Consider the following 72,089-nt stretch of genomic DNA (forward strand, 5'->3'; position numbering starts at 1 on the left):
TATGATCATTGAGCTAATCTGAAAACATTCTATGCGTACAAAAGACAGTTATCTGATATTTTAATTTGAATTCAATCAGCAAGGACAAATATTCTCTCTTCGTAAAAGAATTAAAGATCAGTTGATTATCATTATCTAGCTAGTGTCCATGGAAAGTTATTTCCCAGTATTATATCCGAAAAGACGACAAGGACATGTGATGTTCTCTAATGCATTGTCTGGAATCTATTACATCTGTGAGTACCATTCATATTTATTAACTTCGGAATCATTATCTATTGATACTCACGGGAAATTTAGAGTCCGATTCCGGCAAGTGTCAATAGTCCAGACGCAGGTTCTGAAATTACCCTGAGCCTGAAATCACAAATAAGATCGTTAGGAGGGGGCCAGGAGGGTGTCCTGGCGTAGCTCCTCCGATGCTCAAGTCAGTGACTGAGGATATATGGGGGGAGCAGCTAAGGGTGCTGCTGAAAACAATATATTGAATTCAATAATCATACGCTCCAACCTGGTATTTATAGGAGAATACCTGGGCTTGTCATTGGCCATTCACCTGTGGGCCTTAATGATGGGCCGGGAATTTGGGCCGGATCTTGATGGGTTCATCCCTGGGTATCACCAGTCTCCCCCTCCCGAGTCGAACTGAATCGTAGGTTCAAAGTTCGATTGATTGCGTTGTTCTCGGTTTACAACATGTGAGTTGTGCATTTTCTTCCAGCCCTCCGTCAGTCTCCAAAAAGTTGGAAACAAATCAAATATCAATCCTAGCACCGCTTCATCATCACCTCGCCGCCTGCACGCCAGCCCCAACAGCGTGCGTCCTCCCTTGCGCGCCTCGCCCCCTCGAGCGCTTGCCCGGCGCCCTCGCCCCTTGCGCGCCTCGCCCCCTCGCGCACCACGCTCGCTTGCTCGCCCGGGCGCCGGCTCGCCCGCGTGCCACAGGCTCGCCCTCAAGCCCTCGGCCATGCCTTCGCCCTAGCGCCTGCTCGCAAGCGCCACGCCAGCTCGCCCGCACCCCGCAGCTCGCCCGCCACTCCAGCTCGCCCGAGCACCAGCTCGCCCCTAGCCCCTCGTCTACCGCTCTCGCCCTCGCCCGCCGAGCGTCTGCTCGCCGCTGCGCCCGAGCGCCACACGCCAGCTCGCCCGCGCCCCGCAGCTCGCCCGCCACTCCGGCTCGCCCGAGCGCCTGCTCGCCCCCGCCACGCCACGCCAGCTCGCCCTCACCACGCCAGCTCGCCGAGAGCCTGCCTGCCCGCCACTCGCTTGCCCTCGCGCCACAGGCTCGCCCTCAAGCCCTCGGCCACGCCTTCGCCTCGTCCAATACGTTGAGAAATTTGATATATTCCCTTGCGAATGATTGTGTGATTTCTGAAAAAATTATGGGGGCGTTGCCCCTCCACCCCCACGACCTGACCGGGCAGGTCGATCCCCGCTACCTGACCGGGCAGGTCGATCCCCGTAAACTCTGCTCCCCGTAAACATCTTTTGTTATCGACTAACCAAATAAATTTTTCTCTTCCCAAACTCTGCTCCTCTGCTAGGCGATGCCTTAGCAGGAAAATAAAAACTCAACATCTCCACCCTCTAACTCCTCTGGTAGGTGACACCTTAGCAGGAAAAATAAATTTAATTCTCCTCATCCACTCTTCTCCTCTACTAGGAGATGCCTTAGCAGGAAAATAACATTTTTCTCTTCCCAAACTCTGCTCCTCTGCTAGGTGATGCCTTAGCAGGAAAATAAAAATTCACCACCCCCACCCTCTAGCTCCTCTGCTAAGCCGGGTCTTAGCAGGAAAATAAAATCCAACTCCTCCATCTAACTCCTCTGCTAGGTGATACCTTAGCAGGAAAATTTAAATTCAACACCTCCACCCTCTAACTCCTCTGCTAGGCCGGGCCCTAGCAGAAAAATAAAATTCAACTCCTCCATCTAACTCCTCTGCTAGGTGATACCTTAGCAGGAAAATAAAATCAACACATCTATCCTCTAACTCCTCTGCTAGGCGATGCCTTAGCAGGAAAATAAAATTCAACGCGCCCACTCTCTAACTCCTCTGCTAGGCGATGCCTTAGCAGGAAAATAAAATCAACACCTCCACCCTCTAACTCCTCTGCTAAGCCGGGCCTTAGCAGGAAAAATCAAACTCTCACCTAATCATCTCATAACTCCTTTGCTAAGCCGGGCCTTAGCAGGAAAATAAAATCAACACATCCACCCTCTAACTCCTTTGCTAAGCCAGCTAAGCCGGGCCTTAGCAGGAAAATAAAATTCAACACCTCCACCCTCTAACTCCTCTGCTAAGTGATACCTTAGCAGGAAAATAAAATTCAACACCTCCACCCTAACTCTGCTCCTCTGCTAGGCGATGTCTTAGCAGAAAAATAAAATTAACACCTCCACCCTCTAACTCCTCTGCTAAGCCGGGCCTTAGCAGGAAAAATCAAACTCTCACCTCATCATCTCATAACTCCTCTGCTAAGCCGGGCCTTAGCAGGAAAATAAAATCAACACCTCCACCCTCTAACTCCTCTGCTAAGCCGGGCCTTAGCAGGAAAATCAAACTCTCAACTCATCATCTCATAACTCTTCTGCTAAGCCGGGCCTTAGCAGGAAAATAAAATCAACACCTCCACCCTCTAACTCCTCTGCTAAGCCAGCTAAGCCGGGCCTTAGCAGGAAAATAAAATTCAACACCTCCACCCTCTAACTCCTCTGCTAAGCCGGGCCTTAGCAGGAAAAATCTAACTCTCACCTCATCATCTCATAACTCCTCTGCTAAGCCGGGCCTTAGCAGGAAAATAAAATCAACACCTCCACCCTCTAACTCCTCTGCTAAGCCGGGCCTTAGCAGGAAAAATCAAACTCTCACCTCATCATCTCATAACTCCTCTGCTAAGCCGGGCCTTAGCAGGAAAATAAAATCAACACCTCCACCCTCTAACTCCTCTGCTAAGCCAGTTAAGCCGGGCCTTAGCAGGAAAATAAAATTCAACACCTCCACCCTCTAACTCCTCTGCTAAGTGATGCCTTAGCAGGAAAATAAAATTCAACACCTCCACCCTAACTCTGCTCCTCTGCTAGGCGATGCCTTAGCAGGAAAATAAAATTAACACCTCCACCCTCTAATTCCTCTGCTAAGCCGGGCCTTAGCAAGAAAAATCAAACTCTCACCTCATCATCTCATAACTCCTCTGCTAAGCCGGGCCTTAGCAGGAAAATAAAATCAACACCTCCACCCTCTAACTCCTCTGCTAAGCCAGCTAAGCCGGGCCTTAGCAGGAAAATAAAATTCAACACCTCCACCCTTTAAATCCTCTGCTAAGTGATACCTTAGCAGGAAAATAAAATTCAACACCTCCACCCTAACTCTGCTCCTCTGCTAGGCGATGCCTTAGAAGGAAAATAAAATTTTTCTTTTCCCCAACTCTGCTCCTCTGCTAGGCGATAAACTTAGCAGGAAAATAAAACTTCTCCTCATCCCCAACTCCGCTCACCCCCTAACTCCTCTGCTAGGCGACACCTTAGCAGGAAGACAAAGATTCTCCACCCTCACCCCTAACTCCTCTGCTAGGTGACGCCATAGCAGGAAAATAAAATTCAACGCGCCCACCCTCTAACTTCTCTGCTAGGCGATGCCTTAGCAGGAAAATAAAATTCAACGCCCCCACCCTCTAACTCCTCTGCTAGGTGACGCCTTAGCAGGAAAATATAATTCAACGCGCCCACCCTCTAACTCCTCTGCTAGGCGATACCTTAGCAGGAAAATAAAATTTAACCCCTCCACCCTCTAACTCCTCTGCTAGGAGATATCTTAGCAGGAAAATAAAAATTCTTCTCTTCCACTATGCTCCTCTCATCGCCGACTCTGCTCCTCTGCTAGGCGATGCCTTAGCAGGAAAATAAATATTCTCCACCTCACCCTCTACTCCTCTACTAGGCGATGCCTTAGCTGGAAAAATTTAACTTTTCTCCCCCCCACTCTTCTCCTCTACTAGGCGCAGCCTAAGTAGGTAAAATAAAATTCATATAATCCTCATAATACAAGAACAACCACGAACTTAATATAAGAACTTGGCTTTATTAAATATCAACTGATAACGTAAAACAAATTCAGGAACGAAATACATCAAAAATGAAGTATAATATTCTCTAAGGTGGTAAGCGTTCTCATGACTCTTTAGAGTCTTACCCAGCGCATTCTCCAACTTTCCTCTCTGCTCCTCTTGTACCTCCACAGGACAAATTTACCCACGTAGAAGCTTCTCCGAATGACTCTACAACTGCAAGACTGAGCTCAAGCTTCCATGCGAATGCTCGTGACTTCTCGTTTCTTCTTCCGTCACGATTCTTTCATAACAACGACGTGCGACTTTTTGGTCCCCGCACAGGACTCCAACTCCTTTTCCCACATGAAACTTAAGCTTCTGATGATAACTGGAAGCTACTGCTCTAAAATCCTTCAGGGCTGGTCGTCCTAGAATTCCATTATACGCTGACGGGGTATCTACTACAGTGAAGGCTATCATCTTTGTTACCCGCCGAGAATCAGTCCCCAAGGATAGGGGAAGAACAATCTGACCCAAAGGCAAGATGACGTGTTCTGCAAACCCATACAGCGGGGTGGATACCGGCTCCAACTCAAATCCTCCCATCTTCATTTGATCCAACGTGCTCTTGAACAAGACGTTCACGGAGCTTCCATTATCAATAAATATTCTCGTCACATCATAATTGGCAATGGTGGTCGTTACCACCAAGGCATCGTTATGTGGAGTCACAACGCCTCGGAGGTCTTCCGGCCCAAAGCTGATGACGGGATCTTGTGGTAAGTCTGCACCCCTAGATATCTCAAAGTTCTCCAACCTTCTCCCATGTGCCTTCCGAGCTCGCCCAGAGTCTCCATCAGTAGCACCCCCCGAGTTCATATGAATCATTCCTCTCGTAGGATGGTTATCCTCATTCATTCCCCTCTTCGGTTCGACGAGCTCCTGAGGGACATCTTGACATCGACCTTCCCCTCTCTGCTCCCCGATCCTCTGATTTATCCATGGAGGGCCTGGACCACGCCTAGGGGGCGAGCGAGACCTTTGTCGACTCCTTAATGAGGATCCTTCTCGTCTATCCCTTGAAGACAATCTAGCACTGTACCCAACCCTTCGCAACTTCTCCCACCTCCCCGCGGGCTCCCTCACCTCCATCACCTCGTCCCGACTCCTATCTAGGGGAACATGGGATGAGAATTGTCTTCTACTACTAGTTCTGTCTTCATCTCTTTCCCCCGCACCCCTCTTCCTTCCTCCTTTCTCCGCTCTCTCAACTCTACTTCCTCCAGGCCGGCTCTCCATCCTTCTGTACCGTTGGGCATCTTCCAAGTTTACATATTTCTCAGCTCGAGCCAACAGATCATCATAGCTCAACGGAGGCTTCTTGACCAGCGACTTGAAAAACTCCCCTCCCCTCAGTCCTTGTGTGAAGGCACTTATCATGATGTCAAGGGTAGCCGCTGGTATTTCCAGCTCTGCACTGTTGAAACGCTGGACAAATTCTCGCAAAGTTTCATTCTCTTGTTGTTTCATCACAAACAGGCTCAAATAATTTTTCTGGTGCCTCTTGCTGCTGGCAAATCTGTGCAAGAAAGCTGTAGCAAAATCGTCAAAAGACTGTATGGAGTTGGGCTGCAGGGTATTAAACCATTGCTGGGCTGACCTCACCAACGTGCCCAGGAACACCTTGCACCTGACTCCATCTGAATATTGATGTAACAGGGCCGCATTCTCAAATCTCCCCAAGTGTTCCTCGGGGTCAGTATGTCCATCGTACTCTCCCACATTCGACTGTCGAAAATTCGGAGGAAGCCCTTCCTCCAATATGGCTAGTGAAAAAGGGCTTCCTCTCTTGGGTACCGGCGCCCTACTCCCTACCTGCTCCCTCAACTTCCGTATCTCCTTCCACATCTCCCCCATCTCACTAATCTCTCCACTTTGTATGGGTTGCGTCTCCTCCACCCTACTCTGGTGGACTTCAACATTTCCCTCATGCTCCTGACGAGGGGCCTGTTCCCCAGCACCCATGGACTCTTGGTTCCTCCTCATGACCTCATCTACTGTACGGGCGATGAATTGGCCCAACTGTTCCAAGGTCAAGTTTCCCACGTTCTCATTAGGACGGGTTTGCTCAACCCTCGTCTCGTGACGGGGCTGCTCAGCTCTTGTCTCTTGGCGAGGTTGTTCATGTCTCGTCTCCAGACGCGGTTGTTCCTGTCTTGTCTCAACATGAGACTGTTCGGGTCCCCTCTGAGGACGCGATGATGCTGAGGTAGCTCTTCTACTTCCTTTCCTGCCTGCCATCTCTACGTATTAACTCAAGTTTTCCCACAGACGGCGCCAAGTGATACTCACGGGAAATTTAGGGTCCGATTCCGGCAAGTGTCACTAGTCCAGACGCAGGTTCTGAAATTACCCTGAGCCTGAAATCACAAATAAGATCGTTAGGAGGGGGCCAGGAGGGTGTCCTGGCGTAGCCCCTCCGACGCTCAAGTCAGTGACTGAGGATATATGGGGGGAGCAGCTAAGGGTGCTGCTGAAAACAATATATTGAATTCAATAATCATACGCTCCAACCTCGTATTTATAGGAGTATACCTGGGCTTGTCATGGGCCATTCACCTGTGGGCCTTAATGATGGGCTGGGAATTTGGGCCGAATCTTGATGGGTTCATCCCTGGGTATCATCTATGAAAGAGAAATGCATCAGAAATGTTGAAGACAACTGATACTCTAAATCTTTGCATAGTTATGAAAATTTTCTGGATCCTTATTAGCATCTCTCAAAAATTAAATCATACCAAGATGACCTGCACTTGTTTTATTATCACTCATCATGTATATAATTGAACTGAATAGAGTAGTATGAAACTTGTAACTGTCAGAAAATCTATTTCTAAACAAATCGAAATTGATATGTAGTTTCGAAGAGTTTCAGCTCAAAGAGTTGTTGGACCGAGCTGAAGTGGGTTTTGTACAAATGTTGCATTAATCAAATGTTCCAGTGGAATCATACTAGAAACATAAAAATTGGAAACTTAGAAGCTTTGTCTTCGAGCTTTCATAAACAAACTTTTGAATCTCTTTATTTTCTGTCATTCACGATATTATCTTATGCGTAAATTTTGTTCAATTTGTCTATTGAGTTGTTTTCGTACTTTATTTCTTTTAGTTGCTCGAATCACTTAGTTTGGTTGGAAAATTACTTCAAGCTGCTAACACAGTTTGATTTATAAAATCTGCTAACATTGTTAAGTAATTTCATTCACCATCGTCTAAGCTTTTTTTCCCTAACTGTGTGTATATGTATATGTATATGTATAATCTCTAAAAATATATATTGAATAACTGCTATTACTCAATTCAGGAAAAAGTAATTGAAAGAAAGAAAATCATGGCCCGACTCTCGAAGCCTGTATGTTTTGGGTTCCTAATTCCAAACTTTAGGGTTTTTTTTAACTAAGAAGAATTAAAATTGATTTGTTGCTTCTGATTCATTTTTCTGCATATTAGTAGGGAAAATTGTAACTTTGTTTGTGTTTATTTTTTCTTCATGATTTGGTATTGATCCATGTTGTCAAATTTAATTTTATCTGTCATTTTTGTTTTTTCCTGATAATTTTGTCATATTTCGAAGTGGACGACATAATGCTGACCTGATACCGGTGTGATACTCGCATGTACATTAGTATTCCCGACTAAAATTTACTAAAAATATAAAAAATTAAAAGCACATTGGACTACAATTCAATTTAATAATGTAGAGAATCACAATTGAAAAAAAAAAACATACATGATTGAAAAATATAATTTTTTCTATATTAGTGTTCTTTATACAAATTTTTTCGTTTTGGAAAAAAATAAAATTGAGATATTTTATAAAATAACATTATAAATAACAACGTATACTTTTTTATTTTTATTTTTTGCACATTACCAAATTTGGTCCGGTAATTAAATGCTCTATAAATGCGAATTGATTGAAGCCCAATTGATCCTAATTTTCAATAGTGACTGAAAAATTAGACCAAACTTTCTGTATTTAAAAAAATTCAATCGTTTTTTTCTAAACTCACTGTCTAAAACTCGAAAATCCGGCCGGCATGCTCAACGTAACTATGACACCACTTGGCTCGTAAGATGAAACAAAGAACGAGGAGACTATAAAATTAAAACGTAAAGAAAATATATTTTTTAAAACTCAATTATTGTAAAATTTGAGTCAAACGCGAGGTGACGTAAGGATGTTGAATCTCATCATTCATTCGCAACAATCAATTATATTTTTTATTTCTTAAATATAAAATCTACTAACTGAAGTGTTTATCTAATATCAAGAAAGAATAACAACAAGATTGAAGTTAAGAAAATTTTGTCAATCTGGACAAAAAAGGAGTGCGAAATTTCTCGAGTTTCTTGAAAGAAGGAATCCGTCGGTTCAAGACAATCTAAGACTTTAAAATTTGCTGTCGGAGACGTTGCTATCTTTGACTTGGTTTTGTGATGTGATATGTTATAATATTATTATTTTATCATATTATTATTTCCCCATGATGTCGAAGTTTCCTTTTGTCAACAATTTTGTGTTTTCAACGTTGTCACCTGCACTGCTGTGCAATTGAGTGAGGGAATGGGCACCCATTATTATTACTATATATATTTCTTTAAATTAAAATTTATATTTTAAATCCTTGTGTACTTTTATATTAAAGCTTGAGTAAGTTTTTTATGAGATGATCTTACGAATTTTATCTGTAAGACGGGTCAATCCTACCGATATTCACAATAAAAAATAATACTCTTAGCATAATCTCACAAAATATAACCCGTGAAACTGTCTCACACAAATTTTTGTTTTTAAAGTTTTATGGAATATAAAAGTTGTTATCTGGATTATAGTGTGACTAATTTATGGTGGTTACCAAGTTATCTTTGACACACATGTAAAATGAAACAAGTTATATATATTTTTAAACATCCACATTATCTTTACCATTATATTCTCAATTATATATTGTCCCGATCTCAATTCGGAATCCAACCAAAGTTTTTCCAACTCGAGCATATTTGCATTTTTCGTACTTGAGCATACTAAGTACACATCCGAAAAATAGTATCTGCGAATACCATGTCATAAAAAAAAATACTCAATTATATATTTAGTTGAAAATAGGAAAGAAAAGTTTTTATTTATTTCTGTATAATCTAAATAAAATGATAATAAATATTTTTTATCACTTAGTGAAATGACAAAAACACACTTACATTAATAAGTATAAAACCCATAGCCCTAACACAAAACACAATGTTCATGCAATGGGAAACTCATTCACATGCTTCTCTCCAGACACCTCAGAGAACACCCAAACCTCCATCATCATCCTTCGATCTTCTTCCGCCATGGATGTCACCTTCTTCCTTCAAAAGTTCAAGGAAAAAGGAGCCATCCCCTCCGTCTTCCTCGTCAAAATCCGATCAGATTTTCGACGATTCTTACATCAAACAACAAGCCCAAATTGCGTCCATGCTTTACCAGCATCACCTGCAGAACAACAGCGATATCCTTCTCCATTTAAACCGCTCTGTGTCCACCAAAAACCCACCATCTTCCAAGAAGCAGAAGAATTTGTCCATGAGATCGCGTTCGGTTTCGAGTTCGATTCATCAGCAATCCTCACCACTGTTTATTCAGGTTTAGCCTTGAAATAATTTTTTTAATATTTGTATTTTGTTATCTTTTTTTATTCTTCTGATTTTGTATACTAATTCAATGAATTAATATCATGTTGCCACTGATTACCATTAATTAATTTCTTTCTTTGAAAAATACAACGTATAAATTAAATATGGTGGTGGATTCATTAACGTGGAAGGCAACGTGTACCAAAGAAAGAGTATGTCTCTTGTGAGACGGTCTCACGAATCTTTATCTGTGAGACGAGTAACCCTTCTGATATTCACAATAAAAAGTAATACTCTTAGCATAAAAAGTAAAAAGTAATACTTTTTCATGGATATTAAATTAAAGTTGAAACGTGCTACATTTTTCTTATTTGAGTTTAACATCTAAAATAAAGGAATTATTTAGATATTTTTAAAGTTTAATTGTATTTGTTATTTTAAAAGTCGTGTAAATTTTCAAAATGTGACTTAAAATTATTTTTTGTTTCAGATTTTATGACCGAGAGGTGCTTGCAAATTTGTCGGGTAAAATAATTTTGGCTTGAATTTGATTCGACTTATTTGTGTGTTGTTGGGTATAGTACAAAAAATAAATTCAAAGCTTCAAATTAAGACGAAATTGCAACAAATAATAAGCAAGAATAATATAGGAACCGGGATTTGAACTAATTTTGCATTTTATTTTTTGACTAAGATGAGAGGAATTAAGTACCTAAGGAATTCAAATTTGAAAAAAAAAGAAAAAGAAAAAAAGGATGCATTTTGATTGCATGGATTTGAAGAGGAGGGATGGATTTCAAATATATAGTTGAATAAATTCATTTTATAATTAATTTTAAGTGCTTAACTAATTATTTTTTGAATCAATATTATATTATATTTCAAATAAATTTTAATATAAAGTCGTATCAATTTTTCCTTTCACATCTCAAATCCAAATCGTTCAATCCAAATACAACTTAAATGTAGACATATCTTAATTTCTTCACATTCTTTACTGTCTTTTGTGGGCAATGTTATTCTCACTTCAATATAAATAAGATGAACCATTTTTATGTTTATGTTTTTAATACATTGGGGTTGGGAGATTTGAACCTAGCATAACTCCCCTAGATGGAAAATTAAAGGCCAAATATAATGTGTTAGCTTACACTCATAATGTTGATACAATACGCACACATATAATTTTAATATGTTTTCCACCGGCTGTACCCACATCTATGCATACTTGGTGGCTGTACATGCATATATAGTGTGAGGCGGACACGATTGGTGGACGTTATATTTATGGTAGATAATTTTAGGCTTATTAGAAAGAGCCATCCTAGCTAATGTGTGTGGCCTATATGTTTTTTTTAGGAATCATTAACAAGTGAAGGGAATGACAAGAAACATTTTGTACTAGTCCATGGAGGAGGATTTGGTGCTTGGTGTTGGTACAAAATCATTGCACTTTTGAAAGAAGTCAATTGTGGGGTTGATGCCATAGACCTAACTGGTTCTGGCGCCAACTTTTGTGACATTAATTCAATCACAACTTTAGAAGAATACACAAAGCCACTTCTTGATTTCCTTGTCGATTTTGAAGATGGCAAACAGGTTAGCTTTTTCCCTCTCATTCAATGGGAAGTTCTTTGGTTATATTTTAGTTTTATCTGAATTCAGGGCTTGTTTTTTTGTTTTTTTTTTCATTTATATTGACAAAATATAATATTATGTCAGATTACGCTGGATTATTTAAGTTTTTAATAGTTTATAGAGTTTTTTTTTTTAGTTGGAGGATAACATTTTTACAATTGAGTTTTGAATCTGAGACCTTAATTCGATCATCAAACCGGATACTCGTCCTAACTTGGAACTTTGATGAAAAATGATCTACAAACCACTTTGTTGGACAATGTGGTAAATTTATTGAGCAATTGTATAACTTAAAAATTGAGTTATTTTTTGGGAATACTAGAAGTTGAGGTAAAAATAAAGATTGTCGAAAAATATAAAATATGGTAGAAATATATGTTGAAAATATGAATTGAATTAGATGAAACATGTATTCTGGATAAATTAGGGGTTTTATAACACAAAAATAAACATAGTAAATGATTTATTATTTATCTGTTTAGGAGCAATAAGATTGCATGATGAGCTCCCAAAACGTGATATTGAACAGTTATATTTTTTAATGATTTATAATATATATCATTATCATCAATTATATTTTTGTTAAAGCGACAAAATAGTCAAATCATACATATTTGTATGTCTATCTAACTACATCATAAGTCTTCATTTTAAACTAGTTAGGAAAAAAGTTGTGTAAGACGATCTCACGGATCATATTTTGTGAGACAGATCTCTTATTTGGGTCATCCATGAAAAAATTTTACTTTTTATGCTAAAAATATTACTTTTTATTGTGAATATCGGTAGGGTTGACCCGTCTCATAGATAAAGACTCGTGAGACCGTCTCACATGAGACCTACTCAACTAGTTAAGATCAATTAGATGTATTTCTCATCGAGACTCTTCTAAAAATTTATGGTCAAACATAAATTCTTTTTAGATTTTTTTAAATAAAAAACTTATTATGCTTTATAATCATCAAAATTTTCATCCATCAATAAAAGAAAATGTTATTTTATTTTATTTTTTTGGGTCTAAAATTTGGTTGGTATACGAGTGTAGGTGATATTGGTGGGACATGATATTGGTGGAGCTTGTGTTTCTTATGCAATGGAATTGCATCCAACCAAAGTCTCCAAAGCAATTTTTGTTGCTGCAACTATGTTGGCTGATTCCCAAAGTGCCCTCGATGTCTTCTCTCAAGAGGTTTGTCAATTGTCACCATGTTTCAAGTTTATTTAATTTTCAATCAATAACAAATCTTTTTAAAAAACTATACGTCTTCGATGTGATATCGGGAAAATTACAATTTTGGTTGTGTATGTTTATGTTTTTTGAGATTTTGGTGTTTTTGTTAAAAAATATTAATCATATATCTTTCAATTTTGACTATTTTAATCGTTTTTCTGCTTGATTGTTGATGTCTATGCAAATCAGTGCAATGTAGGCACCATGTCAGGAGATATGAATAAAATTACAAAGAAAACAATATTATCGGATCAAATTTGAAATTTGAAAAATATAAAAACTCAAAATCAGAAATAGAATATATATTATCAGTGTAATGCACATGGGCTATCCCGATTGGGCTTAAGTCCCCTCACGGTTATCCCATTACCAGGCACTGGAGTTTTTACCTCCCCAGGATTAGAACTCAAGACCTCCTGGACTTATATAGATCTTGGCAGCAATCCTCGGGTTTAGCCTCCCACTCAGTCCAAGCCTGCTCCTCGGTCCCCACCTTCGGTCTCCTCATAAACATCCTCACCTGCATCGATCAAGTCTAGTGAGTCTAAAGACTCAACACGTATAAACTGAAAGTAACAAGTACTACATAATAAAATCACATGCAACTTGAAAATAGAACATACATACTCAAAACTTGAACTTGCATATAAAATTTGAACATACGTACATACATACTTAGACGTGCCATCAACATAAACTTTTCTTAAACATGCTAGCATATTTGAACATACTTAAACATACATAACTTCATTATTTTGCGTAGAGGCATGTTTCAAAGCAAGTGACCTATAACATAATCGCCTGACCAGACTAAACCACAGTACTGGGATGACAGGGACGTATCCACTGCCACATACATGAGATCCCCGTTCATGCTTTAACGGGCGGATTGGTCTCCATTCATGATTTAACGCTTTCCAATCCTGATCTAAACCCGTTCATAATTTAACGGGGTGGGTTGGTCCCTGTTCATGATTTAACGCTTTCCAACCCCATACATAAATTGGTCACAAGACATTTAGCATACCTCAAAAATTTGAAAATATTTTCTTTGCACGTCGAACATACTTACTTGGCGTTGAGGGATTCGTTGGACTTCGATTGGGGCCGCTGCTGCACATACTAACGTAATTAAATGCACTTACATTTCATAGCTTAGACGTAGGTACTCGTGCTCACCACCGAAGTAATTAAATATCTTATGACATTCTAGATCTCTCGCGACTTGACCTCATTAAATCGTCGTAATAACCCATGAAATCGAACCCCGAACAATCTCTAAAATGATGTGTGAACATTTCTCAAAAATAAAAGACATGCACTTACTATTAAAACTTGAAAAGGAGAAAGAACAAAATATTTGGACAGAAGGAGTGGCGCTCGGGCGGTAAAACTTTACCGCTCGGGCGCCAGGGTCCGCACTCAGGCGGTAACAAATTTCCGCTCGAGCGCCGAGGTTACTGGGAAGAACACTCGGACAGAAAGAATGGCGCTCGGGCGGCAAAAAGTTACCGCTCGGGCGCCGAACCAACTGGACTCCGCGACCAATAAACTTATACTCTCCAATTTCAATTACACATACAGTGATCAAAGATTCGAGACTCATCCTAGGACACTATGATCCATACTCGACTCCATAAAAATGTCCCAAACGTCAACGCACTCCAAACGAGCAACAATTCCGTAAACTAAATTTTGACACCAAAATACTACCTACGGCTTCTAGTGTATTCGAGTGCCTATCGACACTAAACGACATATCAATAACAATCTAACATCATACTAAGCATACCTAGACGCAGCAACGATCACCCGTCGATTCTCAACGAAGCCTACAACAATAAAATCTCGAGAACACATCAATACATAATTTTCTGAAAAACGTAGTTTGAGCAGTCCTACGAAAAACATCATAACTCACTCAATTTTTATCCAAATATTTCGAATTTACTGTCAAATCGAAGGTATCAAAAAGTTATACAATTTTCGTGTTGAAAGTTTTCTCAGAATCACGACCGAAAAGTCGCAGTATTTAAAAAGACAGCAAAAACGAGTTTTCAGATCTAAACATTATTTCAAAACTGATCCAAACCATTTTCTGCTCAAACGACGAACGTCATACATAAAGTTTTACGCATAAAAATAACACAACACATAATATGACGAGATCGATGCAGAAATAACAGAATATACGTGCCTTTGATGATTTGAAATACCGTAATAATGATACCGAAGCGGGAAGGAAGTGAGGCTTGATCCGGGACGATGGTGGCTCGATTTTCTTTGAAGAAAACACAACAAAACCTTGCTGGAATTTGAGAGAAAAGGGGCGGCTGCTGTATTGATATGAACCCTAGGTTTCTTTTCAAAAAAAAAATATGAATGAATAGATGTGTATGTGTGTGTATTGTGTGATATATGTGTGTGTGTCGTGTATTGTGTGGTATATGTGTGTGTGTCGTGTATATTAATATAATTAAGGGGGAATATTGTTTAATTAGGAGTTAATAAGGCTAATTAAAAATTGCTAATCAAATTGCAAATAAAATGCTAATAGAAAAATCCTAATCAAAGACTAACTTCACTAAAATCCCTTAATTAAAAAAATAATATGCATAAGTGCTAGACTTTAAAAGTTTTAAGATTCTAAAATCACTAAAATCAATAAACTAGACTTTTAAAATGCTAAACTGAATAAATTATTTAAAAATGCCCCATCATCAACTTAAAATAAATACCACATTTTAAATTGCCAAAATCGTCACCGGTCTCTTCCTCGATCCCGCATCGAATAATCGTCTGAAACATGAAACTCGAAAAATATTTTAACGTGCATCACATATACATTAAAATAATGCAATTTAAATCAATCATGCATCATTAAAATCATTTTAAATTTAAATAAATGATTTTACAATTAAATAAATGCATATGTTATACGTGTACTAAATTTGGGCACTACAATCAAAATCACAATTTCGCCTATTATATATTCTCACGTAGTTCAACCGTACACCTTCTAAGGTATGCATTTCATAGTAATATCTTAAAATTTTTAATATGATTGCTCAATCGACGCTCAACCTATACATACCAGGCAAAAACTTGTGTGAGACGGTCTCACGAGTCGTATTTTGTGAGATCAGATATCTTATTTGGGTCATCCATTAAAAAGTATTACTTTTCGTGCTAAGAGTATTACTTTTATTGTGAATATCGATAGGGTTGACCCGTCTCACAGATAAAGATGCGTGAGATCGTATTACAAGATACCTACTCTGCGTACCAAACGTATAATAAATTACAATATATATATATTTTTATCCATTTTTTATTACATCCACGTTTGATCAAATTATTGAACCTTATTGTCTTCACACACAGGATATTGCACTGGCATCAGTAACCATGAGAACTATACCCTTTGGGCCATTAGCACAGAAGCTCACATTTTCTAAAGCAAACTATGGTTCCATTCCAAGATTCTACATCAAAACAGATGAAGATTTTGCCATTCCTCTCCCACTTCAAGAACACATGATAGAATGTAATCCGCCATCACGTACTTTCCAGCTTAAGGGTTCCGACCACTCGCCTTTTTTCTCAAAGCCTCAAGCATTGCAGAAGATTTTACTTGAAGTATCATACCTCCCATCGGTGTAAAGTTCTACAAATGTTCATATTTGACATTAAAATGAAGAAGAGAAACTCTCTTCTGCAGTGAATATCATCTTATCACTTTAATTAATGCTTTTCATTTTATTTTGTTTTTTGGAGTTCCATGAGGTTTACGAGACAGACGCTAAAAAAAAAAGAACGAAAGTGATATTTAACAAAGCAAGAAGTACGAACCATCTTGTTATATGCTATCAAAATTGCACCAATGCAAGTATTGCATGTTCATCGTTCAATTATTGTGAGTAAGAGCCGACCAAAGAGAAAAATCACTTGAGTGATAGAGCATCTCTTTCAGTAACATGTCGAAAAACATAGTAGAAGTAGTTCAATCTTTCCTAGGAATTCCAAGCCTCTGGCGGAAATCCCCCACCAAAATATACAAAACTCGGAAAGTTACCTCTTTCACGGTCTCAGCGAGCTACAGCATCGTAAATTCACCTGTAAGAGTAGAAAAACTTTGCTATTTTTCATTTGAGATGCAGAAGGATTCAAAAATAGTATTTTAGCATCGGAATCTTGGTTTGGAAGTTGAGTGGTAACATAAACCAGGATTGCCAATGTTAATTGGCCCTGTATGATCTCCTTCCACGAATCGAATGAGTCCTTCAACCTTCACCAAAAGAAACAGAGTATATATATTTGAAATAACTATATTGGAATAATTAGAATTTGCAACAAAATTAGTTAACCAAATATAAAGATAATCGTCTTCAATTATTACATTTTTTAAGCAATCAATCTACAATTTTTTTATTTACAAATTGTTGGCTATTATTTTTTTTTATATAAAATGACAATCATTGTTATTGGATGTTACTATTTTCCTATTTATTTTTAATTTATTAGACATATATATTTGATAAAACATAAAGTGAATATTGTTATAAAAATCTGCCAGTATATAAAAGTATTGAGGTACTGATAAAAAAATATTGATTGAATGTTGTCATTTATTTGTAATTTATAATAATAATATTTTTGTCAATAAATCACTTTGTAGTGACTTTTATGACATCTATTTTAACATTTAATATTAACTCATAAGCATAAGGAATACAATTAAATTACTAATGTCTGGTTGGTATTATCTACAAAAAATAATATATTTATTTTCTTAATTGTTTATACATTTTACGAGAAAATTTGTGTAATCTTAGTTTAAGAAAAATTTATTGTATTTATAACATTTGAATATTAAATATAACTTTCGAGTATAATATGTTTATTTTGGAAAGTGAATTCACAGTATGAAAAACGACAACTCTTCCTCCATTTCTATTTTTTGTGTAAATATATTTTCCTTTTATTTTTTCATCTTCCTATGAAAAGTTACAAAACAAAAAATAAAATAAAAATTCATGTCTAAAAAAATACTTTTATTTATTATTTTTATTGTCTATATATTTTGTTGTATGTAAACATATACTCTACTTTATTGTCTTAATCGGCACTATATAATTTGTGTATATTAAAGATGAATAAAATAATTGTGTGGTTTCTCATTATCTAGACTTAGACTAATACATTAAGATATGATATACGTAGATATAAGAATTTTCAAATTCAATGAATTCACAATGATTTTTCATAACAAAGTGCAACTCATTAACAATAATTATTTTAAATATGATATAAAAATAATATGTGAAAAATTTATTGACCTTTTAGTTGCAAAATACAGTGATAAATGCATATAGGTACATTATTTCTGTTGGGATCGAGAAAAAGTTTAGAGGGTGGTGAATGAACTCTTTCAAATTTTTGATTTTAAAAGCTACAATAGCTTGTTCTTCAAAATTTGAACACCGATAAATTAAATCGAGTTTGATTTTCAAATCAAGCGGAAGACACTCGAAATAATCCTTCGTAGAAACCGATTAAAGATTTTGTAAAGCATTTAAAATATATCAAGTTGAATGAGTAAAAATATTTTAGTTGAAGCATTTTATCAAACACTTGGTATACAATATTTTGGTATTTGAAGAACACATAAAATGCTTCAACAATGTATCTTTAAAACAATGAAAATGATAATTAAATGCAATAAATAAATAGACACAAATTTGTTTATGGATGTTCGGAGATTAACAACTCCTATGTCACCCCTTCTTCTCCTTGGGAAGGATCCACTAGAAGACTTTGATTTATACAATATCTTGTACAAACCCATTTCAACTTAGGACTTATCTCGTGCCTAATTGAAACTTCTAGCACACTCTCAATTGTAGGCCACAACCTCACAATCCGTATAATGTTTAACGTCTCTTATGCCAAGACTACAAACACAATATTTAATATCTTTGTGCAAAGACTAACTCAACTAAACTTTGAAGTTCAACTTTCTTGTATATGTGTGAGTGATTGTGTGTGAGAAATTTATCCTTTAAAATGTACATCTCAAATGTATCCTCACACAAGAGCTTGTGCTCTCAACTAGCAGATTTCTTCATGCTAACTGCCCATGCTTTGAATCCCCTTGCAAAGCTTTTGTTTCATCTTCAAGATGTTGTACTTATAGGCCCCAACAATTATATATATACGTTAGACACAATAATATGACCGTTTGAAAAGTTTCCGTACTGTGTGAAATTGCAACGGTCAAATTAGCTTTGCTGGACCTTTTCCCGAGCTTAAACTGGTTGGTCAACGATTGGTCAACGGTTCAAACTGGTCAACTGATCAACGGTTTGAAAACTGATCAGCGGTTGAACTGTTCAGCGGTTGAAAACTGGTCAGCGGTTCAAACTGGTCAGCGGTTGAAAACTGGTCAGCGTCTCAACCGCAGCTCCCCTGGTGTGATGTGCAGAACCAGTAGCTTCATCTCCATTTATCAGAATCTTAAGCTTCGATTCGAACTTTGACTCTTGAAGATGATTTGTAGATCATCGTCTTATCTTTCCAACGCATACTGAATCGCTTCATTCCAATAAGCGAGCTGATAGATATGACCAAAATACCGCAACTGCTCATTGCTGTTTTTGTGCAATCAGTTTGGTCATTCAGCAACCGGTTTGGCCTAGATATCATTCAATTTTTCCCAACTGACGTGAAAGACAACTTGTTTCAAATTGAGTTTTCTGATCAAAAAAGTTGGCGGATTGTCATTTGAATCATACATCTGAGAGATATGGGCAAATTACTAACGTTGCTCGTTTTGAACCGTTTGCAGAATCCGAAATGTCTTGTCTGCACTTCAATCAGCGGTTTGACCTAGATAACATTCGAATTGGTCCTACTGGCCTGAAATATGACTGGTAGATAATTGAGTTGGCTTTTCGAACATTTTTGTCTTAGGTCATTTCGATCTTTGTTTTGTAAGATATCTTCAAAATACTACACTTCGCCAGAATTCAGCCGTTTGCGAAATTGAAGTTCCAGCTTCCAATTTGATGTATCAACTTCACACTTGAGTAATATGTTAAAAACACAATAACAAGTTTTGTTATCATCAAAATCAAGATTACTAGTGTTTCTGCAACCAACAATTTCATTGTGGTTATTATAACGTTCTTTGAAGATCTCATTTCTCACTCAAGGATCACACTTTGTTTATTTCTTATTGTGATGATCTACAAATCCAATATTTCATTTAAATGTTTTAGTTAATAATACCTACATGAGTTATATTGTGTATTTTTTCAATTTGAAAAGAATCAAATGCTTCCAAATTTAAAAATCGGGTAATATGTAGGGACCAATTCATTCAAAACTAAAAGTTGATGCAACTTGTTTCTTTTAGTTTTACAATCGAATAATGTAGGACTGAACGTTTACCATTTTACCAAAAACTATAGCTGATGGTAACGATACAAATCAAATCTTTTAAACCATACAACAACTCTTGTGTTATACCCAACAAAGATAATTATTATATCCAACGATCTCTCTCCTAATAATTACACTTATTGCAATCAATGAGAATCAAACTTGTTAACTTGGTTCCGGTAAAAATTGTAGGACCGAGAGTATACTGTTACACCAAAAGATATAGATGATAGTAACGGTCCAACTCAAATTTTTTAAATAGTACATTAGCTCAAGCGCAATATTGCAAATGCTCTACCCAATATGATCGCTTATTCTACCCAACAAAAAAGTTTATGCAAATGACCTTTTACTTTATCATACAAATTTATAAAACATTTTAATGGAGTATATGATTTGATATTATACATAAGTAGTTGAGAAAAAATTCATTTTAATCTATTTGATAATTTATATTTTATGATAAAAGAAAAATCAAAAAAAAATATATAGCATGTTGACAAAATCAAACTCAAATTGAAAGCTGAATTAATACATTCTTTGTTTAAAAAGAACTAATACATTTCTTTGACCTAACCATTACCATTACTGTGCGACATAAAATCAATATACTAAATCATAAAAATTGATCACTTTCAATTTTCAATGCATTCTATATGATCAATTAAAATTGAGACAATATTTTCTCTACATCTGAAACATTTATTAAAATTTTACAAAAGATTAGTTATTCATTTTACAATGTATTCCTACTCATCATTAAATTCAGCTATTTAATTTTAATAGATTTAACTTGTATATATATATATATATATATATGACTTTTACAATATATAACTTGTATAAAAATCATTTCCCACTATTGTGATTGGATAGGAATATATATATATATAATATATATATATAATTAATTAATTTATTATTTTGATGAAAATTAATTAAATTTTATCAATCTTACAATCATAAAAAATGATAGAAAAAAATTTAATATTTATAAGAATTTGGGAAAAAAAAAAGATTAATAGTTGATATAATAATTATAGGTGGAAACTAATTTTACTGCACAAAATCCTTGTTATGAGTTTTCTTAAATGAAATAAGATATACTTTTATCCTTTTAATTAAAATAATTATTATAGGTGGAAATCAATTCCCAAATATATACTAAATACTAGAAAAATATATTCAAAAGTATGTAAGAGCATGTAATATTCATCATTGCAAAAATTCCATAATATTGTTGATAATCATGCAAAATAAATATTTCCCCTTGTCTATAGTCAAAAAAATCCCAATATGTATAATTGTTTATATGTATGTCGTATAAGAAATAAAGCAAACCAATTTTAAGATCCGTAGTTCAAAAAACATATGATAATAGTGTTATGTAAAGGAAAAAATCACAACTATGAAGCTCGCGTTGTAGAGTTCACTTCTTCCTGGGAATTTCAAGCCTCTTGCGAAAATCATCCTCCATCAAAGGAATGCCATTGCGTAGTTTGATCTTCGGTTCCCATCCTAACAGTTCCTTAGCTTTTGTTATATCAGGTTTTCTCTGTCGAGGATCGTCAGGTGTATTCTCCACAGTCATGATATTCACTTCCGGATTGATCATCTGCAAATCATGCAAACAACAATCATGTTTATCGGTTCTTTAAACATCAGAGGGTGTAAAGTTGTAGTGTTTATGGATAAATATGACTAGAACATGGAAAAGTTTGAGAAAGTTACCTCTTTCACAGTCTCAGCGAGCTCCAGCATTGTAAACTCGCCTGAGAGTAGTATCATTAATGAACAATTAATAAAAAACTTGAATATGTTCACAGATTGAATGTATATAAATATGAACCTGGATTGCCTATGTTTATCGGTCCAGTGTTATCTCCTTCCATCAGTCGAATAAGACCATCAACCTTACCAAAAAGGAAATCGAGTAAGGAATGAAATATTGATTGAAAAGATGCTTCACAAGATGTTTCTTAGTACCATGTCAGAAACGTAACAGAAGCTCCTCGTCTGTGTTCCAGGTAACTGAACTGTCAAAGGTTCATCACTACATACAAAGTATAGAGAACAAATATTGCTCAGATATTTCTCCGGAAACATTAGGGGGGCAATCAACATCCGGGTATTGAGGGAGATGATAGTTACCGTATAGCTTGAGCTATGAAATTACTGACAACACGGCCATCATCAATGTTCATTCGTGGTCCATAAGTGTTGAAAATCCTTGCAATCCGTATTTCTGTACAAAAATTATGATTTCATATTAGTCAGGAGTGTACTTAATGGCTAGCGGTCACACTAATGGAAAGAGGAGGACGAGTACCAATTCCATGTTGCCTGTGATAATCAAACATCAAAGTTTCAGCAACCCTTTTTCCCTCGTCGTAACAGCTCCTGACCCCTGCAATGCCATGTTAAGTAGTTAAACACTGTGCATGCGTGTTTTCTCTCAACACTTTATCGAGCATGTCATCAGATATTATCATTAGTTGAGAAAAATTTAAAGTGTTAATTCGAATGGTAAGGTTATACCAAGATATCGAGGACAAACTATCAGAGATTAATAAGATGTAGATTTCTAGATGGGATACCTATAGGGTTCACATTGCCCCAGTAACTCTCGTTTTGAGGATGCTCAAGTGGATCTCCATAAACCTCTGAAGTTGATGTCAGTAAAATCCTAGTAAAACAATTGTGTTTGTAATCGACATTCACAAGTAAGGAAATAAAGGATAATAAAACAAAAAGTCGAACTAGTTGTCAAACCTAGCTCCAACGCGCTTGGCAAGTCCCAACATGTTTAGTGTCCCAATGACATTAGTCTTTATTGTCTGTCAACATTACACGGGAAAAGGAAAGAAAACGGACTATTAACAAAACGGACTATTAACGTCACATTATGATTTTTTTCAGAAAAAGTTTCGTGGTCAAAGGGGCTGACCTTGACAGGGTTGTATTTGTAGAAAATCGGTGAGGCGGGACAAGCAAGATGGTATATCTGATCAACTTCAACTAATAATGGCTCCGTAACATCTACGAAATATAAAGATTAGCAAAAAAACAAGGGACCTGGAAAGAGTACTATGACATAAATGGGATATCTGGAAAACAACCATGTCGAATAAGCTCAAATCGAGGATGACCAATCCATTGCCTTAAGTTTTCCTTCGATCCCGTAAAGTAGTTATCCACGACTATAACCTGAGCACATTGGAAAAAAAATTATCAAAAAAATTTCATCGAATTTGCGAACTTAGTAATTCACACAGGTAGTGCGAGATAACTTAAAAAAGCGAGAGTTCAAACCTCATTCTTCTCGTTTTCCATCAGCTTATCAACTAAATGAGAGCCAATGAATCCAGCTCCACCAGTAACCAAAATTCTCATGTTTGCCTGCATTGATAAGTCATTAATAAAACAGAGTCCCACACATTAGAATACAACCAGATACTTTTGAGTGCTATGTTTTTCTTTATTTTATAAAATGAATACAAAAACCAAGAAGATTGGAATGCTCTTAGATAATCTTCCAAAATCCAAATTATACAAACATCTTCTTGAATTTTGTTAAAATCATCTATGACTATGACCAAGCCCATAAGATGAAGGGCATTTTTTCCAAACGACATAAGCTTAAAAAACACGCTGATCTGCGAGCAGACTCAGTTTCATCGAACCTTAAAAAATTTTGCTCTCCTCAAAGGTGAAGGCTCGGGAGGTGGTTTGGTGGTGATATGGTTTCCTCCGTTTGATGCTTCCTTGGCCATTTATATGATCCTGTTTTCGGTTTCTGAATTCTGTTTTAAACCAGATCGATTTCAAATCAAATACCACATACAAATCAGATTGTGAATGTCCTCAAAAATCAGCATGAGTTCTATGATAATGATATAGACCAGTCTATTGCCCTGATTTACCCAGAACATTTAAACACATTCCTTTAGCAATTAAATATTGGAAAACTCATGGTCTCAAAAAACGAATAGAGAAATTAAAGCGAAAAATTAACTACTACACAACAATTTTCAAATTCTCATGAAACATATCATACAAGCAGCAAACATTAAAGAGAGAACAAGTCTATTTATCTACTCTTCAACTGCTGAAAAATAAAAACTTGAAGGCATATTGGAATCAAGACAAACAAGCTTTAGTCTCTTCATTAGATCAAGTCACAGAAAAGTCTATGAACATCAATGAACCTTCATCATACCAGGCAAACCACCGATTTAAACTGACAAAAAATCGGGGGCGAATCCAGGATTTTAATCTACGGGGCAAGACTAAAAAAAACTAGTTTCTCTACTATGAATAACACGACCCAAAAATCTATAAAGCTCAAAGAAAAAACAAAACCCCCAAAAAATAATAATCTTTCACAATTCTAAAGCAATGCATCACGTTTAAAACGATTCCCACGCACCAGAAATCATTCCACCCTGAACAAATCTCAATAACACGGATTCAGATATACAAATTAGGAGAGATCTTTGCATTATACACACAAAATTCCCATATCGAAAATAAAAAATAATAATAACAATATCCAATAATTACCTGTAAATTAATGGCACAAACACTTCTCTCAGTAAGATGTAAACAATTGCAAAGACTTGACCTTTATATACTATATATATATATATATACAAACCCAGCTTCAAAACCCAAGAATCCAAAAAAGTAAATAATCAACCAATTTAGGAAGAAAATCATAAAAAGAAAAAAACATTTAAAAATCAGTACTAAATAGCGAAACACAACAACTGGAGAGAGACGGAGAACACATAAATCTCTCTTAAAGATCACGCAGGAGGAGAGATTTTGATATTCCAGCGTACCTTAAAGTTTACTCAATAAAAAGGAAAAAAAAACCCGGGAGAGATGAAGACTTGAACAAACGCTTGAATAATTTTTTATAAAATCATACGCCACCTTTTTTATTTATACACGATTTTCTTTAGTAACCTACTTAATCTAAAATATGAATTATTATGAGATAATGTTTAAGCAATTTATTGATAATAATATTAGATTTGGTTAATTAATTGTGATATAATAAATCTTTTTATCCAAAAACTTATTTTAAACGTTTCTTCCAATATCGAATATATAAGAAGTTTTTTGTTTTTCGAGTTGAGAAAGAGGTTGTTATAATTAGATATCGAACTTGAGCTCGATCTGATCCTATATTTAAGGTTTTGATGAGATATGACTTAAATCGATTTATAAATATAAATAAGAGTTTGAAATTTGACAAATCTATACTAACTTGTGTGCTAGTGTTTGTGTTCACTGTGTACTCTTAATTATGTGGTGTATTTGTAATCAATAAATTAATGGTTTTATAGTCAATTTCTTGATATGGATTTTTTATTTGAGTTATCAATAAAAAAATATTAATTTTTAAGATAAAATTATTACTTTTTATTGTAAATATAACCATGAATGATTAATCTCAATAAAAATTCGTGATATCTTTGGTCAAAAAATCTATTTTTAATTAAATTATGTAAGGGCATTAATTATTAATATAAAAAAATTATTGAATGGTTGACTGAATATTGAAGGAATAAAAAAAGTATTGACTTATTTATACAGTGGAAGATCTAACAATTACGTCATCTCTCGTATTTTACTCAATATGATGTGGAAAACGAGATCTTGTTATTGTAGTTTGATTAAAATATTAAACCAAGTGTAAATGTAATAATTTATACACAAAAATTTATGTGAGATTGTGGTATCACGAGTCAATTTTTTATGAGGCATATATTTTATTTGAATCATCCATGAAAAATTATTATTTTTTATGCCAGAAATATTATTTTTATTATAAATATGAACAATGGTGTAACCAAGATTTTAAAATAGGGTATGCTAGAAATTGAAATTGAAAATGTAAATATTATTTATTGTATTTTTTAAAAAAAATTTGTTATATTCTGTATAATATGAACTAGATAAATTTTAAAAATCATCTTAAGAATTTAATATATCAAGATACATGATAAATATCATTTATAATAATGAGTTTTTCAATTCACAGTAAATTAAGTAAAAAAAATGAAAATACATATGACATTATTCATTCAAATAATTTAATTATACAATTTTATACTCTAATAATTATCACTTAATTTGATTATTATTTCATATTTATATATTTTTAGTTTATTCAATATATTTATGTAAATAAATACTTATAATCAGAAAAACAAAAATATAAATATAGTAGAATTAGAATAAGTAAATATATAAATTAAGATAACTACATAGATATAGAACAATCTCAAATGCTATATTATTTAAAACTCATAGAAATTCATGTATAAAAATTTAGCTCAATGATTAAAATTCCTAAAATACGTAACTATACATACATATTAATCCCGAGACTAAGCTACGCTAAAGCCCACCATAACCCCTAGTGAAGCTACGTCCATGGATATGAACATGATTGAGTCATTTTCCGAACAAAGATCAATAAAATATTATCACAAGAAATAATTATTAAGGTATGGGAAAGAACAATTATTTAGTTAGTCATTAATTAATATAAATTGAAATCCAACTTCTAAGCATTCCACATGCATCTTAATTACTTGGGATGGGAGTAATCGTTATAGAGAACATGTGGTGCAGGGTTGGATTGTTTGGTGATTACCCTCACAACAAATTATTTCAATAAATTTTTTTATTTTAAATTATTTTAAAATTTTATACAGTAAAAATTTATATGCTGCTGAAATTAAAATTTTATTATTATAGGATAATTCTAGGTTAGTGTTTTTTAAAAAATAAAAAATAAAATAAATTTGAGGTTAGTTTCGGGAGTACACATTTGGACAGAACCACACAAACATTTTATTATTTATTTATTATTTATTACTATTATCTATATATATATATATATATATTATAAAAACAAAGTTTTTGTCAAAATAAAAAAGTTCATGTCCAAATTACTTAATAAAAAAATAAATAAATACAATATTTAATTAGTTTATTTAATTCTCCTTAAAAAAATTTGTTGATTACTAAAAGTTATCGTTTAAACAAAGTTTTCCAATGGATATTAAATTGTCATTTAGTAATCATAAATATTTTATATCAAATGCATATTATTTCGAGATTATCTTAATTTGAAAAAGTTAATGCATAATAGTTTTCTTCCAAAATCATATCTATATTGTATCTTTTGAGATGTCCTCTTAAATTCAAAATTCAAATAAGAGAGCCCAAGGAAATTAAAAGAGAGAGATTCAAAAGGATTTCAAATAGACATTAAATTACCATAAGAAAAACATTTTATTCTCCTCAATAATAAGAAATTTTTGACACCCAATGTATGCAATATTCGAGATTTTTCATAATTTGAAATAGTTAATGCATTATATAATTATGTCAAAAGCACATGTTGCATAATTTTTGTCTCTTGGTTTGCTCTATTTGAATTTTAAATCATAAATAATGCAGTGTAGTATATTATATTGAAAACTAATTTTATTCTATTTATCTTACTAAATTTATGTATTCCAAAATTGAATTATGAAATTACTCCTCTTTTCAGTATCATCTATGAGTTGAATCCTTCCAAGATGCAATGGACGTTTAAACATAGATTTGTACGCTGTTATGAACTACCTACTTATGAAAACAACAAGAACAATGAGACATTAAGTTTGAAATTTGTCTTTCATGATCGAGAAGTAAAAAAATAATATTGTCCGATTTGTACAAAATTTAATTATTACGCATTTGCTAATGTGATAATTTTCTTCTATATTACAAAATTCACGGATACATAGTAGTATAAAATATCTCGTAATGGAAAGAATTAAACCAATTCTAAAAGAAGTACACATCTTATTAGAGGTCACCTTATAAAACTTATTGGTATTGTTTTGAAATACACATAACAAATGTTAATAAAATAACTTTCTGATTTATATATAATTTACTTATAATCACATATTTCATTTTTCTTTAATTTTATACATTATGGAGAGATTTTGTGGATAAAATCACAACTTATTTGGATAAATATATTGATGAAGCAATTGTTTTTATCCTTCAAATATGTCGAACACGTACCATGTCACAAATTTTTTTGTGAATTTGGATTTAGACGAAGTTACTGAATTTAAAAAAAAAGTATTTCTCATTAATTTTATTGAATTTGATTTTAAAATATTTATTTATCACATGTTAAAAAATAATAATATATATATAGCTTCTCGAAATTAAAGAATTAAATATGTATTTAGGTTGGTGGTGGACATCAATAGACTAAACACTGATAAACATCATGTCATTGTCTTAGGCTAACATAATCTAAAAATTTGATATATGATAGTGATTATCGGCCAAAAAAAGTAATTGACATACGTTGTATTTAAGAAAAAATTTCAAAATTAGCGAAAAAATAGCTATTTATTTTTATTTGTTTATAATTATTTTTTTTTTGCAATTTAAATATCTATTTATTTTTTATAATAATTAATTTTTAGTAATATCATCTCATGCATCGCACGACTTAAACACTAGTTAGTTATTAAATCAAGGTAGGTTGGACGGACTCTGAAATATTTTAAATGGTACAAAATTTATATAAAAATATAAAGATAAAAATAATTATTCTTCCCAATTTTTCATTTAATACTAATCTTTATCCGAAGTTTTCATTTTTTTCTTCTAGATTCCCAAATTTATTCTCATGTGTTTAATTTTAATAACTTATTTCTTTGTGCGGATTTACCATTTGATTTCAAAATCTTTAACTCATATCTTTCGGTCTTATTCATATTACTATGAAATTATGATTTTTTTTAATGACTTTTTTTTAAATCAAATTCGATATTTAATTGGTGAGTACTTATTTATATTGGTGTTTTGCACAAAAATGATAAAAAGTTGATTGCTAAGGTTGCTGGACTACCTTAAACTCGATCTTTCTGAAGCCTACTGATATTTGAAGAGTCTTCATGTTGATCTGTCAAGTTGTATGAAGCTTTGTAACTGATACAAGCTAAGGACAACAAAGTACAGAAGATTAACTACTCAGAGTTTAATCGAGGATGTTCTTAGAATAAGACACAAGCAATCTGAAGTATTCTCTCTATCTTTAAATATAATTTATTAGCCGTTGAGAGATAACATTTAAAAATATTTATTGTCGCCTACTAATTTTGAAAATAAAACAAAAGACATGTGATGTGATATTCTTGTACCACATAGGTTAAAATCAAAGATTGAAATTGTTTATAATGAGATACAATGTAATACTATAGAAACTTGAATAAATCATTTTTGTAAAAAGTGAGGACGCATACAAAGTAGTTATTACAAGAGCTCATTGGTATCGACGCGAAGGCACGGGTTAGGACCAGAAGCATCACAAAATTGTGTCTGAGATGGTCACCAGAAGAACGAGAGCCACCTTTTGAGCTTATAGAAGCCAACTCTAGATTATCATAGTTGATGGATTTGTGGGTTAAACCGCGATTATCAGAGTTGATGGATTTGTGGGTTAAACCGCGGCGTGGACGTCGCGGTCTAAATGAGAGATGATTTGTCCCACATGGGGTTAAACAAAAAGCTTTAAAAAATTTATAATGAGATACAATATATTCTTAGTAGCAACTTGGAATAACTATTTTGGTAAAAATGACGACAAATACGAAGTAGTCGTTATGAGAGTCTATTGTGTGGTCGTGTGCCTAGGATTGTTGCGTGTGACATTCTCTTCATTAAAGGTCATTGTTCTTACAAAATATGACCGTTTTCAAGATTTATTAATGTTGGAAATATAGAGTATTTACAGAGATAATAATCGAAAATTGGAGACTATTAAAGCTCTGAAGATTCAAATCGAGCATTCCAGTTCTCGAGCATTTATCACAAGAAATTATCTTGCTGCTCTAGGTCTTCAAAGCACAACTAAAAGGCGTAAATTCAATCAATGTAAGGATCACTCGTGTTGTTACTAATTCACTCGACCATTGAGCTAACTAGAAAAGTGAATCTTTGTAATTGTAAGAAATCATCTTCTGAACATATTAATAATATTATTGAGTTGTAAAGAGTTTTCGCTGGTTAGAATTTACAGCTAGTTGAAGTAAGTTTGTAAAAATTATTGTACTAATCAAAATCTTCTAATAAATGTATTCAAACTTTGAGGAACAAATTTTGCATTATTTTCTTTCAGTACTTAATTTTCTGCTATAATTATTTTAACTATGTTATTTAGATCTTCATGTTAACAACTAGTTGATTTATCAAGTTATTCATTGAGTCCAGAAAAATCTTTCCCCACTTGGAGAAATATTTTCAAGCAATAAAATACTCTATCAAGCGATAAATATTAATAAATCTATCAACCAATAAAATAGATTAACCTCGAAAAATTTTAAACCCAATTAACCATAATCAAAAATTGGGAGGGGCTTCTTGAGTTGGGCTGACGAGTGAGAAAGAAGCCATTGATATTTGATAGCTATGAAAATTGTCGGCAAAATGGGCCAGTCAATAAAGACACCAAAAGCGTGTTGCATTGAATTGTCAAATTTGATATTTGACAGAATTTTCAAAGGACGCGTTTTTAATCCGTCTTCACACCGACAAGGGACTCTATAAATAGAGCTCCCTCCTTCATTCTGAAAGCATCTATTCTTCGAGTTTTCTCTCATCTTATAAGCATTTGAGTGCTTAGTTCTATAATATTTGTGAGGTGTTTGTTCTCCTGTATTAAGAGAGCATGTGTTCTCTTGGAAACACAGTGAGTGAGTTGTACACCACAAAATATTATCGTGAAATTCTTTTCATCTTGCCTGTGATTTTTACCCTAATAATTTTTAGGGGTTTTCCACGTAAATCTCGGAATCCAGTTTATTATTTATTTTCGGGTTTTATTATATCAAATTCCGCATGTGGGACCAACAAGTGGTATCAGAGCCTTGGTTTAAAATTTCTTAAAATTCTGAGTATGCTGTGTGGTTGCAGCCTAGACTGATCTTCCACATCAGAAAAGATTTTTTGAGATTTTTTTTATTAAGACGAGATTATTTTGTTCAGTCTACGAAATTGTTGTAGACACAATTGCGAGCAGATACGATATAGCAAAATTCAACGGAAGCAATTTTATGCTGTGAAAAATAAAGATACAAGCAGATACGAGATAGCAAAATTCAACGGAAGCAATTTTATGCTGTGAAAAATAAAGATACAAGCAGTTTTAAGAAAGGAGAATTGCTTGACGGCTATTGGAGATTGACCGGTGGAAATTACGGATGATGAAAAGTGGAATGAGATGAATGACAATGTTGTTGCCAATTTACACTTGGCTATAACAGACGAAGTATTGTCAAGTATCTCTGAGATAAAAACAACAAAAGTTATCTGAGATACTCTGACAAGATGTACGAGGTCAAGTCCCTACACAACATGATTTTCTTAAAGAGAAGGCTTTATACTCTTCGGATGACAGAATCCTCATCGATGACCGACCATATCAACATACTAAATACTCTATTTGTCCAACTCACTTCCATTGGGCATCAAATAGGGGAAAATGAACGTGCGGAGCTTCTACTTCAAAGTCTAACAGATTCATATGATCAACTTATCATCAACATAACCAACAATATTCTTATGGGATTTCTAAAATTCGACGATAGTCTTAACTGCAGGTTCTCAAAGAAGAAATCCGGCGCAATAATAAGGAAGACAGGTTGATAACGTCGAAGCAGGCAGATGTTTTGCCGATAATAAGAGGAAGATTTATGGACCATGCACAAGGAAATGTGGTCAGTACTTCAGGCGGTGGTGAAATATTATTGAGCGAAGCAACAACTGTTGCAAAAGACATGCACAAATTTTGTGACAAGTGGATTATGGATTCAGGAGCGACGTGGCACATGACGTCTCGGAGAGAATGGTTTGATCATTATGAACCAGTCTCAGGAGGATCTGTATTCGCGAGAAATGATCATGCCTTAGAAATCGTTGGATTCGGTACTATCAAAATTAAAATGTTTGATGGCACCATTCGCACCATACAGGAGGTACGGCATGTGAAATTACCGACGAAGAATCTTTTGTCCTTGGGGCAATTGGATGACAATGAGTGCAAAACCTGTATCGAGAATGATACATTGAAAATTGTGAAGGGTGCGCTTGTGGACAGAAGACGGAAAAAGTTTCTGCAAATATATATGTACTTTTGGGAGAAACACACAAAGAGGCGGAACTAGCTGTTGCATCAATTGGTTCAGGAGAAGAATTAATAGTGTTATGACATAGAAACCTTGGGCATATGTCAGGACGACGGTTGAAAATTCTCTCATAACGAAAAACTGCTGTCGGGACTTACAAAAGTGTCAATACCCTTTTGTGAGCATTGTGCTACCAGTAAACAACACAGATTAAAGTTTGGCACTTCTACTGTCAAGAGCAAAAGCATATTGGAACATATTCATTCGGATGTTTGACAAGCACCAGTTGTATCCCTAGGAGGAGCGATATACTTTCTCTCGTTCATTGATAATTTCTCTAGGAGATGTTGGGTGTATCCAATCAAGAAGAAATCAAATGTTTTCCAGATCTTCAAAGATTTAAAAGCGCGGGCTGAACTTGATTCAGAAAAAAAAATCAAGTGTCTGAGGACTGACAATGGAGGAGAATATACCGGTGACGAATTTGATGCATATTGTCAACATGAAGCCATCAAAAGACAATTCACGACGGCTTACACACCTAAACAGAATGGAGTGGCAGAGCGGATGAACAGGACCTTGTTGGACAAAACGAGAGCTATGTTGAGGACTTTAGTTCTAGAAAAGTCATTTTGGGCAGAAGCAGTCAAAACCGCTTGTTATATTATCAATCGTTTTCCTTCAGTGGCGATTGATTTGAAGAATCCGATGGAGATGTGGACTAGGAAGCCGACAGATTATTCTCATTTGCATACATTTGGAAGTCCGATGTACGTTCTATACAATGAGCAAGAAAGATCGAAGTTGGATTCGAAATTCAGAAAATGTATCTTCTTGAGTTATGCTGATGGAGTAAAGGGGTTTCGCTTGTGAGATCCTACTGTTCACAAGCTTGTCATCAGCATGGATGTTATATTCGAGAAAGATAAAGTAAATGGAGACAAAGGCACGCTGAATACAAAAACTACTATATTTCAGGTGGAAAATAACACGGGCGAAGGTCAAAATTTTTGTGAAGAAGTACCAGAGCACGAAGAACAAGAACATGTTGAGTCTGAAGTTTCCAATGTGAGGCAGTCAACTCGAGACAGAAAACCACCAGGTTGGCTTTCAGATTATGTTACTGAAAGCAATATTGCATATTGTCTATTATCAGAAGATGGTGAGCCATCGAGTTTCCACGAGGCTACTCAAAGCTCAGATGTATCATTGTGGATGATAGCAATGCAAGAAGAGTTGGAGACATTAGACATGAAAAAAATTTGGAATCTTGTTACATTATCACAAGGGAGGAAAGCCATTGGAAACAGATGGGTCTATAAGATCAAGCGTGATGACAATAACCAAGTGGAGCGGTATCGTGCTAGATTGGTGGTAATAGGGTATGATCAGATCAAATCAGTATTCACAATCATAAAACATAATAATAAGTATGTGATTTAGGGAAACTCAAGTACATCATACTTGAGTCGATGTCCCAATACCACATTGACTTATACCTTTATCTTTTCGGTCTGACGAAGACAAATTTCCGACTTCAACTCTGTCCATACCCAATCTGATAATGACAATCGAATAAATACAATATTAGTATATAACTCATTTCAAAACATGTTCTGATCAATACTCAAATCAAAACATAATCTGATCAATGTCAATCGACATATGGTACCGCACTATAATCTCAACAAATACCGAATCTGATCAATATCAATTTACGGAAGTTTCGACGGCATAATAATACAATCTCGATAACCCCGTCAGTCCCAACATCACAGATATAATACCAGAACTCATAATTAATATCGATACGAATCATAATCTCAACGATAATACAAATCTGATATCGATTCTTAATCAAATCGACTCTGAGAATCATAACAATTACATAAACAGTCCGTTCCTCATTCTGACTTCAAATATACGATGTCTACTGTCTTAGAAACATCATACATGATTCCTATTCAATTCTGACACTATCATAATTTCAAACGATATCTAAACGTAACAAAACTTACGTCCGGTTGTAGTCCGCGTTGATAGAAACTCAGTACTGAAGTCGGATTCAAAATCGTACGAGCGGATTTCTCGCAAATCACAAAATAAACGTCGAAGAGTCTTAAATTGGCTTCCCAACTATTCCTTCTGCTTTTCTTCCTTTTGTTTCTAAGGAATTGTACGATTATATGTATATATATATATATATATATACACGTTGCACATGTAAGGGTAAGTGGCACCTTTTCCTTCTGCATGTCTCGCGCTCGGGCGGTCATGAATTTCCGCCCGGGCGCTTGTTCGGCGCTCGAGCGGTTAAAACTTACCGCTCGGGCGCGACAATTTCTGTCGAGATACTCGGCTGAACATCTCCTGGCGCTCGGGCGGTAATATTCTACCGCTCGGGCACCAAACATTATGTCCAAGAAGTAAAATTGGCGCTCGGGCGGTTCTTTTCTACCGCTCGGGCGCGAGATGTTCGGCCCAACATCTTGAGATGTTCGGTTCAACATCTTGGCTTAAAATAAACCAACACCCGGCTTCGTCACTTGAACTCCTAAAACCTTCATTCATCACAATCTTGTCAATTAATCAACATCTGATTACAATAATTAAATCTCGGGCATTACATTTCTCCCCCCTTAGATATGATTTCGTCCCCGAAATCACATGCAGTCAAATTAGATATCAAATCAGATACAAGAAGGAGATACACAGAAGCCAAGAGAAAACTTACCCTAATGAAATAATTCTGAAATTTGCTATCTCATATTAGATTCTGTCTCTCAGTTAGCTTCTTCGATATTCTACCAATTCTATTGGACTTTCAACAGCAGAATAGCCTTCATTCTGAATTATCTTTCTTTTACTGATTCTGATTTCAATCTGGAATAACGCTTCAAGAAGTATAATCTCATAATACCACTTCGAAATAGCTCTAACAGAACTAATCTCACAATACTGGCTATACAACATCCGTATATATCAATTAACAGCTCATAATAAATCAATACTATCATTTCCTATCAATATGATAATTTTAATCAGAGTTATATTCAATTTTCGCCTCAAATATCAACAGTCATCATCCGACGTTGGCATATTTGGTCTATCTATTCTGAGCTGTCTTCATTTTCTTCTAGATCAGCTTTATTTCCTTTGTCATATCTCTGATCCTATCCGATCCAATCTCAGGTATCACCGATATATTATTCCCATACGAAGGAAACCTATAGTTTTCACTGTACCATGCCTCGAAATATGCTGTCTCTATACTCATCTAATAGCTATCGTTGTACAATCATTCTCAAGTGACAAGACATCAGGTCACTAGTGCTAAAATCCAGCACTACAGTTCCTGGATATCCTCCAGTATCTAGATAATTCGCCCCGATTATCCGTCAATCTATAAATCATAGACGAAAGATCATGTTATACCCTCTGCCAAAGGTACAAAATCAACCAAAAATCATGGTATGATATAATCAACTCTGACATTCGATACAGTCTGATCCCTTTTCTGACATACCTCTCAGTTGTCTAGTCATATCTGTACGTCATCCTGTACAATATACATATGCAGATTTGAACAGTCGTTCAATCATAACCACATCCTGGTACATTCTTGGCACGATTTCATAGAATTATACTCCTATTTCTATTCAGAAATCGATAATCTGTATATTCAATCTCCTGGTTTCTATCTTCCTGTCCTCATCTGTCAGCGATTTAGACATTTCAATTACAAATTCTGGTATAGCTGATTTCATTTGTTTACATCAAAACTGTCCGTTCGAATTATCACGCATTTTCTGTCACCAGAATAATACTGAATCTACTACTGTGTGCATCTGACAATACCTGTCATTTCAAATTCGAAATATCGGGCACAAACAGCTAATTCTATAAAATAAAGCATTACCTACCTGGTATTCTGATTGACACACTGTTCTGGCTATCGAAATTAAATTCTGAACAGTCTGATCAAACTTCTGAACTGTTGTAATTTTTCCAAATCAGCTCTGAGTCGGCTTGAATTGTATATAATCCCACGGTTCATAACAATCGGTATCAAATACGGATTCAGAATAACCGCAATATCGGATTAGATTCGCCATATCAATCACTTATACCAATCTAGTAAACACATAGAACACAATTTCTGACATTTCTGAAATTCTGCCATTTTCAATGTCGTTCTTAGCCACAGATCACGGTCTCAACTGTGCTACAATCAATCATACGCTGCGAATATATCAAAATATCATAGATAAAACGAGCATAAAATCATCAGAGCACTTCTGAAAACAGGATTTATCAACCCATACACAGAACTGAAGTATTTTACAGAGAAACACATAATCAGATGTAACTCTAACTCTCGGGCAGTAAATCTTTTAACTGACGTTTCAATTCTCTCAATTCGATCAATATCATTCTGTATAGAGTTCTGAGAATACCCACAATACCTGATATCGAGTCGAGACTGAAATCAATCTTCCTGGCTAGAATCAAACTCGAAATCTCATCTGAGACCACAGTAGCAACGCTCATGTCCCTAGCAACTCAGTCAATGATTCATTCCATCTCAGTAAATCAACTGATTATCTAAGGAATTACTCCATTCCTTTCGATAATCCTCGAGTCATAAATACTATGGATATCAAAGGAGTTTTAAATCAGAATCCTTATTGCATATTATTTATTATTCGGCCATTTCAGGTCGAATCTTACCATCTCCTGGCAAGAATCTACAATACTTCTGTACTTGCTAACACATCAATATCAGTAATGTGGTCAGAATCGGACAACACAAGTATCACCTAATATAATTCAATCTTATTCTCATTTTACTGCAGTATATGATATTTACAAAATTTACTGGTAACAATCTTTTTCCCCAAAAGATAAAGGATTCAATACTACAGTATACCCAGACCCAACAGGTACAACATATGTCAATGCCATTTATACAAAATCATGTATAGGATGTATAAGGACTTCACAATACATATTCACAATAATCATAAAAGATCAGTACCTGCCACTATATCATCAAGTGCATCCTGGGTCTTTTCCTTGATCCTTACTCCCCGATGATTCAGCTCCATGAGATCTCCGGGAGCCTTTCTGTGGACAAACTCTAGCAAAATGTCCTTATTGTTTACAGAAATTGCATCTACTAGTCACTCCATGACATTGCTCCAGTGAGGATGTCTCCCTCCGCAAGTTTTGCAATAAATTCCGGTATAACTCGGGCTAGAACCGCTGAAGCTAGATGAACCGCTCCCTAACTTCTTGAACTGCTTCTTTTGAACATTCAACTGCTCTCTCTTTCCACTGCTGCTGCCAATCTCGATTCTGGAAGGCAGTTGTTGTGGTATCGGGGTTGGAAGAACAATTGAAGCTTCCTTTTGTCTCATCAGAACGGTTTCTGCTCTTTTGGCTAGATTCAGAGTATCAGCAAAGTTACTCGGTTGTTTCACATTCACCAATGTGCGTATCTCCGGATTCAATCCTTGGATAAACTGATCAGATACAGCTGTATCATTTCTAGCCACTTAAGGGGCAAAATGTAACAAGGTGAAAAACTGGGCCAAATACTCATCGACATTCAACTGACCCTGTCTTAGATTTGCAAACTCTGCACTTTTATCCTGTCGGTATGATAGAGGTACAAATCTTAGATAAAATTCAAATTTAAAAATTTTCCATGTAATCGTTGAACCACGCTGTGCTATGGCTTCCCTGGTTACCAGCCACCAACTCATAGCGACTTCCCGTAGTTGATTTCCAACCAGTTTAACTCTACAATCATCTGTAAAACCAAGAAATTCAAATAACATTTCTATATCCTCCAGCCAATTCTCACAATCGACTGGCGCCTCAATACCCCTCAGAATCGGCGGTTGAAATGACTGAAATCTCATCAATTGTGTTTCCATCAGAGTTTTTGACACATCCATCGGATCAGTCGAAGTACTACCTTGTTCGGGAATTCTTCTAGGAGGAATATATGATAATCACAAGCATTAGTAGTAACAGGAGACAAATCCGTCTCAATCCCAATCCTGATCAGTTTACCTCTGATCAAGAATTGGTTCTGATCCAGTTTCAAATAATACATATTACCAAATCAACTCAGATATTCAGGTAACATGTAACTTTCTAAACAGTAAAAATATACTGAAATCTTAGCATATACAATGTAATTTCAACATTATATTCCATCATATGCCATGTAACTTCCGGCAGTAAAACATAACATCGTGCTAGCATACACAATATAATTCCACATTATAATAAACCACATGCTAGCATTCACATGCAAGGAAAGAAACTCCTTCTACCCTCTCACTAGCTTCTATCTCAGTCCAAGAACCTACAGTTCTAGAACCTAATGCTGTGATACCACCTGTTGTGGGGACCCGGACGCTAATTCATTCCTTAATCGTCTTTAGGAATAATTCAAACAATTATAATAAACATGGTCTAATTTTTTTTTAAATACAAAGCGGAAACGTAATGTAATTCAATTCAAATTACATATTAAATATAAACATACAAATCTTGTATTATCTACAAGAATTCAACTAGGTTCAACTATATATCAGTGCTGAATCCTAAGTTGCTTCGAAGCCCGGATCTCCACGCTATCTAGTCCAGCCTCGTTCTCTTCTTGACCCTGATCCTATCTCACCTGTTGCCATGCACACATACAAACAAGACAACAGCCAGATAACTCCGGTGAGAATTACATTCTCAGTATAAATCATGTATACATGCAATCATAAAAGCAATATAAAAACATATAACAGATATGTCTAACATGTATTCAAATCAGAATCTAAATCCATATCAAGAATAAATCCTATTCTAAACATGTACCATCATAAGGAACATAATTCATCATGTACCATATTCAGGAACATAATCAACATAACTCCAGATAAACTGTCAATTAAACTCATGACTCCACATTTAAGACTAGACTCAATCCTAGTCTAGGGATCCCGATTTCCAGATGTGGTATTCCTATATCGACCAACAGTAATAGAAAAGACTCCAGTTCTATCCACGTCGATATAACCAAACATCCAGTGTCCTGACCTAACCGTCATGGACTGTAGTCCTATCACCAATACACTATCTTGTGACATCGTGCAATGTGTCCGTGGCTATCCCGCCACTATCAGGTACTTCTGTCACAAGATTACTCATCTAATGCGTGCTTCTATAACTCCAAAGAACAAGCATTTAATCAAATCAATAATCACAATCATAAAACATAATAATAAGTATGTGATTTAGGGAAACTCAAGTACATCCTACTTGAGTCGATGTCCCAATAGCACATTGACTTATACCTTTATCTTCTCGGTCTGACGAAGACGAATTTCCGACTTCAATTCTGTCCATACCCAATCTGATAATGACAATTTAATAAATACAATATTAGTATATAACTCAGTTCAAAACCTGTTCTGATCAATACTCAAATCAAAACATAATCTGATCAATGTCAATCGACATATGGTACCGCACTATAATCTCAACAAATACCGAATCTGATCAATATCAATTTACGGATATTTTGACGGCATAATAATACAATCTCGATAACCCCGTCAGTCCCAACATCACAGATATAGTACCAGAACTCATAATTAATATCGATACGAATCATAATCTCAACGATAATACAAATCTGATATCGATTCTTAATCAAATCGACTCTGAGAATCATAACAATTACATAAACAGTCTGTTCCTCATTCTGACTTCAAATATACGATGTCTACTGTCTTAGAAACATCATACATGATTCCTATTCAATTCTGACACTATCATAATTTCAAACGATATCTAAACGTAACAAAACTTACGTCCGGTTGTAGTCTGCGTTGATAGAAACTCAGTACTGAAGTCGGATTCAAAATCGTACAAGCGGATTTCTCGCAAATCACAAAATAAACGTCGAAGAGTCTTAAGTTGGCTTCCCAACTATTCCTTCTGCTTTTCTTCCTTTTGTTTCTAAGGAATTGTACGATTATATATATATATATATATATATATATACATACACGTTGCACATGTAAGGGTAAGTGGCACCTTTTCCTTCTGCATGTCTCGCGCTCGGGCGGTCATGAATTTCCGCTCGGGCGCTTGTTCGGCGCTCGAGCGGTTAAAACTTACCGCTCGGGCGCGACAATTTCTGTCGAGATACTCGGCTGAACATCTCCTGGCGCTCGGGCGGTAATATTCTACCGCTCGGGCGCCAAACATTCTGTCCAAGAAGTAAAATTGGCGCTCGGGCGGTTCTTTTCTACCGCTCGGGCTCGAGATGTTCGGCCCCACATCTTGAGATGTTCGGTTCAACATCTTGGCTTAAAATAAACCAACTCCGGATTTCGTCACTTGAACTCCTAAAACCTTCATTCATCACAATCTTGTCAATTAATCAACATCTGATTACAATAATTAAATCTCGGGCATTACACCTATGCTGAAGTCTTTTTCCGACTGTCGGTGTGCCTCTACGGCTGCTACTTAGGCATGCTTACCGGTTCGAGGGTTCCGGACCGGTTCCGGATCCGGTGGTGTCGGAACCGGTTCCGCACCGGTTCCGGTTCCAAGATTTAAGATTTAAATCTTGGAACCAATCCAATCTTGGACCAGTTCGACGACTTTTAGACTTGTTCCGATTCGGTTTGGACCGGTTCTGAGTTCCTTGACCGAATATTATTATTTTAAATATATAATTACTTTTATTAATGAAAATTTTTTATTTAGTATTTCGACTTGAAACAATACTGAACAATCATAAAAATAAAATAACTGAAAGATTGATTTTACAATTGAAAATCTAAAATTCATCACGATTTATTAAAATATATTTTGAATATTCTGGATCTTCATCAGAACTTGAATTTTGAAATTCATCGATTGCGCCAGAGGTCCTATTCTTTTTTTCGGTTACAAACCAATCTTGTAGGCATGTTAGCATGGAAAGTATTTCTGGATTTAAATTAGTTCTTTGTTCATCGATGATCCTTCCACATACTGAAAATGCTGATTCGGAAGCAACACTTGAACTTTGAATTGATAGGACATCTTGTCGGCAAAGAAGTCAAAGAAATGGGGCTGAAGAATTTGAAAACGTGGTTGGCATTATTTGACTCAGGAAAGTTCAGAGGAGAAAACGCGTTTTCATACGCATCTTCACACGGGCAAGGGGCTCTATAAATAGAGCTTCTCCTTTCATTTTGAAATCATCCATTCTTCGAGTTTTCTCTCATCTTATAGCATTTAAGTGCTTAGTTCTATAATATTTGTGAGGTGTTTGTTCTCCTGTATTAAGAGAGCATGTGTTCTCTTTGGAAACACAGTGAGTGAGTTGTACACCACGAAATATTATAGTGAAATTCTTTTCATCTTGCCCGTGAATTTTACCCTAATAATTTTTAGGGGTTTTTCCACGTAAATCTCGGTGTTCAGTTTATTCTTTATTTTCGAGTTTTATTATCTCAAATTTCGCACGTGGGACCAACAAGTGGTATCAGAGCCTTGGTTTAAAATTTCTTAAAATTTCGAGTATGCTCTGTGGTTGCAGCCTAGACTGATCTTCCACATCAAAAGAGATTTTTTTTGAGATTTTTTATTAAGGCGAGATTATTTTGTCCAGTCTACAAAATTTTTGTAGACATAATGGCGAGCAGGTACGAATTAGCAAAGTTCAACGGAAGCAATTTTATGCTGTGGAAAATAAAGATACAAGCAGTTTTAAGAAAGGAGAATTGCTTGGCGGCTATTGGAGATAGACCGGTGGAAATTACGGATGATGGAAAGTGGAATGAGATGAATGATAATGTTGTTGCCCATTTACACTTGGCTATAGCAGACGAAGTTTTGTCAAGTATCGCTGAGATAAAAACAGCCTAAGTTATTTGGGATACTCTGACAAAGATGTACGAGGTCAAGTCCCTACACAATATGATTTTCCTAAAAAGAAGGCTTTATACTCTTCGGATGGCGGAATCCTCATCGATGAAAGACCATATCAATACATTAAATACTCTATTTACCCAAGTCACTTCCGTGGGGCATAAAATAGGGGAAAATGAACGTGCGGAGCTTCTACTTCAAAGTCTACCAGATTCATATGATCAACTTATCATCAACATTACCAACAATATTCTTATGGGCTTTCTAAAATTCGACGATGTCTTAAATGCAGTTCTCAGAGAAGAAATCCGACGCAAGAATAAGGAAGACATGTTGGTAACTTTGAAGCAAGTAGAGGTTTTGCCGATGATAAGAGGAAGATTTATGGACCGTGACTCCAGTGGGAGCCAAAGACGAGGTAGATCAAAGTCGAGAAGTAAGAAGAAAAATATTTACTGCTTTAAATGTGGCGGTAAAGGGCACTTCAAGAAAGAGTGTACGATTATCGAGAAAAGTTCTCAAGAAAATGTAGGTCAGTACTTCAGGCGGTGGTGAAATATTATTCAGCGAAGCAGCAACTGTTGCAAAAGGCATGCACAAATTTTGTGACACGTGGATTATGGATTCAGGAGCGACGTGGCACATGACGTCTCGGAGAGAATGATTTGATCATTATGAACCAGTCTCAGGAGGATCTGTATTCGCGGGAAATGATCATGCCTTAGAAATCGCTGGGGTCGGTATTATAAAAATTAAAATGTTTGATGACAACATTCGCACCATACAGGAGGTACGGCATGTGAAATTACCGACGAAGAATCTTTTGTCCTTGGGGCAATTGGATGACAATGGGTGCAAAGCCTGTATCGAGAATGATACAATGAAAATTGTGAAGGGTGCGCTTGTGGACAGAAGGCGGAAAAAGTTTCTGCAAATATATATGTACTTTTTGGAGAAACACACAAAGAGGTGGAACTAGCTGTTGCATCAATTGGTTCAGGAGAAGAATTAATAGTGTTATGACAAAGAAACCTCGGGCATATGTCAGAACGAGGGTTGAAAATTCTCTCATAACGGAAACTGCTGTCGAGACTTACAAAAGTGTCACTATCCTTTTGTGAGCATTGTGCTACCGGTAAACAACACAGATTAAAGTTTCACACTTCTACTGTCAAGAGCAAAGGAATATTGGAACATATTCATTCGGATGTTTGACAAGCGCCAGTTGTATCCCTAGGAGGAGCGATATACTTTCTCTCGTTCATTGATAATTTCTCTAGGAGATGTTGGGTGTATCAAATCAAGAAGAAATCAAATAGTTTTCCAGATCTTCAAAGATTTAAAAGCGCGGGTTGAACTTGATTCAGAAAAGAAAATCAAGTGTGTGAGGACTGACAATGGAGGAGAATATACCAGTGACGAGTTTGATGCATATTTTCAACATGAAGGCATCAAATGACAGTTCACGGCGGCTTACACACCTCAACAGAATGGAGTGGCAGAGCGGATGAACATGACCTTGTTGGACAGAACGAGAACTATGTTGATGACTGTAGGTCTAGAAAATTCATTTTGGGCAGAAGCAGTCAAAATCGCTTGTTATATTATCAATCGTTTTCCTTCAGTGGCGGTTGATCTGAAGAATCTGATGGAGATGTGGACTAGGAATCCGACAGATTATTCTCATTTGCATACATTTGGAAGTCCGATGTACGTTCTATGAAATGAGCAAGAAAGATCGAAGTTGGATTCGAAATTCAGAAAATGTATCTTCTTGGGTTATGCTGATGGAGTAAAGGGGTTTCGCTTGTGAGATCCTATTGTTCACAAGCTTGTCATCAGCAGGGATGTTATCTTCGAGGAAGATAAAGTAAAGGGAGAGAAAGGCACATTGAATTCAGAAACTACTATATTTCAGGTGGAAAATAAGACAGACGAAGGTCAAGTTTCTTATGAAGCAGTACCAGAGCACGAAGAACAATAAGATGTTGAGTCTGAAGTTTTCAATGTGAGACAGTCAACTCGAGATAGAAGACCACTAGGTTGGCTTTCAGATTATGTCACTGAAAGCAATATTGCATATTTTCTATTATCAGATGATGGTGAGCCATCGAGTTTCCACGAGGCTACTCAAAGCTCTGATGTATCTTTGTGGATGATAGCAATGCAAGAAGTGTTGGAGGCATTAGACATAAATAAAACTTGGGATCTTGTTATACTACCACGAGGGAGGAAAGCCATAGGAAACAGATAGGTCTATAAGATCAAGTGTGATGGCAACAACCAATTAGAGCAGTATCGTGCTTGGTTGGTGGTAAAAGGATATGCTATGAAAGAAGGCATTGACTTCAATGAGATATTTTCTCCTATGGTTTGACTTACAACAGTCAGGATAGTGTTGGCATTGTGTGTGGTATTTGACCTACATCTAGAACAGCTAGATGTGAAAATGACATTTCTTCATGGAGATCTTGAAGAAGAAATCAATATGCTCCAGCCAGAAGGTTTTGCGGAAAAGAGAAAAGAGAACTTGATTTAGAGGTTGAACAAATCTCTGTATGGTCTCAAACAGGCGCCGAGGTGTTGGTACAAGAGATTCGATTCCTATATCATGAGCCTTGGATACAACAGACTAAGTGCAGACCCTTGTACATATTTCAAGAGATCTGATGATGATTATATCATTTTGCTATTGTATGTGGACGACATGTTGGTAGCAACCCCAACAAAGATCAGGTCCAAGGATTGAAGGCATAGTTGGCTAGGGAATTTGATATGAAGTAATTGGGACCAGCAAACAAGATTCTAGGGATGCAAGTTCATCGAGATAGAAGTAACAAAAAGATTTGTCTTTCTTAGAAAAATTATTTGAAGAAAGTCTTGCAACGCTTCAACATGAAGATGGTAAGCCAATTTCGACCCATCTTCCTGTTAACTTCAAGTTATCCTCCGAGATGTGTCCTAGCAGTGAAACAGTGAGGATGGAGATGTCTCGAGTACTATATGCATCACCAGTGGGAAGTTTGATGTTCGCCATGATATGTACAAGAACGGACATTGCTCAAGCAGTGGGAGCAGTTAGTCGGTATATGGCGAATCCTGGACGAGAGCATTGAAGCATTGTTAAGAGGATCCTTAGATACATTAAGGGTACCTCAAATGCTGCATTATGTTATGGAGTATCGGATTTTACATTCAGGCTATGTCAATTCAGATTATGCAGGTGATCCTGATAAGAGAAAATCTACTACTGCTTATGTGTTTACATTTGCAGGGGGAGCAGTAAGCTAGGTTTCAAAACTGCAAACAGTTGTGACGTTATCTACAACGGAGGCAGAATATATGGCAGCTACTCAAGCTTGCAAGGAGACAATATGGATTAAAATGTTATTGGAGGAGATCAGACACAAACAAGAAAATGTTCATTTGTTTTGTGATAGTCAGAGTGCCTTGCACATCGCAAGGAATGTAGCCTTTCATTCCAGGACTAAACACATTGGAGTTCAATTCACTTTGTGCGAGAAGTAGTAGAGGAAGGAAGCGTGGATATGCAGAAGATCCATACAAAGGATAACATAGCTGATTTTCTGACCAAGCCAGTGAACATTGATAAGTTTGAATAGTACTGATAAATTCAACAAAACCTTCTTGTTCAGCTATTATAAAAGGTTGAAAATATTTGGTAACAAACTTTACGATGGCTTTCCGAGAAATTTCTTTTGTAATTGTGAAAGTTTTACCACTTGAAAGATTAATTTGTTGTTGTGTTGGTTCCTTACCGAATGGTTGTAGCGTATCAGGGTCAAGTTTATGTACCTAACTAAATGTTTTTCAAAGTGCCGGTACCACCGGAACCACCACCTGTTTTGTAAGAATACCTTGTTTTGCAAATTTTACAAACGGCAAAAGAGTTATTCGTATCTTGCTGTTCAATATCAAAATGATCCCAAACTTTGCTTCGCTTTGCACGGGCTATCGTCGTGCTTGTTGACATTTTGTTGCTTGCTCGAGTAGACGATGGCATCCCTACATCTTTGTTGGGGAGTTCCATGGCTTCTTCATCCTCGTGGCCAGGTTCGAAATCGGATTCGAACCGGTTGAACCGGTTCAGAACATGCTGAACCAGTTCAACCCACCAACCACTGGATTGTACACGATTTCGGGTCCGATTCTTCCATATCCGATCCGACTCCGGGCTTAACGGACCGGGTCCAGGCCGGAACTTCTTCCATATCCGATCCGGCTCCGGGCTTAACGGACCGGGTCCGGGTCGGTTCCGGCCCGAACCGGTCCGTTAAGCATGCCTACTGCTATTAAGAGAAAACTCTATCTCCACTCCTATTTTGCTCACTCCCCTCCCTTGCCCAACTCTGACGTCAATAATTTTTTAAAAAAAAAAAATTATTGCCCACCTTCTAGTGGAGGCCTTTTTAACGTGTGCTTGATAAATAATTAATTATTATTTTTATTATTATTAAATTATTATTCTTACTCGGTTATTTTTTTGAGAGCAATTGAACAATAAATTTATATCTCAATAGTTAAATGTGTGTTCATTCTTTATCATACTGATTCTTTTTCTGTAGTCCTTGACTAATACAAAAAATGTTTTTGCACTCCTTGTGTCAACATGTGTTTTTTCGAATTAATTCGTTGCAAAATATTAAAAATTTGGAACAAATATATGATATTTTAAAACTAATTGTTTTATATTTGACACTAATATATGTTTTTTTAGTACCCAAATATATATAACAAATTTTTGTATTAATGACACGTCTTTTTTCGGATGAAATTTGGTACAAAATATTCAAAATCAAGTAATTGATATACGATATTTGAGTATTAAATGTTTTAGAATTGTACACTGATATTTGATTTTTGAGTAGCCAAACATTATAACAAATTTTGATATTAATAACACATGTTTTTCGGATGAAAATTAGTACAAAATATTAAAAAATTGGTACTCATATATGATATTTCAAATATTACAGAAAAGTTTCAGTTTAATAGAGAGTGAACACATATTTAACTATGATGTGGGGATTTAAAAACAACTCTCCTTTATTTAAAATTTTGTTCAAATTTATTTTCATTCAAAATTTTTATTATTTATATAAACCACATGCATACAATTATTAAACTTTTTTGTATTTTAATTAATTATTTTGATTGCATTAATTATTTATGTTGTGAATATTTGTATGTGTAAAATATATTTTTCGACATAGTTGCATTAAAATATATTTTTAAAAGTTAATCAGGTTGCGATCGAGGAACGGAGATCGAGGGCTGAAAAAAATAGAAAATGTTTTTATTAAACAATTGTTTTTAATTATTTAAAATATGGGTGATGCTTTTTAATATTTTTGAAAATAAGGGATTTTGAGATGATTTTATACGCCGAGACGTAATTTTTATCGGTGTTGGATTTTCAACAAAAAATACGAGCTTTTTGGCAACCCGGCTAATAAATTCACAAATTTATTTAATCAAAGCTATGATAATATTTTATTTAATCCTAATTAAAACTAATGGGCTTAAATTTCAAGGCTTAATAGGCCTAAAGCCTAGTTAGTGGTTAATTAGAGTATATATAATTTATTAAAAATCCCAAAACCCTACACCTTGCAAAGCAAATTCACGGCCACCTAGTTTTAAAATTCTGAAAATTCTCGCAAGCACCTCTCCACACCCACGACACTTCACTCGATACTTTGAGGAGCAATTCGTAAGGTTCAAGCACAAGTACAAGCCAAGGTGTCCCTCCGTTCTTCGTCGTCAACGTATATTCGAGCGTATAAACGCAAAGGCACTCCATATATCTCATTTTCTCGTTCATCACATCATATTATTGTTTAAATTATATTTGAATGAAAAGCATGAGGTTTTTCTGAATATTTTCGAAATATTGCATGTACATGAGGTAAACTTTTGAATTGTTGTTCCAAAAACATGAATATTATGTTGATTAGGGGCTGCCATGATTAGGATAGGTTGAGGGATGTTTTTACATGTTTTATGGAGTCCTTAATCACCCTAAAACGCTGCAACAAGGAGTAGAGGAAAGCTGGAACCGTAGGATGGGTTTAGACAAGAAGGGCCGTGAGTTGTGTGTCTTCATGGGTGTGGTTTTGATGCATGGGGTCAAGGGGCTCGATCAGGGCTGGGTCAGGGTCAGGGGTGGTCTCGATCTAGGGCTGCGTTGGGTCCTAGGGTGGCTAGGGTTCGAGTTTAGGCTTGGGGAAGGAGTCCACCCGAAGTGGGACTCCTCCCATAATCACGCACAAGAGCTGTCGAGGAAGAAGAGGGGCGCTCGGCTGGCCTGGGGGCGAGCCAGGGTGGTTCATATGGGTCCAAGGGTCATGGGCATGGGTCGGGCTAGGGGTTGGTGCGGCTGGCTCGCTGCTGGCTCGACCAAAACAAGGAAAACGTGAGGAAACTAGCAAGGGAACGCGCAGGCTGCTTTTCTGGTTCAGAAGCTTCGCTGCTGGGTTGTATGGGTTGGATTGGTCTAGTGCATGGTCTGGGCGTGGTCCAGGGAGGGTTAGGGTGTGCTAGGCTCGGTAGTGGCTCAGCTGGTAGAGTCTTAGGATAACTAGGAGTCCTAGAGCAACTATGAAACTCACACACACATGTACAGATTTTGGGTCAAGTTTCAGGAAGGTTTTGAGCGGGCCAGGTGTTGTTTTTCGGGCTGGGCTTGTTTGGTAGGGTCCCTAGATGGGATGGCTAGGTTTTGGCTCGAGGCGGCTCGGGCGTGGCTCGAGTGAATTGGGAGATGGCTCGGTGTGTTCGTCGAAGGGTCAAAAACGAGAATTTAAGAAGGAAAAATTGATCCAAGGGTCCACGGGTGTGGCTCATGACTTGGAAGGGTAGAATAAATAATAAAAATACTATGTTTAAAATTTGGGATCAAAATAATGAGTTTTAGATTTAATCGGGATTTTATCGTCTCACGGAACGCTAATTAACGAATTAATTGAAATGTCTAGTTTTAAGCTTTATAAAATTATTGAAAATTAGATTTAAGCTTAAATAATTATTAGAAGTCTAAGTTTTTAATTTGGGAATTTTATATTAAAGTTTGAGATTTTTCGAGATTAAAACACCGTCAAAACGATTAATTAATGATTAATTTAAAAAGCCTAGTTTTTAAGCTAAATAAAATTATGGAAATTTTAATTTAGACTTAAATAATTATTTGGGACATGTTAGAGTCAATGAATTCAAGAAAATGTCAAAAACGGGAAATTTTACGTCTAGGGGTAAAACTGATCTTTTTACACCTAAAAATTAGTAAACGTCATAGAAGTGCCCTGAATGCTGTTTTATGTGCTAATATGATTATTTTATATAGTTATGGATGTATATGGAATTTTTTAATGTTAAAATGATATTTTAAATGTTTATGGGATTTTATATGTTAAAATGATATTTTAAATGTTTAGGAAATTTTATATGTTTATGATTTAATATGTCAAAATGTTATTGTAAATGTTTTGAGGTTAAAATGTCATTTTAAATGGTTATGAAATGTTCATGATTAAATTATGATTTTTAAATGTCTATGGGATTTTTATGATTTAAGGTTGACACTTAAAAGACATGTTGCATGCTTGGTTTCAAAAATAAAAATATATGTTATGCACGATTTTATAAAGTGATGTGAATGAAAAATGTTGAAGGAAGTGAAGTGATTGTGACTAATTCGTTAATAATGGCGATGTCGTGAGGGTGATGGTCCCAGTGGGAGCCCGACGATCGTGTTTCCATTATTACGAATATGAGGTTACGAGGTTTGAGGAAGAATGAGAATATCATGAGGGGAGAAGGCCCAAGAGGGAGCCCATTTATGGGAGAAGGCCCCAGAGGGAGCCCCGACGATCGTATTTCTATTCGATCATGATAGGCCAAGGCTCAGTTGACCGGTGAGAGTGTCGCTGATGTCCCCGCCGCCCAGTACTGTGGTTACATGTAGATGGATCCATCGACTTTTGAGGTTTGAGGAAAGTCATAATTAACGATCTGAATTCAACAAAGGAAAAAAAAAGGAAAATGAAAAATGTTTATGATCATGTTAAAAAGGTTTTATGTCATGTCATGTTGAGGAAAAAGGAAAATGTTAATGTTTATGTTATACATGTCATGAAAATGTTTATGCTTAAGGTTGATGCATCATTATGAAAATGTTTCTATTTAAAGTTCATGCATCATAAAAGATTTACGAAAATGTTCATGTTTGAAGTTTATGCATCTTCATGAAAACGATATTGTAAGTACAAATATTTTTCACTGTTATATGTTGACTGTATTACGTATTACTTGCTATAAAGATGATGGTGTGTTGAGTCTTTAGACTCACAAGGTGTGATGGATGCAGGTGAGTTTGAGGGAGGACTTGACGGGTGATTTGACTGGACTGAAGGCGCACACAACCCGAGGACCAGCGCTTCTACTTTTTCCGCATTATGATTTATGTTAAAGATTTTAAGACCATTTATTTATGCTTTTTGGAGAGATTTTTGAGAGGTTTAGTATGAGCTATACTTTTCAAACTTATTGCTTTATTTATGTTGGGTAAAACATGTGACGATTTCATTTTAAGACTATTGCACTTTATTTTTAAAATGCTAGTTGGTTGATATTTTATTTTAAAGGGTAAAATATTTTATAAAAATATTTTCATGTGTTATTTGTCATGGCCAAAAATTGAGTGTTAAAGAAAAAAAAATTTCTAGTACTTTTAAAGCAATAAAAAGGGCAGACGTTTCAGTTGGTATCAGAGCAATGGTTCTGTAAAGGGTTGTGCCACCATCAGCGTCGGAAAGATCAGTCAGTCAAGCCTCAAATTCGTAAGTTTATATGCTTTAGATGATTTTATGATGTTACCTTCATAAGTACATGACTTATATATTTACGTCTAATGTTTAATAGTTTTATGATAATATATGTTTTATATGCTTTAGAATTTTTATACGTGATACGATATTAAATAAGAAATTATTTGATTTTAACGCATGTTGATTTTGTGGTGGAATTGGACTATGTTGATTTTTGGGTTTTAGTATTTACGTTCGACTTTTTGGGCTATAAGTTAATCATGAATATTATGAATGCTTTGGGACACGTAGATTTTCTAAGAAAATATTTATGATTCATGGTTACTAGTCGAATTAATTTTTTGGAATTAGACGTAATGAATAATGATTTAAGGATTTGCAACGAACTTGGGAGTAAGAAAATGTATAAATTGGAATTTTAAGTTTTGGTGAAAGGTAAGATTGATTATGAGAATTGATTTTGGGTTAATAAGTTTAAAATTTTTGAAATTATGTTATGGGAAACCAATAGAAGGAAATTAAGAATGCCAAAAATTTATGGGTTAATTGTAGGAATTTTCGAAATTAAGGATCAATTAGGATAATTTTTGAGGAAATTATGAATTTATTTTGCAATTTCTAAGGAACTTGGGTACTTAGTTTAGCAATAAGCGATAATTGAATGGGTTAAATGAAAAGAATTTTGAGGATTTAGACTTTTAAGAATATTTGGAACCTTGGGATATCTTGGTTATAGTGTTATAAGGAATGTTGATCATGGGTTTTTAAGGATGAATCAATACTAAGCTTGAAAAATCTAAGCGTTAGCGGATGCGTTTTTTATTTTAAGGTTGAAATATGATAAGTTGATGAATATTTTGGGTATAAAATTAGGAAAGTAATATACGATAAGTATGGTCATCCATCTTTTAATATTGGGAATTGTAAGAAAAGTTGAAATTCGAGGTTATAATAGTAACATCATTAACTTATTATGGGTTTCCTTAAGTTGCAATTCAAAAATAAGGATTTAGAAGGAAAATTAATTGGGATCAAGGAGACGTAAGGACATTCTAGAATTTAAATTTTATCAGAGTAGCGCAGCGGAAGCGTGGATTTTTGGGATACTAAGAACTAAGTCTAAACTTTGGGTTATTAAGGATAAGCGAATTTTGAGGACGAATTCAATTAGGGGGGGAGGGGGGGGGAGATTGTAGCGCCCCGAAAATTTAAAGGTCCACTCAAACCACATGCATGCAATTATTAAATTCTTTTGTATTTTAATTATTATTTTGATTGCATTAATTATTTATGTTGTGAATATTTGCATGTGTAAAATATATTTTTCGACATTGTTGAATTAAAATGTATTTTTAAAAGTTATTCTGATTGCGATCGAGGAACGGAGATCGAGGGCTGAAAAAAATAGAAAATATTTTTATTAAACAATTGTTTTTAATTATTTAAAATATGGGTGATGCTTTTTAATATTTTTGAAAATAAGAGATTTTGAGATGATTTTATATGTCGAGACGTAATTTTTATCGGTGTTAGATTTTCAACAAAAAATACGAGCTTTTTGGCAACCCGGCTAATAAATTCACAAATTTATTTAATCAAAGCTCTGATAATATTTTATTTAATCCTAATTAAAACTAATGGGCTTAAATTTCAAGGCTTAATAGGCCTAAAGCCTAGTTAGTGGTTAATTAGAGTATATAATATATTAAAAATCCCAAAACCCTACACCTTGCAAAGCAAATTCACGGCCACCTAGTTTTAAAATTCTGAAAATTCTCTCAAACACCTCTCCACACCCATGACACTTCACTCGATACTTTGAGGAGCAATTCGTAAGGTTCAAGCACAAGTACAAGCCAAGGTATCCCTCCGTTATTCGTCGTCAACGTATATTCGAGCGTATATAACGCAAAAGCACGCCATACATCTCTTTTTCTCGTTCATCAAATCATATTATTGTTTAAATTATATTTGAATGAAAAACATGAGGTTTTTCTGAATATTTTCGAAATATTGCATGTACATGAGGTAAACTTGTGAATTGTTGTTCCAAAAACATGAATATTATGTTGATTAGGGGCTGCCATGATTAGGATAGGTTGATGGATGTTTTTACATGTTTTTTATGGAGTCCTTAATCACCCTAAAACGCTGCAACAAGGAGTAGAGGAAAGCTGGAACCGTAGGATGGGTTTAGACAAGAAGGGCCGTGAGTTGTGTGTCTTCATGGGTGTGGTTTTGATGCATGGGGTCAAGGGGCTCGATCAAGGCTGGGTCAGGGTCAGGGTTGGTCTCGGTCTAGAGCTGGGTTGGGTCCTAGGGTGGCTAGGGTTCGAGTTTAGGCTTGGGGAACGAGTCCACCCGAAGTGGGACTCCTCCCATAATCACGCACAGGAGCTGTCGAGGAAGAAGAGGGGAGCTCGGCTGGCCTGGGGGCGAGCCAGGGTGGTTCATATGGGTCCAAGGGTCATGGGCATGGGTCGGGCTAGGGCTTGGTGCGGCTGGCTCGCTGCTGGATCGACCAAAACAAGGAAAACTTGAGGAAACTAGCAAGGGAATGCGGAGGCTGCTTTTTCTGGTTCAGAAGCTTCGCTGCTGGGTTGTATGGGTTGGATTGGTCTGTGCATGGTCTGGGCGTGGTCCAGGGAGGGTTAGGGTGTGCTAGGCTCGGTAGTGGCTCAGCTGGTAGAGTCTTAGGATAACTAGGAGTCCTAGAGCAACTATGAAACTCACACACACATGTACAGATTTTGGGTCAAGTTTCAGGATGGTTTTGAGTGGGCCAGGTGTTTTTTTTCGGGCTGGGCTTGTTTGGTAGGGTCCCTAGATGGGATGGCTAGGTTTTGGCTCGAGGCGGCTTCGGGCGTGGCTCGAGTGAATTGGGAGATGGCTCAAAAACGAGAATTTAAGAAGGAAAAATTGATCCAAGGGCCCATGGGTGTGGCTCATGACTTGGAAGGGTAGAATAAATAATAAAAATGCTATGTTTAAAATTTGGGATCAAAATAATGAGTTTTAGATTTAATCGGGATTTTATCGCCTCACGGAACGCTAATTAACGAATTAATTGAAACGCCTAGTTTTAAGCTTTATAAAATTATTGAAAATTAGATTTAAGCTTAAATAATTATTAGAAGTCTAAGTTTTTAATTTGGAAATTTTATATTAAAGTTTGAGATTTTTCGAGATTAAAACACCGTCAAAACGATTAATTAAGAATTAATTTAAAAAGCTTAGTTTTTAAGCTAAATAAAATTATGGCAATTTTGGCTTAAATAATTATTTGGGAAATGTTAGAGTCAATGAATTCAAGAAAATGTCAAAAACGGGAAAATTTTACGTATAGGGGTAAAACAGTCTTTTTACACCTAAAAATTAGTAAGCGTCATGGCAGTGCCCTGAATGCTGTTTTATGTGCTAATATGATTATTTTATATAGTTATGGATGTTTATGGAATTTTTTAATGTTAAAATGTTACTTTAAATGTTTATGGGATTTTATATGTTAAAATGATATTTTAAATGTTTAGGGAATTTTATATGTTTATGATTTAATATGTCAAAATGTTATTGTAAATGTTTTGAGGTTAAAATGTCATTTTAAATGGTTATGAAATGTTCATGATTAAATTATGATTTTTAAATGTCTATGGGATTTTTATGATTTAAGGTTGACACTTAAAAGACATGTTGCATGCTTGGTTTCAAAAATAAAATATATGTTATGCACGATTTTATAAAGTGATGTGAATGAAAAATGTTGAAGGAAGTGAAGTGATTGTGACTAATTCGTTAATAATGGCGACGTCGTGAGGGTGATGGCCCCAGTGGGAGCCCGACGATCGTGTTTCCATTATTACGAATATGAGGTTATGAGGTTTGAGGAAGAATGAGAATATCGTGAGGGGAGAAGGCCCCAGAGGGAGCCCATTTATGGGAGAAGGCCCCAGAGGGAGCCCCGACGATCGTATTTCTATTCGATCATGATAGGCCAATGCTCAGTTGACCGGTGAGAGTGTCGCTGATGTCCCCGCCGCCCAGTACTGTGGTTACATGTAGATGGATCCATCGACTTTTGAGGTTTGAGGAAAAGTCACAATTAACGATCTGAATTCAACAAAGGAAAAAAAAAAGAAAATGAAAAATGTTTATGATCATGTTAAAAAGGTTTTATGTCATGTCATGTTGAGGAAAAAGGAAAATGTTAAGGTTTATGTTATACATGTCATGTTTATGCTTAAGGTTGATGCATCATTATGAAAATGTTTCTATTTAAAGTTCATGCATCATAAAAGATTTACGAAAATGTTCATGTTTGAAGTTTATGCATCTTCATGAAAACGATATTGTAAGTACAAATATTTTTCACTGTTATATGTTGACTGTATTACGTATTACTTGCTATAAAGATGATGGTGTGTTGAGTCTTTAGACTCACAAGGTGTGATGGATGCAGGTGAGTTTGAGGGAGGACTTGACGGGTGATTTGACTGGACTGAAGGCGCACGCAACCCGAGGACCAGCGCTTCTACTTTTTCCGCATTATGATTTATGACTCATGATTTATGTTAAAGATTTTAAGACCATTTATTTATGCTTTTTGGTGAGATTTTTGAGAGGTTTAGTATGAGCTATACTTTTCAAACTTATTGCTTTATTTATGTTGGGTAAAACAGGTGACGATTCCTATTTTAAGACTATTGCACTTTATTTTTAAAATGCTAGTTGGTTGAGATTTTATTTTAAAGGGTAAAATATTTTATAAAAATATTTTCATGTGTTATTTGTCATGGCCAAAAATTGAGTGTTAAAGAAAAAAAAATTTCTAGTACTTTTAAAGCAATAAGGGCAGATGTTTCAATATATATTGTACTACATTATTATAACTAAAGGGTTTAGATTAATAAACCAAAAATACATTTATGCTCACATTACCTTTTCAGTTCTACAAAGCCATTTGTTCAACCATTTTCAGTAAACGACTTCCGCACAAGATCAACTGATTGACTCGCTGAAAAGTTTACTAACAAAATTAAATTTCAGTATTATTAACCCAATCGAAATATTTTTTGGCTAAATTTATTGACTTCTCTAAATTTTAGCTTCAGTTCTAACAAGTAGTATCAGAGCGATTCATTCTTGTCCCTGAACAAAATATTCTTTATCCGATTATCATTTATTCAAAATCATTCAAAACAACAAGCTACTCCAACAACACCCTTACCATCAAATTTGTCTCTGTGTTGGCTATGATAGACAAGGTCATGGTACCACTGTTCAAGATGCTTGGGGCTTCGAGCCTAATGACGTTTCGGGGTTGTAGCTTGCCACAACTTTGATTGTTGCACTCTCAAGAGTATATAGTCCATAAGTAATATAATTAAGTGAGTCCGAATATCATATTCACATAGAAGCTAAAGTAATTACAAGTCCACTATGATGTCTTCCTATTTTTTTAAAAATTATTTTATCTTTTAAATGATAATTTTTATATGTTCACAATTTTAAATTAAATAGTCGATATTATATGGTAGAATAATGTAGTCCGTAAGGACTATAATTCAGTGAGTCTGAATATCTTATCCACAAAGAAGCTAAAGTAATTACAAGTCCACTATGATGTCTTCTTGTTTTTTTAAATTATTTTAGCCTTAAATGATAATTTTTATATGTTCAAAATTTTAAATTAAATAGTCGAGATTGGAGGGTAGAATAAATGAACATAATTGGAATCGACTTGATAAAATAGTTTCAATATTAAATAATCATTATTTATATTTCTCTTATTCAGATATTAAATACCCCAAACTTATAAATGTTGTCGAGTATTTATCGAGCTATATATCTGTAAACATCAAATCAAAGTAATCATTTTAAATTGTTGATATACCAAACTAATGCTTAAAAGGTACCAAGAATTCAATATTATGATAATATTCATATATAATAAATCAAGATAACTAATTTAAATTGTTGGCAATACCAAATTAATATTTAAATGGTACCAATAATTTGGTGGAACATATAACATCAATAAATCAAAACTCTCACATAAGTAGGGTATAAAAATACATAAATAAAAAAACTAAATATAACATATATAATAAATAAAGATTAAATACACTTAGCATGATGGAAATTAGCTACTCACAATGGAAATGAAGAACTTGAAATATATATTTAGCATGATAATTATATTAAGTGAAGAAATTTAGATAAAATAAAAAGAAAAAATATGAACTAAAAGTTTAGTTCATAGCATAAGATAAGGGATGATTTCCTGTATCACTATACGATTCTATTTATAAGTCAATTTGGGGAGACAAAAGAAAATAAAAGATTATTTTTTGCATATAATTGGTGCAAATTTTTCTTGAATGATCCAAACCTTTATTGCATCTTATACTCCATCTTTCACCATCTTTCCAATGGATTTGATTCTTCCACATAAAACAAATGTTGTACATAATTGAGTTTTCTAAATTGTGGTAAATTTTCATGTCTTTTTACTGAGTATTTTGACATATATGATCAAAATACTCATACTTGATAAAACCGTAATTCTATTGGTACCAATTTCATTTGTTACTAAATTTGACCTTAATTGTGGGAAGAATTTTATCTCAAGCTTTTCATCAATAATGTGAACATTGAAATAAACTTTATACATGTTTAATAATCATCTCATTATCATTTTTCTTGCCAAAGTTATTCTTGTTTTATCGAACCTATAAAAATAACAAAAATACTACAATTTTACATCAAATATATATTTTTATACAAATTATTATAAAACTTAAATATTTAGTCACCTTAAATTTTGTTTGGCAAGAATTAGTCATTTTTTAAGAAAAGCTGAGAGGGTACAAATTGAAGATCAGCAGTCATAGCAAGTTCAAACTGCCAATGCCAATGCCAATGCCAATGCCATCATTTCCAATCTTGTTGGTCGTGATTTGGAACACCAAGTCGGTCTATCCTCTCCTCTTCTAGATGATTTCCTTTATGAAAGATCAGACGGTTAGACCAAGACTTCATTTAATCAGCTGATGTCTCAACTAGTCTCACTCTCTCAAGCCATAAATGATATTGAAGTCAAAAACTATGTTTATCGAGTGATATTCAATAGCTTCAAGGCTCAAGTAATCAAGAATTTTTCTGCTGTTGAATCCCAGTTCCACCTGACCAATGATGATCAGACCCAAATCAAAAGTCAAATCATTGCCATAAACACTAAAATTTCAGCTAAAATCTCTCGAAGTCAACATCATCGCAAGACTTAAATGAAAGCTCAAGTTGCTCAAGTCAGAAAATATATGGACAAGCGGTTCGACATTATGGGCATTTCTTGAATAAATGAAACATGATGATGCAAAAATGAGGGAAATGATGGTGGACTACAAGAAAATGGAAGAGCATAAACGTCGAGCTGAGAGAGCAAGATATGAAGAGTCTCATAGATTAGATGAGAAGAGAGGAAGGAAGAAGATGACAGAAGAACATGTGGTGGCAACGATGGTGATGGAAGCCACAAAAGATAGATAGGTTTTTCTATTTTTTTGAGTAGTTGTATTTGTCACGCCCCGAAACTCGGGATTGACACCGGCAGTTGTTTAACAATCACACAATCGAAACAACAAGCCTTTCGTAGCACAGTATAAACCGAACCAGTTTATATATCATAATTTCAATCCAAAGGAAACATTGTCTTTTACAACCAAAATCACTAAACGACAGAAATAAATGCGGAAGCGTCTTACAATTCATTAAATCATAAAATTCGAAATAAAACCTATTACTAATCTTGTGATTCACCTGCCCCAAAACTGTTCGGACTCTTCGTCCTCAACCTGTTCCTCGGACTTATCTGGGAGGGGAGAGTAAGGGGGTGAGTATTTGGGAATACTCAGTAAAATGGGGATATTGAACACATCATAACCAATTTAATAACATTTTTGAAACATTCATATACATACAGCATGCTTTTCATAACCGTAACATCGTATTCGTAACATAACAACACTGCGATTTTTCACCTTTAACGGTTTACTGACGTCGGTCCCTAAGTTTTAACCCTCTAAGGGGGCGAGGCCATAAAACGGTTCTATCCCACCGTTGAGGGCCATATGTTGGAATTCCACCTATTTTCAGGGAATCCTCACAGTGCCAAACATAACGTAACAACTTTCGTAAAAACGCATAGACGGGAGACGGAGCTCGACCTGAATTTTTTTAAAAAACGGAACATGTAAAAACCGAAATTTTTCATACACATAAAACCGAAAGTTCAAGCATTTAAAACAGCCCACTTACCGTATTTTAATGCTACGAAACGTGGAGTGCACGGCTTGGATTGGATTGCTCCTTTGTTCTTTGATCGGGCGGCGCTTCGGCTCGATTTCTGGCCTAACCTTGGGACGGCTTTGGAGCAGAATTTCGGCTAGGGAAATGGCTGGAATTTTTGAGTTTTTCAGCAAGGGAATTTCGAGTTTTTGTGTGGGGAAGGACTAGGAATGGTGCGGTATTTATAGGAGAAGAGATGAGAGCTTAATATGGCATCCAAATAATGCATGATAGGCATCAAAATCTCACGATTTTCCTTCCAATTTGCCATCAAATCTCACGATTTTTGGCTTAGAAATCCCTTCCACAAATGAGTTATTTAGCTACCAAGATAAGGGATTTATTCCTAAATTTTTGAAATATCCAAGAATCACTTATCTTATTTTCCTTGTATCTTGTATCACACACCAAACTTGCAAATATTCTCCCCAAATTTCGAAAATTGCATGCTCATAATATATCAATTTAATATTGTATCTCCAAGAGTATCCTCACATTTCTCCTCAAAATAATAGTAATAAAATCCAAAAATTTCCTTACACATAATTAATTATATTATTGCAAGATTTTCGGTTCTCACATCTCTCCCTCCTTATGAGAAGTTTCGTCCTCGAAACTTGAGTTGGCTTGGCCTCCAAATAGGTAGGGATAATCCTTCCGCGTTTTCTCTTTCACTTCCCAAGTTGCTTCTCGCTTCAGTATGGTTAGACCACTGCACTTTGACGTAGGGAATGATGCGTCGTCTGAGGACTTGTTCCTTGGTGTCCACGATTCTGATAGGAACTTCTTCGTATTTCAGTCCTTCTCCCAAGTTTCCTTCGGTCAAGAGTGGTTCTACTTCTAAAACGTGACTTGGGTCTGGAATGTACCTCCTTAGTTGGGACACGTGGAACACGTTGTGGATTCTTGACTTGTTTGGTGGCAATGCCAGCCTGCATGCTAGCGTGCCCACTTTTTCCAAGATTTCAAAGGGTCCAACATATCGAGGGTTCAGTTTTCCGGCCTTACTGAATCGGACAACTCCTCTCATAGGCGAGACTTTCACGTAAGCCTTCTCGCCCACGTTGAACTCTACCGGCCTTCTTTTCAGGTCTGCCCAACTCTTCTGTCGGTCTTGAGCTGCCTTGAGCTTTTCTCGGACAATTTTAAATTTGTCCACAGTCATTTGTACTAGCTCGGGTCCCACTAAGGCTTTCTCTCCTACTTCGTCCTAATAAAGTGGTGATCGACATTTCCTTCCATTCAGAGCTTCGTATGGAGCCATTCCAATGCTGCTGTGATAGCTGTTGTTGTAAGCAAACTCGATTAAGGGTAGATGAGTGCTCCAGTTGCTACTGAATTCAAGAGCGCATGCTCGCAGCATATCTTCTAAGGTTTGTATGGTTCTCTCTGTTTGCCCATCTGTTTGAGGATGATAGGCCGTACTTAGGGTCACTTTCGTTCCCATGGCCTCTTGAAAGCTCTTCCAAAAGCGCGAGACGAACCTTGGATCTCTATCAGATAAGATGCTAACTGGCACTCCATGCAGTTTCACAATGTTGTCCATGTACAGTGAAGCCAACTTGTCGAGATTGTAGTTCATGCGGACGGGTAGGATGTGTGCAGTCTTCGTGAGTCTGTCTACTATCACCCATATACCGTCGTGGCTTTGCCTAGACTTTGGCAATCCTACCACAAAGTCCATGGAAATATGCTCCCATTTCCACTCGGGAATTTCCATAGGTTGCAATAATCCTCCGGGCCGCTGGTGTTCTGCTTTGACCTGCTGACATACCTGACATCTGGAGACGAATTCAGCTACATCTCTTTTCATGCCATTCCACCAGAAATTATTCTTGAGGTTCCTGTACATTTTCGTACTGCCTGGATGGACTGAGAATTTTGACTTGTGCGCCTCTGCCATTATCTCTTGGCGAAGGTTGTCGCTGTCGGGCACACACAGTCTTCCCTTCATCCAAAAAATTCCCTTGTCATCAATCTGATGATCCTGAGACTTCCCTTCTCTGACTTGCTCCTTAAGTTTGGTCAGTACCGGGTCTCGATCTTGGTTTAACTTGACGGTCTCCTGCAGACATGGCTGGGCCGAGAGGGAAGCTAGAGTTACCTTGCCTGGGCCCTTCCGACTTAGCGCATCAGCCACTTTGTTTGCTTTACCCGGATGGTAGCTTATGCTCAAGTCGTAGTCCTTCAGAAGTTCGATCCATCGCCGTTGCCTCATATTCAGTTCCTTTTGGGTGAACAAGTACTTGAGGCTCTGATGGTCTGTGAAGATTTCAGATTTAGCACCATAGAGGTAGTGCCTCCAAATCTTTAAGGCGAAGACAACCGCTGCTAGTTCCAGATCATGAGTATGGTAGTTCTGTTCGTGCGGTTTCAACTGCCTTGATGCGTAGGCGATCACCCTTCCTTCCTGCATGAGCATGCATCCTAAACCTTCCTTAGATGCGTCACTGTAGATGGTAAATTCCTTATTCTCTGCAGGCAATATTAACACTGGTGTGGATGCGAGTTTCCCTTTCAATGTCTGGAAACTCTTCTCACAATTTTCATCCCAGATGAACTTAGAATTCTTCTGAGTGAGCTTCGTCAGTATGGAGGAAAACCCTTCGACAAACTTCCGATAGTAGCCTGCCAATCCAAGAAAGCTTCTGATATCGGTGGCGTTCTTCGGTCTCGGCCATTCTGTGATTACTTGTACTTTCTTTGGATCCACTGACTACTCCTGCTTTCGAAATTACATGTCCCAGGAAGGACACACTCTTTAGCCAGAATTCACACTTGCTGAACTTAGCATAAAGCTTATTCTCTCTCAAAGTTTGCAGAGCAATGTGAAGGTGCTTTTCGTGGCTGGTCTCATCAGAGGAATAGACGAGAATGTCGTCGATGAACACCACTATGAACTGATCCAGGAATGGCTTGAACACTCTATTCATCAAATCCATTAATGCTGCCGGTGCGTTTGTCAGACCAAACGGCATCACTGTAAATTCATAATGCACATATCTAGTTCGAAAAGCTGTTTTGGGGATATCTTCAGCCCTGACCTTCAACTGGTGATAACCTGTCCTCAGATCCAGTTTAGAAAAGACGGCAGCTGCCTTAAGCTGATCAAACAAATCGTCTATCCAAGGTAGAGGGTACCTTGTTCTTGATTGTGATCTTGTTCAATTCTCTGTAGTCGATGCACAATCTCATACTACCGTCTTTCTTCTTGACGAAGAGTACTGGAGCTCCCCAGGGGGACACACTCGGTCGAATTTGTCTTTTATCTAGCAATTCTTGGTGTTGTTCTTTTAATTCTTTGAGTTCGGCTGGTGCCATTCTATAAGGTGCTTTAGAGATTGGAGCAGCACCGGGAACCAGATTGATCTCGAACTCCACTTCGCGGTCCGGGACCGCACCCGAGAGTTCTTCTGGAAAAACATCTGGGAACTCTCTTACTATAGGGATGTCCTCCAGTTTCAGCTCGGCTTCCTCTTTTATTTCACTGACCATTGCTAGGTAGATGTCTTCTCCGGATTTCATGGCTCTCCAAGCTTGAGTTGCGGAAAGCAGTGACTTTCGTTCCTTGGACTTGCCATGATACACTGACTTCTTCCTGATCTGGGGTTCGGAGTGTGACTCTCTTCCCCTTACAATCTACTATCGCATTGTTTCTTGCTAACCAATCCATTCCTAAGATTACGTCGAAATCGACCATGATCAACTGTATCAAGTCGGCGCTAAAAGTTTGACCACTAATACTGATTTTACAATCTCTGTAGATCTCGTCAGTTTCAATGGCTCTACTAGTAGGTGTGGCTATTCGGAAAGGTTCAGTTAGCTTATGGGGCTTATGTCCTAGCTTCTTAGCAAATCTCTTAGACATAAAGGAATGCGTAGCACCACAATCAAATAACGCATAAGCAGGCACTTTCTGAATTAGGATGGTACCTGACACGATTTCATTGGCGTCGTCGGCCTCTTCTTGAGTCACAGCAAAGACCCTGGCGTTAGGCTTGTCTTCCTTTGGCTTGTTGGGGTTAGCTCCTGTATTTGGCCCAGTTTCTTTGTTGGGTCCGGCTACTTGGTTGGCGGCAGTAGGACATTCGGCAATTCGGTGTCCCGCTTTCCCACATCCGAAGCATACTCCACTATTTCTTCGGCATTCTCCCAGGTGTCGTAAGTGACAAGTTGGGCAAGGCTTAATATCTTGATAACTTGAGTTAGGCGAAGGCCCTTTAGATGGTCCACCAGACTGGTTAGGCCTCTTGAAGGTCTGACCGTTATGCGAAGATTGACTACTCATAGGCCTTTTTTTTTTAAAATTCCTTCTCCCTTCGCTGGATATCAGTTTCAGCTCGGATAGCTGCGCCCATCAATTCTAAGAAATTCGCAGGATTGGTAAACTGCTAGAGCTGATTGGATCCTGCTGTTAAACCCCTTCTTAAAACGGTGCAATTTCAAAACTTCGTCTGCCATAATTGTCGGAGCATAAGACCCAAGGGCGTTAAACTGAGATGTATACTCCACTACTGACATATTTGGAGCTTGAGTGAGATTCTTCAAACCGACTTAACTTCTGCAATCTGACTTCTGCCGGATAGTACTGTTTCAGAAATGTTTCCCGGAAGATTCGCCATGTAATTGGTCCAGCAGCGGTCATGGCTGGCGAGACTGCTTCCCACCATTTGGCTGCCTTGTCTTCCAAGAAGGGCACGATCACATCAACTTTGAGCGCATCGGGAACTTCCAGTAGCCTCAACTGAGTCTCGATACTCTTTAGCCAACTCTGGCCAACTTCAGGATCGGCGTCCCCTCTGAATGTCGGACACCTGTTCTTACGGAGGGACTCGTAATGAAATTTGATTCCATTAGGTGGTGGTGGTGGAGGAGGTTGATTGGCGTTCGGGTTTCCCAACCCTTGCAGTGTTGTCGCCACTATAGTGGCTATGGCCATGAGATCAGCTCGGCTTAAGTTGACTGCAGGCGGGGATCCATTTCCCTGCCCATTCTCCTGTTCGCCTTCACGGTCGGTATTAGCATAACGCGGGTTGCGGTTCTGTCTTGGTGGTCTACCGGCCATTTCCTACAAGTTAAACGCTTCTAAGAATTTGACGTGCATAACGACAAGATTGGATAAATGAGTTATGCTGGAACAACTGAAGTTGATAAGTAAACATAACTTGAACATAGATGAACGACTGAGATTAATAAATAATCATAATTTTATTAATTTTTGAATGTAAAGAAACAACTGAATGAACAAAGCGTACTGAATGGAAATAAATCATACCTACTGAAATAAAATAGCAACAATGGAAAGATAAACTCCTAGTAATAAGGAAAGGTCACTAAGAAACTCTAATCATCTATCTCTGCATCTCCTATAGCAGCTATAGGCTCATCGATCTCTATCGGCTCCTCTCCTTCCGGCTCCTCCTCCGGCTCTTCCTCTTGCAGTATCTCCACCATGTGGGTGAGCTGGGCATTCTCTTCTGTGAGCTGTGTCACCTGAGCCTTAAGTCCCTGAATCTCTGCCTCAGCCACTTCCATCTCATCGTTCCAATGCTGCTGATACTGCAGATGATACTGTTTCTTCTGTTTGAGTTGGTCCTTTAGAGCTTCCAGCTGTTGGGTCTGACGTTGGTTTACATATGCAAGGCTGTTCATGGCCTCACACGAATTTTTCAGCCTCCTCTTACCTTTGGCATTCTGCTGTTTCTCGTCCTCCAGCTCCTTGCGACAACGCTCCGTATCCTCTCGCAGCTTCCCATGCTGATACTTGCACTGCTCTATGATATCCCTTAGGTCCATGTTATCACCTCTCACTAACTCACCCTGATAGATCGATTGGTTAAGGCGGACCTGAATCTCCTCTTTTCTCAGAGGCTAAGGTTTCGACCTCACTCATTCTCTCACTCAATCTGGCTCTAAGTCGCCGAATCTGACGGGACTGATAGTGAAGGGCAAGCTCCTTCAGACGAATGGCAGCTTGGGCACGGGTGTGGGGTCACATAGGGGTAGATGGAGCCATTTCCTGAAATCAAAAAAATGGAAATGCTCAGAATCCGAAATAGACAGTATATAACAAGTGAGAATATGCAATATATATGAAATTTTCGAAATTTAAATAAATATATATTTTTTTCCAAAAATTGAAAGTTTGGAATTTGATATATGGGTACGAAGCATATGTCGATAGGATTCCAGAACAATTGACGGAATCGAATTCGGAATTTCCTACGAGAAGTTATAGGGTCTACGAATATTTCCTAAAACGGTAAAAACGACGTTTCGGAGGTCTAAACGGAAGAATTTCGCGATTTCAGCCCCTACCTCACAACTTTAGGGTGGTGAGTCTCGTTCGTTGGGTCGTTTCGGAGGGGATAGCATCGGCCTCGAGTTAAAATTCCACCGACGATTTTTTTTTTTCGAAAATCGATTTTTCCACTTGGATTATGAACCTAGCGGCTCTGATACCACTTAAATGTCACGCCCCGAAACTCGGGATTGACACCGGCGTTGTTTAACAATCACACAATCGAAACAACAAGCCTTTCGTAGCACAGTATAAACCGAACCAGTTTATATATCATAATTTCAATCCAAAGGAAACATTGTCTTTTACAACCAAAATCACTAAACGACAGAAATAAATGTGGAAGCGTCTTACAATTCATTAAATCATAAAAGTCGAAATAAAACCTATTACTAATCTTGTGATTCACCAGCCCCAAAACTGTTCGGACTCTTCGTCCTCAACCTGTTCCTCGGACTTATCTGGGAGGGGAGAGTAAGGGGGGTGAGTATTTTGGGAATACTCAGTAAATGGGGGATATTGAACATTGCATAACCAATTTAATAACATTTTCGAAACATACATATACATACAGCATGCTTTTCATAACCGTAACATCGTATTCGTAACATAACAACACTATGATTTTTCATCTTTAACGGTTTACTGACGTCGGTCCCTAAGTTTTAATCCTATAAGGGGGCGAGGCCATAAAACGGTTCTATCCCACCGTTGAGGGCCATATGTTGGAATTCCACCTATTTTCAGGGAATCCTCACAGTGCCAAACATAACGTAACAACTTTCGTAAAAATGCATAGACGGGAGACGGAGCTCGACTGAATTTTTTTAAAAAACGGAACATGTAAAAACCGAAATTTTTCATACACATAAAACCGAAAGTTCAAGCATTTAAAACAGCCCACTTACCGTATTTTAATGCTACGAAACGTGGAGTGCACGGCTTGGATTGGATTGCTCCTTTGTTCTTTGATCGGGCGGCGCTTCGGCTCGATTTCTGGCCTAACCTTGGGACGGCTTTGGAGCAGAATTTCGGCTAGGGGAATAGCTGGAATTTTTGAGTTTTTCAGCAAGGGAATTTCGAGTTTTTGTGTGGGGAAGAACTAGGAATGGTGCGGTATGAAATCTCACGATTTTTGGCTTAGAAATCCCTTCCACAAATGAGTTATTTAGCTACCAAGATGAGGGATTTATTCCTAAATTTTTGAAATATCCAAGAATCACTTATCTTATTTTCCTTGTATCTTGTATCACACACCAAACTTGCAAATATTCTCCCCAAATTTCGAAAATTGCATGCTCATAACATATCAATTTAATATTGTATCTCCAAGAGCATCCTCACATTTCTCCTCAAAATAATAGTAATAAAATCCAAAAATTTCCTTACACATAATTAATTATATTATTGCAAGCTTTTCGGTTCTCACAGTATTGGAACTTATTTTTTTTCACATGTACAAATGACAATTCATTTGCACAATGAAAATCATTATCTTCTATACATTACTTATAATTCCTACGGTAACTTTTTGTATAGATTTGCAGCCTAGTTTTGTTAGCACCAAAAAAAATATTTATTAGAAAAAATTTATTACCCTAAGTTTTGATGATTGACAAAATAACAATAATAAGCTGTTTCAGGTCCAGCCTCTCTCATATATATTTTTAGGTATTCAAACCGTTGGATAAGTTCGAGTCGTTCAGACAAGAGTATTAAAAGATCAAGATGTTTTGACAAGAATTTTTGAACTCCAGCTACAAGATATCATATGTCAAACTGATTGGCTGTACACATGTTCAAACCACTACAACCACACTACCACCGATAAGAAAAGAGTTATTTCATAGTAGGATACTGAAGTCAAGTCGTTCAAACGTCAGCCCTATATAGAATGATTTCACAGTATTCCTATCAAGTCCTGAATGACATAAAGTTACATATTTGAACATGATGTGTCAGCTTTATGAAAAGCAATAGCTTAAAGTCACAAAAGCACAAAGATATTAAATGAGAATTTAATGATACGTACATTTCCATTCAGTCGGGATGATTGTACAGATGTTCGTTGAAAAAAAATCCGATGATTGAAGTTTTTCAACAATAAATATATAGATCTTTGAAGAGAAAAATACTACGAAATCCATCAACGAATTTATCTCAAGCCTGCATATTTCAAGATCTACAAGCACACATAATCTTTCAATCACAAGCTGCTCACTTAAGCACGCTCTTATCAGTTTATACCAGATCATCAGTTGGATAATTTCGTGCTACAACAACTCAAGCTGTCAAACCGACAGTTGGGTTTTTATGTTGTTTTCTGGTGAACTTAATGTTCTTAAACATCCATATTTGTAAAGTGATTACTAAAGTTTTTAGTTCAGACAGTGATAAGTCCTAACTGAAGTGAATTGTTACAATACGTTGTAAAATTAAAATCTTTTAGTGGAAACCTTCCTAAGTGAAATAATAAGTGACGTCAAAATTTTATCTCCAAACATCCATAAAAATACATGTTATTTTATTACGCACTCTACGTTCTTTCAAATATAATAAAAATAAGTTAAATTTTTTCGTTTCTAAAAATATATTTTTCCAATAAAAATCGTGCATTCTGAAATAATAAATATACACACTAAGGATATTTTGGGAAATAAATATTTAGAGAATTTTTTTCTAAATTGTATTATTAAAATGTAATTTATATTATCCACGCATAAAATGATTTATATGATTCTTAAAAAAAATTATATGTAAACTATTTGATAATTTAATAATAAACATATATCGTTTTGAAATGACGTCATTTGCTTTAACCACTCCATTCAGTCAGTATCAACTTTACCACCTACCTGGAAGAATAAAAACCCGATTGGAAGAATCAAATTCATGCTCCAGTAGTACTTCCACATCTCAGAAAGTGTAACTCGGATTCTGTCCGCAGTAGATCTTATCTCAATCAAGCAAAAGGTAAAAACTTGACTCCAGATATCCTTCTGCAAGCATGTCGAATGTTATATGTTTTGATTTAATTTGAAATTTTTTGCTTAATTATTTTTAGTTACTGTTTTGATTCTAGAGCGAAGCTTATTTGGGAGTTTAAATTGCATTTTTGACGAGTTTGTGGTGTTTATTGATGGAATGTTAAGAAATTGAGCTGATTTGTTGTCTTTGTCCGTTTGTGGCTGTGATTTGGTGGTTAGTTCAATGTGTACAATGAATATTTGATGTTGAAATGAGCAATTTTTTGGACATTTTACTATAATTTGGCTTGAAAGAGAATTGCATTTTTTAATAATGTGTCGTTTGTGTGAGAATCTTTGCTTGGTCTTTGATTTAATTGATGCAAAAGGCCACAAATTCTCATTACTGTGCTTGATAATGAGCCATTTGCATGAGAATTTTTTCACAACCTTTGAATGTAATCGTTTTTTTTTTTTGGGTTTTTTTTACTGATGAAAACATATATGTATATGCCTGCTTTTTATCGACTTCAGGAATATCTCATGTTGATAGTGTTACTTTTTGTGAATGTAATGAGCATAAAATGACATTTTAGAATTGAATGGAAGTTCAGTGTTGATTTTTTTTGGAGGTGTATAATGCATAGTCATTTCTCGTACAAAATTAATCACATCTGAGACATTTCTTACCAGTGATTAAAATTGATCGTTTTCTCATTGTTGGCAAAACTATGCTAGCATTTTATGTAAATTGATTTCTAAAAGTTAATGGCTTGATTCTGATATCCTTCTTTATTTTGATGGCATTTGATTTTCTAATATGGGAAGAGAAGTATATATGGGCCGCGGAGTAAGCAGTGGTGGAGGACAGAGCTCATTGGGCTACTTGTTCGGGGTTGGAGAGGCACCAAAACCAGCAAAGGAGAATGCCCCAACTGCACCAAGTGAAAGTAATGTTGCGAGCAAAGAGTCTAAACCGAAGCCAAATGCTCCTCCCCAGCCTGTAGAAATTAACAAGCAGATTCCTGCAGGCATTCATAGTAGTACGACTAACAATTACTTCAGAGGGAATGGGAAAAACACCTGCAATTTCATTACGGTATGCTTTCGTTGCTGTTCTATTCCGTTTCTTCCTTCTTTGATTCTATCCAAGAGCATGTAGGTTTACTTTGGATGCTCAAATAGAATGTTACTGATGTGATATGAGAAAAAAATTAACCCTTGTTGCGGATAGATCAAGCTGATCCAGCCTTGACCTTTGAACCTGGAGGTAAGGATCTTTGAGTTGGTTCGAGCTAGGGGGACATCTAAGAATCTGAATGCTCCTAGTCCTAGACTTGTTTTGCTGTTCGAAAATGAGCTCAAGCATACGTTTGGCAAAATATCAAATACAACTCTAATCCTAGACGGACCATGGTTCATTTTTATCAATTTTACTTGTAACAGGCACTTAAACAATAATTAAAAAGAAGTTGAAATACTCACACGACAGTTAGCTACAAGCTCTGATGCTCATAGAAAAAAGAATTTTTACCATTTTAAGGACAATTTGAATGCCTATCTGTTTGTTCTTATATGAACATAGTTTCTTAGATCATTAGCATGATGTGGGAGAGCGATTGTTAGAGTAGATGCCTTGTAAGCTAACTGTTGGCTGGGAAATTTAGTGACTCGGTTGTAATAAACAATCTTTATTTTAATATAATAGATTATCTCATGGTTTGTTATTTCTTCATCTGTATACACATGTGATAAACATAGATAAAAACCTTGATTATACTTTAATACAAATGAATCGTAATTCGATGTTGAAACTCATTTGTGAACACTGTATAATCTAAATTCGTTCCTAGTCGATTCAGCCGCTGTTGCGTATTTTCACTACCGCAAGTGTACGGTCTCAAGTTTTAGTACTGGTTTGAGTACATATATCGATCCCACGAGGAGTAATTATTTAAGACTGTATATTAAGTACCATAATTGACATAATTCAACTTTATTTAGAAAAATCAAAGAAATAATTGATGATCAATTCAAAGCAAATAACGAATCCTAGTTATTCTTAGCACGCAGTTGAAATTCAGTGAGTAAATCAATCTAGAGATATGATTTCGTCTGATCTCCCCTATGCTAAATTAAAATTGACTAACATATTATTAAATTGCATCATGTTTACTAACCAAGAACGCGCAATTTTCCTATTCTTTTTTTCAAGTGATAAACATAACTGTATTATCTATTACTGATTCTAATATGTCTATTCAAAATCACGTAACATATAATATATGCAAACAAGGTTCTTTTTATGGATTCACCAGAGTTATACGTCTTTTGCAAGTTATAAAAATCTTACGATGTGATTTCCCCTGTCCTAATTTCAATCCCCTCTCTGGAGTGTTGGATCTTAATTATTTGATCAATCGAATTATGGCCAGTAATTCAAAAGCATTAACGACAAGAAATCACAAATAAACACGATGAATTAATTCAATGAAAATTCAAAACGTCAATAACATAGGTTCGACCACGACTACGTCAATCTCTAGAAAATAAAATTAGTTCATACTCGAATCTAAATCAATACAAAATCTGTTTGTAATCATTAAAAACGTAAAAGTAAAGAACCGAATTGGAAACATGTTGAGGAGAGATGAAAGTGCGTCTCCGTGTCCGGATTCGACATCTTCTATCTCTGTTCTTCGCGTTCCGTCGTTCGCTCTCACTTTTACTCTCCTTTATTTCTTCTGTCGGCTGTCGTCTCTCCCATTTGCTTCTCCATTCCTTTCCTTTTAAAGCCCATGTCGAAACCTAAGAATTCTGGAAATCGCATCGCGCGCACTCGCGCATATGTGCGGGTCCTTCTGTGAGTGGGTTTCTTCTCGCGCTCATATGCGCGCCCAAGCTCCGCGCATGTTTTGTGCGTCTGGAGTTCCTTCTTGCGCGCATATGCGCACCCAGTGACTCGCGCATATGCACGGGTCTTTCTGCCTCTACGCTGGGGCACGCGCACAAATTTCTTCTAAGCGCCATTTTCACTCCTTTTCACGCCAATGTAGTAGCCTTACCTAGGTTCCTGCAATCACACCAAAAATAACAAAAAACGCATAATTCCGTCCAAGAAAACTAACAATCTATATGCATTATAAGGATAATTTAAGTGCACAAAATGCACTTATCATCCGCCTAAAACATGGATAAAGGTCGCTTGAGCTCGAGATTAGCATCTGTGATGTTGTGTACCGCGTTTCTTGGTAAGGGCATAGAGATGTCCAAACAAGCAGATGAGTAGTCATATAATGATTATACCGAACTGCCATTCCTAGGACTTTCCAAGTGGTTATCATTCATCGAGAGGATAAGTCAGTGGTTATAATTGTACATCATTAGTCCTTAGGACTCGGGATAACACTGATGCTCTATATGCTAGGGCTG

At 36.2% G+C, this 72,089-nt stretch overlaps 2 protein-coding genes and 1 pseudogene across 4 annotated transcripts in view; 2 read left to right on the forward strand and 1 right to left on the reverse strand.

The window, feature by feature from the left end:
• Window positions 1–9,363: 9,363 nt before the first annotated feature.
• Window positions 9,364–16,467, forward strand: LOC142525600 (putative methylesterase 11, chloroplastic; annotated as a pseudogene).
• Window positions 16,468–21,338: 4,871 nt separating this feature from the next.
• LOC142525205 (UDP-glucuronic acid decarboxylase 6-like) lies at window positions 21,339–25,016 on the reverse strand. Of its 2 annotated transcripts, none has more exons than XM_075629396.1 (13): window positions 24,886–25,016; window positions 23,725–23,844; window positions 23,354–23,440; window positions 23,161–23,248; window positions 22,989–23,080; window positions 22,814–22,878; window positions 22,639–22,727; window positions 22,371–22,448; window positions 22,193–22,286; window positions 22,028–22,094; window positions 21,891–21,954; window positions 21,773–21,813; window positions 21,339–21,656 (listed from the first exon to the last, which is right to left on the reverse strand). In XM_075629396.1, exons 2-13 carry the CDS (start codon window positions 23,812–23,814, stop codon window positions 21,471–21,473), a joined length of 1,041 nt encoding a protein of 346 aa, XP_075485511.1. In that variant the 5' UTR covers window positions 23,815–23,844; window positions 24,886–25,016; the 3' UTR covers window positions 21,339–21,470. The 2 variants fall into 2 exon arrangements, with proteins under 2 accessions (XP_075485511.1, XP_075485510.1); XM_075629395.1 differs by lacking the exon at window positions 24,886–25,016 and adding an exon at window positions 24,605–24,812.
• Window positions 25,017–68,519: 43,503 nt separating this feature from the next.
• Window positions 68,520–72,089, forward strand: part of LOC142525593 (protein SPIRAL1-like 1) — a 5,541-nt gene continuing 1,971 nt past the window's right edge. The window contains exons 1-2 of one of the 2 annotated variants that reach the window (XM_075629914.1): window positions 68,520–68,664; window positions 69,486–69,756. In XM_075629914.1, the coding sequence (XP_075486029.1) occupies window positions 69,496–69,756 (261 nt within the window). In that variant the 5' untranslated portion in view covers window positions 68,520–68,664; window positions 69,486–69,495. The remainder of the gene's footprint in view (window positions 68,665–69,485; window positions 69,757–72,089) is intronic. The other variant, XM_075629916.1, reaches the window with a different exon arrangement.

The sequence above is a fragment of the Primulina tabacum genome, chromosome 14 (genome assembly GCF_025594145.1).
Source record: "Primulina tabacum isolate GXHZ01 chromosome 14, ASM2559414v2, whole genome shotgun sequence".
Taxonomy (NCBI): Eukaryota; Viridiplantae; Streptophyta; class Magnoliopsida; order Lamiales; family Gesneriaceae; genus Primulina; species Primulina tabacum.

Excerpts from the sequence above, each read along its gene's own strand:
- LOC142525205 (XM_075629396.1), bottom strand. The coding sequence starts at position 23,814 with ATGGCCAAGGAAGCATCAAACGGAGGAAACCATATCACCACCAAACCA. Across the intron at positions 23,441-23,724 it reads GGAGAGCAAAATTTTTTAAG|GCAAACATGAGAATTTTGGT; the intron begins GTTCGATGAAAC and ends TTATCAATGCAG. Across the intron at positions 23,249-23,353 it reads TGGAAAACGAGAAGAATGAG|GTTATAGTCGTGGATAACTA; the intron begins GTTTGAACTCTC and ends CAATGTGCTCAG.